The sequence below is a fragment of the Phyllobates terribilis genome, unplaced genomic scaffold (assembly GCF_046119375.1).
Source record: "Phyllobates terribilis strain yellow unplaced genomic scaffold, ASM4611937v1 Scaffold_51__1_contigs__length_9155689, whole genome shotgun sequence".
Taxonomy (NCBI): Eukaryota; Metazoa; Chordata; class Amphibia; order Anura; family Dendrobatidae; genus Phyllobates; species Phyllobates terribilis.
Genome location: NW_027362811.1, coordinates 5,781,680 through 5,842,627, shown reverse-complemented (window position 1 = coordinate 5,842,627; position 60,948 = coordinate 5,781,680). Strand labels below are relative to the sequence as shown.

The following is a 60,948-nucleotide window of genomic DNA, read 5'->3' as shown; positions in this document are numbered from 1 at the left end:
AATTTGGAGGAGAGCAGTTACCTAGTGTATCTTAAATTGGTGAAACCTTCACACTGGCCTGTCTCCTGGTAGCACCTCCAGCCTCTGGACACTATGCTGACATACACAGCAAACCTTCTTCCCACAGCTCGCATTGATGTGCCATCCTGGATGAGCTGCACTACCTGAGCAACTTCTGTGGGTTGTAGAGTCCGTCTCATGCTACCACGAGTGTGAAAGCACAACCAACATTCAAAAGTGACCAAAACATCAGCCAGAAAACATTGGTACTAAGATGTGGTCTGTGGTCCCCACCGGCAGAACCATTCCTTTATTGAGGGTGTCTTGATAATTGCCAATAATTTCCATCTATTGTCTATTCCATTTGCACAACAGCATGTGAAACTGATTGTCAATCAGTGTTGCTTCCTAAGTGGACAGCTTTATTTCACAGAAGTTTGATTTACTTGGAGATATATTCTGTTAAGTGTTCCCTTTATTTTTTGAGCAGTGTAGTATGGTTGGGTAGTAGTTAATAATTTCTATCTGTCAATGACGTTGAGGACTTCCATTCTGCTATTGGATAACATGGACATAATTGCTGGCACTGTATTGTCTCTCAAGATCTGTAACTTTTTTTCTGTGTGGGCATTTTGTCCAGTTATTATTGTTTATATTTCGCATTTATAGATCGATATTTTGAGAGATATTTTCTTATATCTTATTATGCATTTATACTATGATCTCATATAATCATGTTATACTTCGTGCTTCACTGTTCTCTGTGGTGTCCTCGCTGGCCGTATCAGTCTATGCTCCATGACGCGCGGTCACCAGGTTCCCCACGTGCTTGCGGCGTGATGGATCATATGATGCGGTTGCCTTGGATGCGGCGGAGTAGCAGTGATTGCCATGTGTCATGCCACGCCCTCCCCACACCCATTGGCCGAGAGACTACACACCCCCTTTTCTATTGGCTCAAGGGTCCTTTTTAAACCCTACCCACCTTCATTGACGCCACCTCTTGAAGAAGGTTGCCGTGCCGAAAAGCGCATCAGGGTGAGCGCAATTGAGGAGCGTGTTCACATCCACTGTGGCTGTAAGTATTCTATAGGGTTCATGCTACACTCTTTTTGCTGCCGTTCTTTAATCTTTTTTCCTACTTAGGTGCATTTTCTACGCTTTAATATGTATTGGGATATACTTTTACCCTGTCGCCTAAGAGTCAGGGCACTGATACCACTTATAAAGATCTGCTGTCCCCGGTATGAGCTATCTATATTAGTACCTATATATAGACAGCGGTGTCACTAACCTCTTATATAGCAACTACTTCTGACCTACCTCACAAGCACCTGCACTTTTATTGAATGCTTCACTGCATTTTAATAATATATTCTTATTTTTTGGCAGCCCAAATATGTATTTACACCAGAAAAGAATCATGGTAATTTGTCTCATGCTCCTCATTAGTGCTCCTCCATTGTTTTACTATTAACTGTCTCTGTTTCTGCGATTCATATTTTTTCCTGTATAAATTATAATTAATAACATTTTGTAATTTTTTCACTATTATATGGGACTCTGACTTGAAGTTTTTTCCTCTTGTTTCTTATGTATAGAGGAGGATGTGGGGCCCATTATACTGTATACTGGTTGGCCCACGACTTTGTCAAAGTTTTCATGTTTTGAGTTTTACATTCCTGATGTAGAATCAGTCTGGGTAAATGTACATGGACATGGCAATAATGGAAAGCTGCTAACTGGACTTTGCTACAAGCCTCCTAATATAGCTGAACACGTAGAGGAGGAAATGCTGCAACAAATTAAAAAGGCAACAAAAACAAGTCATGGTGAAAAGTGTTGGCTCCCTTGAAATTGTTCCAGAAAATGAAGTAATTCTCCCAGAAAATTATTGCAATTACATGTTTTGTTATACACGTTTATTTCCTTTGCGTGTATTGGAACAACACAAGAAAACAGAGAAAAAAAGGCAAATTGAACATAATTTCACACAAATTAGGCCGGAAAAAATTGTTGGCACCTTGCCAAAATTGTGGGTAAACAACTTTGTTTCAAGCATGTGAAGCTTGTTCAAACGCAATTGTGGCAAGTAACAGGTGTGGGTAATATGAAAATCACAACTAAAACTAGATAAAAAAGGGAGAAGTTGATCCAATCTTAGCATTGTGTGCATATGTGTGCCACACTAAGCATGGAGAAAACAGAAAAAGGAGACGAGAACTGTCTGAGGACTTGAGAACCAAAATTGTTGAAAAATATCAACAATTTCAAGGTTATAAGTCCATCTTTAGGGATCCGCATGTTCCTTTGTCCAAGGTGCGCAGCATAATCAATAAATTTACAACCCATACAGTCAAATATGGTGGAGGTTCAAAGGTGTTTTGGGGTTGTTTTGCTGCCTCTGGCACTAGGTGCCTTGACTGTGTGCAAGACATCATGAAATCTGAAGATTAGCAAAGGATTTTGGGTCACAATTTAGTGCCAAGTGTCAGAAAGCTGGGTTTGCGTCCTAGGTCATGGGTCTTCATACTTTACTTTCCCCTTGTTGACAGTGTGTTGCAGCCTCCCCTCTGGTTCCTCAGGAGGTATGAGAAACTCCTCAACGGCTTATTAGGGAGTTAGGTCTGTGGTGGTGTTTTTAGTTGTGCAGCTAGGGCCTTTCTTGTCTGTGCAGAGACTAGTTGTGTGCAGTTGCAGCATTCTCCCCTGTGTGGGTTCTCCGGTGGTTATCAAGATGTGCCTTCTGGTTAAAACATTTTTCATATTCTGAACATGGAAAAGGCTTCTCCCCTGTGTGAGTTCTCTGATGTTTGATAAGAGTTGATTTGTCTGTAAAACATTTCCCACATTCTGAACATGAAAATGGCTTCTCCCCTGTGTGGGTTCTCTGGTGCTTAAGAAAACTAGATTTCTGGTTAAAACATTTCCCACATTCTGAACATGGAAAAGGCTTCTCCCCTGTGTGAGTTCTCTGATGTTTGATAAGAGTTGATTTGTCTGTAAAACATTTCCCACATTCTGAACATGAAAAAGGCTTCTCCCCTGTGTGAGTTCTCTGATGTTTGATAAGAGTTGATTTGTCTGTAAAACATTTCCCACATTCTGAACATGAAAATGGCTTCTCCCCTGTGTGAGTTTTGTGATGTTTGATAAGAGTTGATTTCTCTGTAAAACATTTCCCACATTCTGAACATGGAAAAGGCTTGTCCCCTGTGTGAGTTCTCTGATGGCTTATAAGATAGGATTTCTGTACAAAACAATTCCCACAATCTGAACATGAAAAAGGCTTCTCCCCTGTGTGAGTTCTCTGATGTTTGATAAGATTTGATTTCTGTACAAAACATTTCCCACATTCTGAACAGGAAAAATGGTTTCTCTCCTGTGTGAGTTCTCTGATGTTTGATAAGATTTGATTTCTGTACAAAACATTTCCCACATTCTGAACAGGAAAATGGCTTCTCCACTGTGTGGGTTCTCTGCTGTGTGGGTTCTCTGATGTGCGATAAGATTTGATTTCTGTACAAAACATTTCCCACATTCTGAACAGGAAAATGGCTTCTCCACTGTGTGGGTTCTCTGCTGTGTGGGTTCTCTGATGTGCGATAAGATTTGATTTCTGTACAAAACATTTCCCACATTCTGAACAGGAAAATGACTTCTCTCCTGTGTGAGTTATCTCATGCCTAACAAGATTTGATTTCCGATTAAAACATCTCCCACACTTGGAGCAAGAAAATCTATTCTTCACTGTGTGAATTTTTTGATGTTTAAGAAAAGACTTTTTGAGAGGAAAACTATTTCTATATTCTGAATGTGAAAATGGCTTCTTTGCATTAGGAGCAGTTTGTTTTTTAATGCTTATTTTGTGACTTTGATTTTCAGAAGAGTAGAGAAAGTATTAGTGCCCCCATTTCAGGAGAGATTGTGCAGGAATCTGAATTCTTTAGGATTGAAAACATAATGTAATTTATGACATGGAGTGAATCCATGAAACCAGGGCTCGAGCCATGCCACCACATCTCCTGGAGGCGTGAATAGATGTATATTACAGCCATCAGCCACGCACAGCTTAGAGACATATCATGGCACAGGTGTAATGTTATTTATGTAGTTTATCAAGATCCTGTTTGAAGTTAGTTGGTTTAAAAAGAAATTGAAAAGTATAAAGGGAAACTATTGTTATTGTACAGAAATTCACACTTGTCCCTCACTGCACATTTAATGTTATCGATCAAAAAAGCAAACTTTGGCCAGAAAGACTGGACCTGGTCTTGTAGGGACCATATGAGCACATTCAGCAGCACAGAAGGGAGAGAAGGTAGATTCATCCAATAAGATATCAGGGATCTAGGAAGCCAACAGCATCATTACCCTCCGCTTTCTCTTACAGGCCCATCATAATATTTTTCTTCAAGTGATTTTCTCACTTGTCAGCACATTCTACGTACGCTGTCATTTGGCTTTGTAGTTTACAGATCTGGGCAGGTAACGGTCAGCGTCTACTAATCCCAGGGAGTAGGTGGATCCTCCAGGTTGTAAGTTCTATCGAAAAGGGCTTTCACAATTACACAAAGTAAATTGAATATTTTCGGACGGAGGAGAATGTTGTGGTCTATCGGCAAAATGGTGATCACACGATTGTGATAAGGCCGGACTACACCACCGATAAAGCAGCCAAAGCCGGTGACTGAGAAGAATCTGTGACTTCTCTGCATTTAGTGGTCACTACTCACCTGGGTAGTCATATGTAGGAATCTCCTCTTTACACCACTCATCACCCCTCACATATGTCTCTGTAGTATTAATATGGGTCAGATCTTCACCCTGAAACAAATATTATAAAAGTCACAGACAGAAGGAGAAGTCACATCTATGATCAGCTCTAATCCTGCCATCTCCACCATTCTCATTACACAAATCTAAAACATATTAATGGTGGATAAAACAAGACTGAGCACAAGACCTTCACAGCCATCTACACATCACAGGGGAGATCTCATGACACCTTCTCTCCATCTACCTGATGATCCTGAGGAACATTGGGATCTTCTTGTTTACAGTCCTGTGGAAGAAGAGGAAGGGGACATCTCTCTGGTGTTGTCCTCTTACTGGATAGATCTGGAGGAAACACATACAGGGACTGAATTCATTCTTTACATACAGATAATTATAGGCCTTGTGTATTTAGTCCTGTCTATTACCTGGTGATGTGAGGAGCTGGGGAACCTCCATCATAATCTTGTACAGATCTTTGTGTCCTTCTAAATACTCCCACTCCTCCATGGAGAAATAGACAGCGACATCCTGACACCTTATAGGAACCTGACACATACAATGATACCGTCATCCCCTCAATCCCTTCATAGCGTTACTGTATAATGTCCCAGCATTCCCAACAGTGTCACCTCTCCAGTTAGCAGCTCAATCATCTTGTAGGCGAGTTCTAGGATCTGGTCATTGATGTCCTCATGTATCAGGGGGTGAGGTGGAGGCTCCATGATTAACCTCTGGTTATGGAGAGACACATTAATAAATCTCACTACATACATTTCCAGAGTCCTCACCTCTCCAGTTCTGTCCATCTGTTATTCCCATAGATAAGAATGATGTAATGTGACGTCATCAGAACCTCTCACCTCTCCAGTAAGTCGGAAGAGGATCTCTAGGGTGAGGTGTAATATCCTCTCCACCATCTTGTCCCTGTCCATATCCATCTTTGAAAGGTAAATCAGGAAAATTTTCTTATATAGACGATCTTCACTGAGTGGATCCGGTGTTGTAGAGACCTGAACGAGAAGAAGATGAGCCGATGTAACATCATAAAAATCCTGTGTAATAATACAATTACTGGAGATAATAAGGGGAAACATATGAGGAGATTTATTATTTTTTATTTAGTTTTTTCTTTACATCTAGTAATAAAACCTACATATTTTAGGTCATAGCAACAAGCAATTCCATCCTCGAAGTCTGCAGCAGAATACGTTACTCATAGACTCACCTTCCATAACGCCAATTCTCGTCTCATTTTCCATCACTGGAATTGGCATTAGCAATAATGCAGGAGATATTTATTTCACGTGACATGAGAAATAACTACTTCATGATGAGGAAACATCTTCTACTATGGATCTAAAACCATATTTGGAGACAGTCCGTCACTGACTACATCACCACTGGCCGTCTGTATGAATGTTTCCCGTCTTCCCCGAGCTGTAATCTTCTATCAAGTTAGATCTCATGTCTGATTCACACACAGAAGTTTGAGGCTTTTATAAAAGCTGTTTTGTTTGCACAAATGCTGCGGAGAGAAATTATTTGATACTAAAGTCTACATGTAGAGTGTATTATGGGTTTTATTTCTAGACTTAGGCTTTCCTATATTACAAGAAAAAGCCCAGAAAAAAAGCAGATATTAAAAGGTTTCAAAAGAAAATTTACACCAACAATTCTTGTGAAAAGAAAAAACATGCAAAAGGCAGAAGACACATTTTGTAATTTTTTAACATGTTATGAACTCTTTTGGGCACCAGAACATAGATGTACACCTCAGGGATGGCACAGGTGCGGCTGCAATAAAATCCCTGGCAGTTTAACCACTTGCGCCTGCAAAAAGCAAACATGGCATCTAAGAAAGTGTGACAGAGTTCGGCTGAATGCCCTCCTCCCCCAAGTACTGGGCCTGTAATGTACAAAAGTCTATTAGGCCGGGCCAGAGGCAGAGTTCCATAACTTACTTTTTAACGCCTCCATAAACATTAGACTTAAGGTACATGGAAGCACTGATTTTGGTCAACTATATAATGTATTTGGGGACCTCCCTACAGATGCAGTCAGTCATACAAACCACAGGAAAGCTGGAATATTTGTGTATGGGGGAGTCTGGAGAGATAGCCGTCTGCCAAATGATCGTTCAGCCAACACTTATCTCATGTGTATGGGGCAGTTAGTATTACACTGACAGGCAGTGATAATACACGGCACTACAGTAGTACAGTGCATCACCTGAGCAATCAAAGGCTTCTGTGTTGTATGATCGCACTAATGAGAGTTATTTTAAAAAGTTTATAAAAAAGGTTTAAAAAAAGTTTTAAAGTGAAAATATCACAGTTTTAGCAAAAATAAATATTTGTCACTATAAGGAAAACATGCATATAATGAGAAAATGGAGAGGGAGGTCAGCTCACTGTTTATTTAATGCACCTTGTCTGAAGAACACAGCATGGAGCCGCCCTGGTCAGGGACTGTGGAGACCCGGGGTCTTCTGTGGGCGTAATGCTACTCAAACAACACAGGGTGAGGGTAAAACAGCGTGGCAATACTTTATAGAAACCATAAAGCGGACATTAAACATACAGAACAGTCCCAGAAAATACCCAAGATGGTACATTACACAGTCTCATCCTTCCATCTCTGCCTTTCTGGGATAGAACAGCTGCGACTTTGGAGACTTCCAGGGCCGACTACCCGGGCCCCCACAGAGAGAAGGTAGCGGCAAGCTAAGGAAGTCAACAGTCCATCGAGGTACAAGACCAGGAGACCCGATGGTCCCATCCTGGCCTCTCTGAGAGTTTCCATGGGACCAGACGACCAGTGGGTCCCTCCTGGCAACTCCAAATGTCTCCATGGGTTCTAGGTGACCAGTGGGTCCCTCCTAGCAACACCAAAACAGCATATCCATGGGGCCAAGTGACTTTTTCGTCCTCTCCTGGACTTCCCAAAAGTATCCATTGTCTCTCTGATGGTTAATGGAGCAGATCTGATACCCTTAGACTAGAATCATGTAGAATACAAATCTGTGTCTCTTTAGATGCCATGCAATCCATCTACTTTCCTGAAGGATCTCTCCCATTCTCCTTCCAAAGTCCTTCTGATGTTCCATGATTCTCTGTCCCAAATTTCATTCTGTCTACAGCACTACAGACACCCCTGTTTATATTTACATCTGTGTGAGGTCATAAAGCCCAGGTAAAAGAGGTAAGGGTGCAGGGATCACCTATCATTGTTTGAGCTAATCTATTTACATAGTTGGTATCACAGGGGCTGTTGTAAATAAACTTTCAGCTGACTTAGTACAATTTGTCATTAGCACAGTAAGCATGATTGCTTCCAAACGAATAGAATTCAGCATTCAGGGTTATACAAATACTATGACCTTTTTGATCAGCAAGAGAAATACAGCCCCTGACAAAGCTACTGTAGTAGCGATACGCGTAGGGCTTACCTCTCTACAGTGGACTCCCTCCGTAGGTATCTATGCCCTACGTGTATCGCTACTACAGTAGCTTCGTCAGGGGTCGTATGTTTTTTAACCACTTGTGTGTCCCTACATGAAATAAAGTTGCTATTGTATTTATTATTTAAGTAATTCTTATTATTTTTGGATGTGCATTATCTCACTGTGCAAGCTTTTCTCTACCTACTTCTTTTTGTGCTTTGTTGCACAGTTACCACTGCATCCCGTATCATATTTCAGTGATTTAGATTGTGTGGTGCCGACTGCCAAATATCTTAATAGATTAATGTCTTCTAATACATTTTTTAGCGGACCTGACGTGCATCCCACGTATTGTAGTTAACTCTCTATACACTCTATTAAATAAATGACCCCCTATAGTGTTACAATTGATGAAATTGTGTATTGAAAATTGCTGTACCGTTAGGTTTTCTTCAAATGTGTCAGTTTTAATAACATAGTTGCATGCTTTACAGGGTGTATGGCCACATTTAAAAAACCCCTTATAGGATAACCAAGTTACATTGCGTTTGATATTAGTTTCTTGCTTATTCCGCCTAGTGTAGAAGCCTTTTTGGATCCAAAACACAAACAAAATATGCAAAAGAATTTACAAAGTCTGGAGGATGCTATCTCAGACATCAAAAAAACGAAGTTTGAGAGAGATATCAAAGACTACGAGTCAAATTCAATTTACACATGGAAATGAAACAAACCAGGAGCTACTGTTCTGAAATACAGGTCACACAATAAATTCAAAGGAAATAGAGGAGAGCGGAGGTCAGCTTCACAAATCCTAATGTGTCCATGGGTTCCTCTAATTATAATTCTCTGAGGACTTATCTGATGCATCAGTGGGATCAACTAAAGAAAGATGGAACAAAAATAAATTCTCAAGAACGCCCCACAATCCAGCACAAAACAACGGGCGGACAGAAAGCTCAAACGTTCCCGGACATGTGCGTTCCATGCCGGAGTGCATCACGGTCTCCTATCTGCGCATGTGCATGTCCGGAAGCATGCGTACAACTCCGGATCGCATATGGTATTGGATTGCATACCACCAACATAGAAAAATCCTATCTCTGAGATCAGCATCATGGGAGACTAAAAACAAGTACTGCACATCCTCCCATCATGCAATAGGCATGTAGATCTACTTTATCACTACAAAAAATATGGGATGGTGGCCCACAGTATATTCCTAAATGGTCAAACTTGACCTCTATTGCACAATTAGAGATACACAAGGATCACCACACTTGTTAATGACGAAATAGTATAAGTGGAATATAATTGATAAGTAATAATTCTGATATAGAAGCTCAGATATCTCGGTGAAGTACAACAATATGTGAACCCCATTCACAGGGAACTGACTAGCAATGGGTAGAGCATAAAACCCAAAAATATAATCCAGAATGGGGCTGTAGTCACACAAAACAGGCATAGGAAATTTGCTCATTGAGTCCCTTAGGGGCTCGAGAATCCAGTCTAACAATCCACTCACTTTCCTTTCAGAGGATACATCTATTGTGATCACCTCCTCTCACATTGGGTTTAACCACCACAATGATACAAAAGGAGAGGTCTCTGGTTTCACCTCGATGTGCACTGTTCATGTGTCTCACTAATGGGATCTCCCGACCATGGCGTATATCGCCCAAATGCTCCCCTCCTCTCCTCCTAGACTCCCTGTTGATCTAGTCTACATACTCTAGGGGGCAGGTGCATGTGGCCATATATACTAGTCCTGAGGTTTTACAGCTGGAATAATCCCACTGGAAAAAGATTTTAACCATGGAGGAACTTGAGAAAGATTTACATGGTCTCATCCAATTACATGTACAACATTCTCCAGAGCTAAAGAAACCACAGATTCTTCTATCTAGCCAAGTCCCCTTGGGTGCAAGACCAACCCTTTCTGAAAGTTATTGTGGGAGTAGATTCCACAGCACCCTCAGGTCCGGGTCGACCACAAGTATATCCCAGTGTTTTCTGAGGATATGAAAGATACAGTCACTCTGATTGTCATAAGTTTTTCTTACTCGTGTAGTCCAATCTTCTTCTTGGTCTCTTGGATTGGTATGGAGGAGTGTCTCTCTCTCCCATTTTTCTGCAAATGATGAAGCGGAATCCAAAATGTACCACAAGTACCCATTATCCCTTAATCTGGTGTTCAGGTCTATTGCCTGTATATTAGATTCTGTGACATTCGAGCAGTACCTTCTCAAACGTAAAAATTGGCCCTTGGGTTTTCCTCTTTATATGGGGATGGGGGTGTTGGTTATCCCACTTCAATAGTTTATTAGTGCTTGAAGGTTTATGGTAGATGAGTGACCCTAGGGTCCCATTCCAATCTAACTTGATCAGTACATACAGGAACGTCAACAGGTAATAATTAGTGTTGGTCTGCCCCTTTAAATAAAATGTACTTTTCAGGTTATTCCCCCAGCACCCTCACTTATCTTCCCTTCTTTTGAGGCCCACAGAGACAGACTCTACCGGCCCTTCTCCCTGTGAGTGGCGGTTGTGGATCACCCTCCGGGCCCCTCCAGTTCCCTCCCGTCAGTTTGTGGATCATTTTGCCACTTGACTTCCAAATTTTCTATCCTATGACATCCCCACTCTCATCATGGGAGACTTTAACATCCCAATTGGCGATTCCATCTCCCCATCTGCAGCTCATCTTTTATCTCTAACTTCCTCCTTCAGCCTTTCACAGCTTGCTAATTCTCCTACACATGATGGAAATACTCTTGACTTGATCTTCGCCCGGCTCTGTTCAATACATGACTTTACTAACGCTCCTCTTGCACTCTCTGATCACAACCTTCATTCATTCTCTGTCAAGGACTGTCCCCCTGCTCAGGACACACCCACTTTCCACACTTACAGAAATATACAATCCATTAACACCCAGAAATTTATCAAAACGTTGCAAACATCATTGGCCCCAATCTCCTCCCTCTCATGATCTGACTCTGCACTGAAGCATTATAAAGAAACATTGCAATGCTCCCTGGATGAAGCTGCACCTCCTACATAGAGAACAACTCGGCACAGACGGCGACAACCCTGGAACACGCCGCAAACACGTCTTCTCCAGCGGTGCTCCAGGTGCGCTGAAAGGCTGTGGAGAAAATCTAATCTCGCCGAAGATTTCCTCCATTATAAATTTATGCTTAAAACCTATAACTCTGCCCTTCACCTCTCCAAACAAACCTACTTTAACAACCTCATAATCTCACGGTCCAATAATCCTAAACGCCTGTTTGACACTTTTCACTCTCTCCTCAATCAAACAGCACAGGCCCCCGACCACCGACCTCAGCGCTGACGATCTGGTCAATTATTTCAAAGAGAAAATTAACCATATCCGACAGAAACGTTTCTCTCAATTCTCAAATGTAATGCATGCTCCTCCCTCCCACACTGCATCTTGCTCATTTTCTGACTTCGAACCAGTCACGGAAGAAGAAGAAAAAAACCATCCCTGGACCAGAACAGTGCTGCTAACTACAGACCTGTCTCCAATCTTCCCTTTATCTCTAAACTCCTGGAACGCCTCATCCATTCCCGTTTGATCCGCTATCCCTCAGATAACTCTCTTCTTGACCCTTTACAATCTAGTTTCCGCTCTTTACATTCTACTGAAACTGCCCTCACTAAAGTCCCTAATGATCTACTAACAGCTAAATCTAATGGTCACTACTCTCTGCTGATTCTCTGGATCTCTCTGAATCATTCGACACTGTGGATCACCAGCTCCTCCTCACTACGCTCCGCTCTATCGGCCTCAAGGACACTGTCCTCTCCTGGTTCTCCTCCTACCTCTCTGACCGCTCCTTCACTGTATCTTTTGTTGGCTCCTCTTCTTCTCCCCTTCCCCTTATTGTCAGGGTTCCTCAAGGATCAGTCCTAGGCGGCCTTCTTTTCTCCTTATACATCGCTCCTATTGGACAATCAGAAGATTCGGTTTTCAGTACCATCTCTATGCTGATGACCCAATCATACACCTCTTCTCCAAACATCACCCCGGAATTATTACAAAACACCAGTGATTGTCTTTCCGCCGTCTCTAACATTATGTCCTCCCTCTATCTAAAATTGAATCTGTCAAAAACTGAACTACTCGTATTTCCTCCCTCCACTAACCTACCTGTGCTGATATTACCATTTCCATTTGTGGCTCCACCATTACTCCCCAGCTACTAGCAACATGCCCACTGTCTTGGGGTCATACTTGATTCAGATCTTTCCTTCACTCCTCATATCAAATCACTCACTCACTCGTGTCATCTACACCTCAAAAACATGTCTAGATTCAGAAATTTTCTTACTTTTGACTCTGCAAAAACTCTTACTGTAGCTCTTATTCATTTTCGTTTAGACTATTGCAACTCTCTACTAATCAGTCTCCCTCTTTCTAAACTCTCCCCTCTCCAATCCGTCCTGAATGCAGCAGCCAGGATCATATTCCTCGCCAACCGCTACATCGATGCCTCTTCCCTGTGCCAGTCATTGCACTGGTTGCCCATCCAATACAGAGTTCAATATAAACGTATCACTCTCACCCACAAAGCGCTCCATGTTCAGTACCCCCCTACATCTCCTCCCTCGTCTCAGTCTACCACCCTTCCCGTCCCCTCCGTTCTGCTAATAACTTTAAACTAAACTCCTCTGTAATCCGAACCTCCCACTCCCGTCTCCAAGATTTCTCGCGTGCTGCACCAATTCTTTGGAATGCACTACCCAGGATAATTCAATTAATTCCCAATACGGAGAGATTTAAGCGTGCCATAAAAACCCATTTCTTTAGACCGGCCCATCACCTCAACACACTTATCTAACTGTCCCAGTTTGGCCCATATTAAAATTTTCTTCAAAATCATGCTCATACAATCCATGCAGTGATTAGCCTCTGTCTGTCCTGTACACATACTGGCTAGCGACCAGTTCATGTAGTGTTATGTACTTACCCTATTTACTATATTATAGCTGTATTATAGAATATATGTACATTTTACCTTTGTGTCTCCTCTATTTCCTTATAGACTGCAAGCTTGCGACCCTCACTCCTTTTAACATCTGAGTTATGTTTATTCTATAAAGTCTGTATTGTCTGTATAAGTGCCCCCTAAAATTGTAAAGTGCTGTGGAATATGTTGGTGCTCTAAAAATCAAAAATATTATTATTATTATAATTAAATTCAGATGTAAATCTAAAGCCCACTCTATTGAAGTTGAGTTCCCCGACAAATGAAAAAGATTGTTCACTCGTCCCCGACAAGATGATAAAAATGTAGTCAATATATTTGTACCATACCCCAGTATATGGATGCCACCACTTATAATCATCTCTGAATATTGTGGATTCCTCCCACCAGTCCAGGGATAAGTTAGGATATGAGAGGGCACAGGGGCTCCCCATCGCAGTACCCCTGAGCTGGAGGAAGTACTGCCTGTCAATAAGAAAGAAGTTATGAGAAAGAGGGAATTTTAGAAGATCCTCCATGAAGTCATTATGTCTGCTACACTGTATTGATCTCGATATAAAGAAATGTCTGTGTGGGGGCATCATACATCCTGCATAAGGGGTATAATGAAGGCATTACACTGTGTGGGGGGCATCATACATCCTGCATAAGGGGCATAATGGGGTCATTACACTGTGTGGGGGCATCATACATCCTGCATAAGGGGCATAATGGGGACATTACACTGTGTGGGGGCATCATACATCCTGCATAAGGGGCATAATGGGGGCATTACACTGTGGGGGCATCATACATCCTGCATAAGGGCATAATGGGGGCATTACACTGTGTGGGGGCATCATACATACTGCATATGGGGCATAATGGGGGCATTACACTGTGTGGGGACATCATACATACTGCATATGGGGCATAATGGGGGCATTACACTGTGTGGGGGCATCATACATCCTGCATAACGGGCATAATGGGGGCATTACACTGTGTGGGGGGCATCATACATACTGCATAAGGGGCATAATAGGGGCATTACACTGTGTGGGGACATCATACATCCTGCATAAGGGGCATAATGGGGGCATTACACTGTGTGGGGGCATCATACATCCTGCATAAGGGGCATAATAGGGGCATTACACTGTGTGGGGACATCATACATCCTGCATAAGGGGCATAAGGGGCATAATGGGGGCATTACACTGTGGGGGTCCTGTACTCTGAGAACAATACGTTTCCTCCCTTCCTGTCTCCATAGTTGGGTCGTATGTATCTATTACAGGAAACAGAACAGAAACCTTATGATTCTTATAAAGGGACAACACAAGACCCCCAAAGAGTCTCCGTGCTGAAGGGGTTAATGCCCCCTGCGCCCAGTAATGGGGTCTCCACATACCTCCACCTGCAGAGCCGCCACCACATATATGGCTGTTGTGTGCGCACAGGAGCTGTGATGAGGTCACAGGAGGGGAGGAGTCAGGGGTCACATGATCAGGGGCCTCAGTGGATGCAGGACTCTGCCTTGCTGGTTGTCATGGTGATGGATGAGCTGAAGTTTATGTGTGGGGTCAGGAGGGGTTTACAGTGTGGATGTAGCAGAGCCGCGTGTATACGAGGTGTACGGAGCGGAGCCGCGTGTGTACGAGGTGTACGGAGCAGAGCCGTGTGTGTACGAGGTGTACGGAGCAGAGCCGCGCATGTACGAGGTGTACGGAGCAGAGCCGCGCGTGTATGAGGTGTACGGAGCAGAGCCGCGCATGTACGAGGTGTACGGAGCAGAGCCGCGCGTGTATGAGGTGTACGGAGCAGAGCCGTGTGTACGAGGTGTACGGAGCAGAGCCGCATGTGTACAAGGTGTACGGAGCAGAGCCGTGTGTACGAGGTGTACGGAGCGGAGCCGTGTGTACGAGGTGTACGGAGCAGAGCCGTGTGTACGAGGTGTACGGAGCGGAGCCGCGCGTGTACGAGGTGTACGGAGCGGAGCCGTGTATGAGGTGTATGGAGAGGAGCTGCGCGTGTACGAGGTGTACGGAGCGGAGCCGCGCGTGTACGAGGTGTACGGAGCGGAACCGCGTGTGTACAAGGTGTACGGAGCAGAGCCGTGTGTACGGAGCGGAGCCGCGCGTGTATGAGGTGTATGGAGAGGAGCTGCGCGTGTACGAGTTGTACGGAGCGGAGCCGTGCGTGTACGAGGTGTACGGAGCGGAGCCGTGTGTACGAAACATACGGAGCGGAGCCGTGTGTGTACAAGGTGTACAGAGTGGAGCCGTGTGTGTATGAGGTGTACGGAGCGGAGCCGTGTGTACGAGGCATACGGAGCGGAGCCGTGTGTGTACGGAGCAGAACGTATGTAACAGAAGTAGTTAGTGTACGATGCCGTGTGTGCGATGCTTCGGGTATATAGTCTGCAGTGCAGACATTTGCTGAGTGTGAGGAGCGAGTGGAGTCTGGAGAATCTCAGCTGTTCCCTCCATTGATGCAGTAAACAGCGCGCAGCAATGATAAATGAGATTGTGATCCTTGGTTGTGAATATCGGGACGTTTCAGTGTAATAACCTTTCTCAAACACTCGCTGGATGGGGGCACTGTGGGCAGGAATAGCTTATAGGAGGCTGCACAATTTTTAAAGCAGTTTCTCAACAATGAGGCAACACCAGAATGTGGCAGAAGATCTCGCTTCCACGGCTCGGAAGGGAAGAATCACTACAGTGGGTACGGAAAGTATTCAGACCCCTTTACATTTTTCATTCTTTGTTTCATTGCAGCCATTTGGTAAATTCTAAAAAGTTCATTTTTCCCATTAAAGTACACTCTGCACCCCATCTTGACTGAAAAAAAAACAGAAATGTAGAAATTTTTGCAAATTTATTAGAAAAGAAAAACTGAAATATCACATGGTCATAAGTATTCAGACCCTTTGCTCAGTATTGAGTAGAAGCCCCCTTTTGAGCTAGTACAGCCATGAGTCTTCTTGGGAATGTATTTCACACCTGGATTTGGGGATCTTCTGCCATTCTTCCTTGCAGATCCTCTCCAGTTCCGTCAGGTTGAATGGTGAACGTTGGTGGACAGTCGTTCTCAGGTCTCTCCAGAGATGCTCAATTGGGTTTAAGTGAGGGCTCTGGCTGGGCCAGTCAAGAATGGTCACAGCGTTGTTCTGAAGCCACTCCTTTGTTATTTTAGCTGTGTGCTTAGGGTCATTGTCTTGTAGGAAGGTGAATCTTCGGGCCAAGTCTGAGGTCCAGAGCACTCAGTAAGAGGTTTTCATCCAGGATATCTCTGTACTTGTTCATGTTTCCTTCAATTGCAACTAGTCGTCCTGTCCCTGCAGCTGAAAAACACCCCCATAGCATGATGCTGCCACCACCATGTTTCACTGTTGGGATTGTATTGGGCAGGTGATGAGCAGTGCCTGGTTTTCTCCACACATACCACTTAGAATTATCACCATAAACGTTCTATCTTCGTCTCATCAGACCAGAGAATCTTATTTCTCATGGTCTGGGAGTCCTTCATGTGTTTTTGAGCAAACTCTATGCAGGCTTTCATATGTCTTGCACTGAGGAGAGTCTTCCGTCGGGCCACTCTGCCATAAAGGCCCGACTGGTGGAGTGCTGCAGTGATAGTTGACTTTGTGGAACTTTCTCTCATCTCCCTACTGCATCTCTGGAGCTCAGCCACAGTGATATTGGGGTTCTTCTTTACCTCTCTCATCAAGGCTCTTCTCCCATGATTGCTCAGTTTGGCTGGACGACCAGGTCTAGGAAGACTTCTGGTGGTCCCAAACTTCTTCCATTTAAGGATTATGGAGGCCACTGTGCTCTTAGGAACCTTAAGTAATGCCGACATTCTTTTGTAACCTTGGCCAGATCTGTGCCTTGCCACAATTCTGTCTTTGAGCTCCTTGGGTAGTTCCTTTGTGCTCATGATTCTCATTTGGTCTGACATGCACTGTGAGCTGTGAGGTCTTATATAGACAGGTGTGTGCCTTTCCAAATCAAGTCCTATCAGTTTAATTAAACACAGCTGGACTCCAATGAAGGAGTAGAACCATCTCAATGAGGATCACAAGGAAATGGACAGAATGTGACTTAAATATGAGTGCCTGAGCAAAGGGTCTGAATACTTATGACCATGTGATATTTCAGTTTTTCTTTTTTAATAAATTTGCAAAAATGTCTACATTTCTGTTTTTTTCAGTGAAGATGGGCTGCAGAGTGCACTTTAATGAGAAAAAAAATGAACTTTTTAGAATTTACCAAATGGCTGCAATGAAGCAAAGAGTGAAAAATTTAAAGGAGTCTGAATACTTTCCGTATCCACTGTATATGGTTTCTGGATTGCTGCTGTGTCTGGAATATTGTGCCGCTGCCAAAACAGCAGACCCCCTCTCCCACTATAGTGACCCCACTTAGGAAACGATATTCCTCTGGTATTAGAGGTTAAAAATACAAAGGGACATGATGAATTCTAAGTCTTTTCTTTAGACTATGGACTTCTTAGGGTGCCAACCTCCACAGTCATTCAGTGTTAGTAGTAATAAGGGTGAAATAGTAATTATCAATAAACCCCATCCTATTTCCTCTCATCTCCCAATGTGCCCGTCCATCTTTGTTATCATTTTTATTCTATTTCATACAAAGACTTAGAATTCATCACGCCCCTATGTATTCTAAGCCTCTAATCCCACATTTGTTATTATTCCGCCCCCACGATGGGCGTAAAGGCTGCTGGAATAATTATGTCTAACATTCTGGGAGGGTGTCATGGGTGTATCAGGTTTGACAGACAGTCGTTCTGGATCCAGCTGTAGAAGGTTGCTGTGCTTGCCTTTGCAGACACCTTTTTGATTCTTTCATCCCTGTAGTGTAGTGCTATCCTCTCACTAGGACCCAGCAGTGATCTCTTTCTGCTGCTAATTGACACACCCTTGCTTGATATTTAAAAACCCACAGTGTCTCCAGAGAGTCACCGGTGAACTATTTTCCTCTGTTCAGGCCTGGAGTTCTAGCTGTCGGCTAGTTTCTTCTTGGAGTTTCTTGGTGATTAGGGACGATAGGGGAGTCAGGGTATTGTAAGATGTGCCTAGGGGGTCTCCTCTCTCATTTTCCCTAGTTGTTGGGTTTCCCCCATTTTCCCATCGTCATACATTTGGTCCTTCCCTTCTACTTTGAAGAACCTAATATATAATACATAATTTCAGTTGTTTCACACTTTTTTGTTAAGTATATAATTCCACATGTGTTAATTCATAGTTTTGATGTCTTCAGTGTGAATGTACAATTTTCATAGTCATGAAAATACAGAAAAATCTTTAAATGAGGTGTGTCCAAACTTTTGGTCTGTAATGTATCAACCAGATATGGTCGTCATTGTGTCCATGGAGTAAGAGAGAGAAGTCACATGTCTTGTGATTTTACATCCAGTCCGAGAGGGGTATCTCCAGCCCCCGATGTGGGGGACTGATATCACCAGCCTATTGTATTCTCCCATTTTCCCCCATCACTGACTAAAGGCCCTGTCACACATAACGAGATCGCTAGCGAGATCGTTATTGCGTCACGGTTTTGGGATCGCTGGGGAGATGTCAAACATGCAGAACTTTCCAACGATCTTGGCCGCCCCAGCGATCTAACCAACGATCTCGGTGGTCGTTGGGACACTTTCACACAGCAACTATTTCAACGATCCACACCTTGATAAGGGCTGTACTGTGTCACAAAGGCGTGCATAAAATTGCTTTTCCGCGCCCCCCTCATGTCCAGCTGGTGGACGCTACTGCGTTCTGATTGGGTGGCCTTGGTTTAACACTGTCTCCGGTCAGATGAGATCTCTACTGCGTCTCCATTTAAAATGGAAACTCATTTGAGACCCCAAGCAATACCTACCTCGCTAAAGATGCCTGATTTCTTCAAAGTGGAGTCACAGCCGGGGAACGCTGGTGGGATCTGAAAAAAACAAGGACGCAGTAGTGACCACCAATCGGGGACGAGGAGCGCAGAAAAGTCCAATTTATGCACGCCTACATGTCTCAGTTCTGAATCGCTAACGAGGTCGTTGATAAGGTGTCAAATACAGCGATGCACACTGCCCAGCGGGAGCGCAACGACCCAGGAATGGTCCAGGAAGCTTTGTAACGATCAGCGATCTCACAGCAGGGGCCTGATCGTTGCTACCTGTCAGACATAACGAGATCGCTAGCGAGATCGCTGTTGCGTCACAAAAACCGTGACTCATTAGCGATCTCGCTAGCGATCTCGTTATGTGTGATGGGGCCTTAAGAGCTATGATGAACCCTGGTAACCTCAGCTGATAGGACAGAAGGGAACTGGTGTTACGAGTTGTATACACTACCTTTACACAAATCTGCTTCTGATTTGCCCAGACTGAGCTTCTGTTCAGAGAAAAGTCCTTCCCCCTCCAGCAAAGCACACTGTCTTATATACACACTATATATATATATATATATATATATATATATATATATAATAAAATAATATATGCTCACACACACACACATGAGTGGAGCAATATTCATGTGGGATAATATATGTATATATATTATATTATATGTATATTGACATCATAGGTCGACCTCAACTATCAGAGACAAAATGAGAAAACAAATCCTGAAAATCACATTGTCTGATTTGGAAAGAATTTTTTTAAATATATATAAATATGCATGTATTAAATGATAACAAATATTAATTTCATATATAAAGAGATAAAACTCAAATAAAAGCTGCGACACCTTCCCATAATGGCTACAACCAGCGGGATCAAAAGAGAAAACGTATTCAGAACATACCCCGGCCCCCTCACACCACCCCAACGCCGTATTGCTGATGCTTCATCAGGGGCACTGTGATTTTCTTTGGATATTCTATCTCTCAATGTTAAAATTAATCAACCCTTAAAATTATAGACTGTTCATGTCTTTGTCAGTGGGCAAAGTTACAAAAACAGCAAGGGATCAAATACTTATTTCCTTCACTGTATATAGATATACACACACACACTGCTCAGAAAAATAAAGGGAACACTGAAATAACACATCCTAGATCTGAATGAATGAAATATTCTCATTGAATACTTTGTTCTGTATAAAGTTGAATGTGCTGACAACAAAATCACATTTATTAACCAATGGAGGCCTGGATTTGGAGTCACCCCCAAAAGTAAAGTGGAAAAACACACTACAGGCTGATCCAACTTTGATGTAATGTCCTTAAAACAAGTCACAATGAGGCTCAGTATTGTGTGTGGCCTCCACGTGCCTGTATGACCTCCCTACAACGCCTGGGCATGCTCCTGATGAGGTTGCGGATGGTCTCCTGTGGGATCTCCTCCCAGACCTGAACTAAAGCATCCGCCAACTCCTGGACAGTCTGTGGTGCAACGTGACATTGCTGGATGGAGCGAGACATGATGTCCCAGATGTGCTCAATCAGATTCAGGTCTGGGGAACGGGAGGCCAGTCCATAGCTTCAATGCCTTCATCTTGCAGGAACTGCTGTCACACTCCAGCCACATGAGGTCTGGCATTGTCCTGCATTAGGGGGAACCCAGAGACAACCGCAGCAGCATATGGTCTCACAAGGGGTCTGAGGATCTCATCTCAGTACCTAATGGCAGTCAGGCTACCTCTGGCGAGCACACGGAGGGCTGTGCGGCCCTCCACACCATTACTGACCCACTGCCAAGCCGGTCATGCTGAAGGATGTTGCAGGCAGCAGATCGCTCTCCACTGCGTCTCCAGACTCTGTCATGTCTGTCACATGTGCTCAGTGAGAACCTGCTTTCATCTGTGAAGAGCACAGGGCGCCAGTGTCCTGTACGGTCTTGGGCTGTGAGCACAACCCCCATCTGTGGACGTCGGGCCCTCATACCACCCTCATGGAGTCGGTTTCTAACCGTTTGTGCAGACACATGCACATTTGTGGCATGCTGGAGGTCATTTTGCAGGGCTCTGGCAGTGCTCCTCCTGTTCCTCCTTGCACAAAGGCGGAGGTAGCGGTCCTGCTGCTGGGTTGTTGCCCTCCTACGGCCCCCTCCACGTCTCCTGGTGTACTGGCCTGTCTCCTGGTAGCGCCTCCAGCCTCTGGACACTATGCTGACAGACACAGCAAACCTTCTTGCCACAGCTCGCATTGATGTGCCACCCTGGATAAGCTGCACTACCTGAGCAACTTCTGTGGGTTGTAGAGTCCGTCTCATGCTACCACGAGTGTGAAAGCACAACCAACATTCAAAAGTGACCAAAACATCAGCCAGAAAGCATTGGTACTGAGATGTGGTCTGTGGTCCCCACCTGCAGAACCACTCCTTTATTGAGGGTGTCTTGCTAATTGCCGATCATTTCTACAAGTTGTTTGTTCCATTTGCACAACAGCATGTGAAATTGATTATCAATCAGTGTTGCTTCCTACGTGGACAGTTTGATTTCACAGAAGTTTGATTTACTTGGAGATACTGTATATTCTGTTAAGTGTTCCCTTTATTTTTTTGAGCAGTGTAGTATGGTTGGGTAGTAGTTAATAATTTCTGTCAATGACGTTGAGGACTTCCATTCTGCTATTGGATAATTTGGACATAATTGCTGGCACTGTATTGTCTCTCAAGATCTGTAACTTTTTTTCTGTGTGCGCATTTTTTGTCCAGTTATTATTGTATATATTTTGCATTTATAGATCGATATTTTGAGAGATATTTTCTTATATCTTATTATGCATTTATACTATGATCTCATATAATCGTGTTATACTTCATGCTTCACTGTTCTCTGTGGTGTCCTCGTTGGCCGTATCAATTTATGCTCCATGACGCGTGATCACGTGGTTCCCCACGTGCTTGTGGCGTGACGGATCATATGATGCGTTTGCCTTGGATGCGGCGGTGTAGCAGTGATTGCCATGTGTCATGCCACGCCCTCCCCACACCCATTGGCCGAGAGACTACACACCCCCTTTTCTATTGGCTCAAGGGCCCTTTTTAAACCCTACCCACCTTCATTGATGCCACCTCCTGACGAAGGCAGCCGTGCCAAAACGCGCATCACGGTGAGCGCAATTGAGGGGCGTATTCACATCCACTGGCTGTAAGTATTCTATAGGGTTCATGCTACACTCTTTTTGCTGCCGTTCTTTCATCTTTTTTCCTACTTAGGTGCATTTTCTAGGCATTAATATGTATTAGGATATACTTTTACCCTGTAGCCTAAGATACCACTTACAAAGATCTGCTGTCCCCGGTATGAGCTATCTATATTAGTCCCTAAATATAGACAGCGGTGTGACTAACCTCTTATATAGCAACTACTTCTGACCTACCTCACAAGCACCTGCACTTTTATTGAATGCTTCACTGCATTTTAACAATATATTCTTATTTTTTGGCAGTCCAATTATGTATTTACATCAGAAAAGAATCATGTTAATTTGTCTCATGCTCCTCATTAGTGCTCCTCCATTGTTTTACTACTAACTGTCTCTGTTTCTGTGATTCAGATTTTTTTCCTGTATAAATTATAATTAATAACATTTTGTAATTTTTTCACTATTATATGGGACTCTGACTTGAAGTTTTTTCCTCGTTTCTTATGTATGGAGGAGCATGTGGGGCCCATTATACTGTATACTGGTTGGCCCACGACTTTGTCAAAGTTTTCATGTTTTGAGTTTTACATTCCTGATGTAGAATCAGTCTGGGTAAATGTACATGGACATGGCAATAATGGAAAGCTGCTAACTGGAGTTTGCTACAAGCCTCCTAATATAGCTGAACACGTAGAGGATGAAATGCTGCAACAAATTAAAAAGGCAACAAAAACAAGTAAAGGTGAAAAGTGTTGGATCCCTTGAAATTGTTTCAGAAAATGAAGTAATTCTCCCAGAAAATTATTGCAATTACATGTTTTGTTATACACGTTTACTTCCTTTGCGAGTATTGGAACAACACAAGAAAACAGAGAAAAAAAGGCAAATTAAACAATCTCACACAAAATAGGCCAGAAAAAATTGTTGCCACCTAGCCAAAATTGAGGGTAAACAACTTTGTTTCAAGCATGTGAAGCTTGTTCAAACGCAATTGTGGCAAGTAACAGGTGTTGGCAATATGAAAATCACAACTAAAACTAGATAAAAAAGGGAGAAGTTGATTCAATCTTTGCATTGTGTGCATATGTGTGCCACACTAAGCATGGAGAAAACAGAAAAAGGAGACGAGAACTGTCTGAGGACTTGAGAACCAAAATTGTTGAAAAATATCAACAATTTCAAGGTTATAAGTCCATCTTTAGGGATCCGCATGTTCCTTTGTCCAAGGTGCGCAGCATAATCAATAAATTTACAACCCATACAGTCAAATATGGTGGAGGTTCAAAGGTGTTTTGGGGTTGTTTTGCTGCCTCTGGCACTAGGTGCCTTGACTGTGTGCAAGACATCATGAAATCTGAAGATTAGCAAAGGATTTTGGGTCACAATTTAGTGCCTAGTGTCAGAAAGCTGGGTTTGCGTCCTAGGTCATGGGTCTTCATACTTTACTTTCCCCTTGTTGACAGTGTGTTGCAGCCTCCCCTCTGGTTCCTCAGGAGGTATGAGAAACTCCTCAACGGCTTATTAGGGAGTTAGGTCTGTGGTGGTGTTTTTAGTTGTGCAGCTAGGGCCTTTCTTGTCTGTACAGAGACTAGTTGTGTGTAGTTGCAGCATTCTCCCCTGTGTGGGTTCTCCGGTGGTTATCAAGATGTGCTTTCTGGTTAAAACATTTTCCATATTCTGAACATGGAAAAGGCTTCTCCCCTGTGTGAGTTCTCTGATGTTTGATAAGCGTTGATTTGTCTGTAAAACATTTCCCACATTCTGAACATGAAAATGGCTTCTCCCCTGTGTGGGTTCTCTGGTGCTTAAGAAAACTAGATTTCTGGTTAAAACATTTCCCACATTCTGAACATGGAAAAGGCTTCTCCCCTGTGTGAGTTCTCTGATGTGTGATAAGAGTTGATTTGTCTGTAAAACATTTCCCACATTCTGAACATGGAAAAGGCTTCTCCCCTGTGTGAGTTCTCTGATGTTTGATAAGAGTTGATTTGTCTGTAAAACTTTTCCCACATTCTGAACATGGAAAAGGCTTCTCCCCTGTGTGAGTTCTCTGATGTGTGATAAGAGTTGATTTGTCTGTAAAACATTTCCCACATTCTGAACATGAAAATGGCTTCTCCCCTGTGTGAGTTTTGTGATGTTTGATAAGAGTTGATTTCTCTGTAAAACATTTCCCACATTCTGAACATGGAAAAGGCTTGTCCCCTGTGTGAGTTCTCTGATGGCTTATAAGATAGGATTTCTGTACAAAACATTTCCCACAATCTAAACATGAAAAAGGCTTCTCCCCTGTGTGAGTTCTCTGATGTTTGATAAGATTTGATTTCTGTACAAAACATTTCCCACATTCTGAACAGGAAAATGGTTTCTCTCCTGTGTGAGTTCTCTGATGTTTGATAAGATTTGATTTCTGTACAAAACATTTCCCACATTCTGAACAGGAAAATGGCTTCTCCACTGTGTGGGTTCTCTGATGTGCGATAAGGTTTGATTTCTGTACAAAACATTTCCCACATTCTGAACAGGAAAATGACTTCTCTCCTGTGTGAGTTATCTCATGCCTAACAAGATTTGATTTCCGATTAAAACATCTCCCACACTTGGAGCAAGAAAATCTATTCTTCACTGTGTGAATTTTTTGATGTTTAAGAAAAGACTTTTTGAGAGGAAAACTATTTCTATATTCTGAATGTGAAAATGGCTTCTTTGCATTAGGAGCAGTTTGTTTTTTAATGCTTATTTTGTGACTTTGATTTTCATTAGTAGTCGGTAATGAATCAGAAGACAGGACGTGTTTCATAGGATCAGATGACAGATCTTTGCTGGGAAGGGATGATGGTAAATCTGGAGAAACGTCAGTCACTTCAATTGTATTCTGTGGGATCTGAAAATTATCTGATTTGAAAATTGAAGATGTCAGCTGTCCCTCTGATCTCCGGGTACAGTTATCTGCCAAGAATAAAACCAATTATTATTTTTTAATAAAAAATCCTTGAATTTTATATTTCTGAACATTTCTACTTAAACTGTCCGTAAATAAAGGCAAGTTATATAAAAAAAAATTCACTTATTCACCAGGACAATGACCATCTAATAGAAAACCTCATAGGATGAACCAGTGGAGCGTGGTGTTCAACTGTTTGTTCATTCTGCCTCCCAAATATGGAGTAAAAGGCACAGGCTCTGTCCAGCCACTAAGATTAGGTAGCCTGGGACCAGTAGTACCATCCAGTCTGGCAGTATGGGTGTGTGTGCTGTCCAGCTGGAGTAATCTGCTCCCTGCTTCAGCCATATGGAAAGCACCGCACCCTACTAAAGCTGGAAGCATATTGCCGGAAGCTGCCAGATCCAGCCTTGTTCTCCTCTGGTTCAGTCCTCTGTGATCAGCTCCCGGCTTGTGTATTTGGTTCCTGGTGTGACCTCGGCCCGTTTACTGACTACTCTTGTGTCTTCTGATTTTGTACTTTCTCTGCCCTCCTGGTTCTGACCCGGCTACCTGACTATTCTGCTTCCCATCTCACTCCACAGAACAGCAGGTAACACCGTGGCCCAAGCCTAGGAGTATCTGTGTAAGGCCAGATCCATGTAGAGGGGTTAAAGGGTGATCAGCAAAGTAATTTGTGAAATCTGTAAACAGGGTAGATAGTGACAAGCCTGTTTGTGGTGGCCATCTTTTGAGCTGCCAGTAGACCATGAACAGCGCCCCCAATACATTGTGTCTGCGAACTACTCCAGGAAAATCTGCATTCCTAATAGCTAAATGTCGCTCCTTCCCTTCTTACCCTGCCATGTGCCCAGACAGTAGTGTACAACCGTATATAGGGGATTGTCAGATTCAAGAGAAGTTGGAAAATAATTTGTAAGGTCCATTTGTTTCCTATTATCCTTTGTGAAGAATTCCAAAATTATCACTACATAAAGTGACACACGTCAAATTTGAAAAATGGGGCCGATTAGGAACATAAAACTGTCTGCGGGAAGGGGTTAAATCAGAGGATTACTGAAGTCAAAAACTGAGCATAGACAATAAAACATCTACTGAAATGATCAAACTCAACAGTCTTCATCAGAGAAAAATGAGTAACTAGTGGAGAAACCTCTCTGGGGTAATTAGAGTCTGGGGCTCGGGGGCTCTTCATCATCTAAACTATCGTAAGGGACAATATTTTCTGTCACATGAGTGTCAAGAAGAAATATTAGACATTTAAAGTGAAGTTTTTTACAATACTGCAGAGCTGAGGGGTCTTAAATTTAGATCTCTGGCATTTGGAAGAGGCAATGGAGAACTTTTTGAAAGACTACCAGGGAGTTACAGAGACACATAAGTGAGGCCGGCCGATCCCACCACAATCAGACTATCATACAGAATGAACTTGTAAAAAAAAGAAAGAATATATGTAACATCCCCAACAACAAAATATGTATGAAGGAAGAAATCCAACACTAAACCGGAGTTGCACTCATTTATGGTGGACCATTGGAGGTATGATGAGTCCTGACCAGAAGAGTAGAGAAAGTATTAGTGCCCCCATTTCAGGAGAGATTGTGCAGGAATCTGAATTCTTTAGGATTGAAAACATAATGGAATTTATGACATGGAGTGAATCCATGAAACCAGGGCTCGAGCCATGCCACCACATCTCCTGCAGGCGTGAATAGAAGTATATTACAGCCATCAGCCACGCACAGCTTAGAGACATATCATGGCACAGGTGTAATGTTTTTTATGTAGTTTATCAAGATCCTGTTTGAAGTTAGTTGGTTTAAAAAGAAATTGAAAAGTATAAAGGGAAACTATTGTTATTGTACAGAAATTCACACTTGGTCCTCACTGCACATTTAATGTTATCAATCAAAAAAGCAAACTTTGGCCAGAAAGACTGGACCTGGTCTTGTAGGGACCATATGAGCACATTCAGCAGCACAGAAGGGAGAGAAGGTAGATTCATCCAATAAGATATCAGGGATCTAGGAAGCCAACAGCATCATTACCCTCCGCTTTCTCTTACAGGCTCATCAGAATATTTTTCTTCAAGTGATTTTCTCACTTGTCAGCACTTTCTACGTACGCTGTCATTTGGCTTTGTAGTGTACAGACCTGGGCAGGTAACGGTCAGCGTCTACTAATCCCAGGGGGTAGGTGGATCCTCCAGGTTGTAAGTTCTATAGAAAAGGGCTTTCACAATTACACAAAGTAAATTGAATATTTTCGGACGGAGGAGAATGTTGTGGTCTAGCGGCAAAATGGTGATCACACGATTGTGATACGGCCGGACTACACCACCGATAAAGCAGCCAAAGCCGGTGACTGAGAAGAATCTGTGACTTCTCTGCATTTAGTGGTCACTACTCACCTGGGTAGTCATATGTAGGAATCTCCTCTTTACACCACTCATCACCCCTCACATATGTCTCTGTAGTATTAATATGGGTCAGATCTTCACCCTGAAACAAATATTATAAAAGTCAAAGACAGTTGGAAAAGTCACATGTATGATCGGCTCTAATCCTGCCATCTCCACCATTCTCATTACACAAGTATAAAACATAATAATGGTGGATAAAACAAGACTGAAGACATGACTTTTACAGCCGTCTACACATCATAGGGGAGATCTCATGACACCTTCTCTCCATCTACCTGATGATCCTGAGGAACATTGGGATCTTCTTGTTTACAGTCCTGTGGAAGAAGAGGAAGGGGACATCTCTCTGGTGTTGTCCTCTTACTGGATAGATCTGGAGGAAACACATACAGGGACTGAATTCATTCTTTACATACAGATAATTATAGGCCTTGTGTATTTAGTCCTGTCTATTACCTGGTGATGTGAGGGGCTGGGGAACCTCCATCATAATCTTGTACAGATCTTTGTGTCCTTCTAAATACTCCCACTCCTCCATGGAGAAATAGACAGCGACATCCTGACACCTTATAGGAACCTGACACATACAATGATACCGTCATCCCCTCGAACCCTTCATAGCGTTACTGTATAATGTCCCAGCATTCCCAACAGTGTCACCTCTCCAGTTAGCAGCTCAATCATCTTGTAGGCGAGTTCTAGGATCTGGTCATTGATGTCCTCATGTATCAGGGGGTGAGGTGGAGGCTCCATGATTAACCTCTGGTTATGGAGAGACACATTAATAAATCTCACTACATACATTTCCAGAGTCCTCACCTCTCCAGTTCTGTCCATCTGTTATTCCCATAGATAAGAATGATGTAATGTGACGTCATCAGAACCTCTCACCTCTCCAGTAAGCCGGAAGAGGATCTCTAGGGTGAGGTGTAATATCCTCTCCACCATCTTGTCCCTGTCCATATCCATCTTTGAAAGGTAAATCAGGAAAATTTTCTTATATAGACGATCTTCACTGAGTGGATCCGGTGTTGTAGAGACCTGAACGAGAAGAAGATGAGCCGATGTAACATCATAAAAATCCTGTGTAATAATACAATTACTGGAGATAATAAGGGGAAACATATGAGGAGATTTATTATTTTTTATTTAGTTTTTTCTTTACATCTAGTAATAAAACCTACATATTTTAGGTCATAGCAACAAGCAATTCCGTCCTCGAAGTCTGCAGCAGAATACGTTACTCATAGACTCACCTTCCATAACGCCAATTCTCGTCTCATTTTCCATCACTGGAATTGGCATTAGCAATAATGCAGGAGATATTTATTTCACGTGACATGAGAAATAACTACTTCATGATGAGGAAACATCTACTACTACGGATCTAAAACCATATTTGGAGACAGTCCGTCACTGACTACATCACCACTGGCCGTCTGTATGAATGTTTCCCGTCTTCCCCGAGCTGTAATCTATCAAGTTAGATCTCATGTCTGATTCACACACAGAAGTTTGAGGCTTTTATAAAAGCTGTTTTGCTTGCACAAATGCTGCGGAGAGAAATTATTTGATACTAAAGTCTACATGTAGAGTGTATTATGGGTTTTATTTCTAGCCTTAGGCTTTCCTATATTACAAGAAAAAACCCAGAAAAAAAGCAGATATTAAAAGGTTTCAAAAGAAAATTTACACCAACAATTCTTGTGAAAAGAAAAAACATGCAAAAAGCAGAAGACACATTGTGTAATTTTTTAACATGTTATGAACTCTTTTGGGCACCAGAACATAGATGTACACCTCAGGGATGGCACAGGTGCGGCTGCAATAAAATCCCTGGCAGTTTAACCACTTGCGCCTGCAAAAAGCAAACATGGCATCTAATAAAGTGTGACAGAGTTCGGCTGAATGCCCTCCTCCCCCAAGTACTGGGCCTGTAATGTACAAAAGTCTATTAGGCCGGGCCAGAGGCAGAGTTCCATAACTTACTTTTTAACGCCTCCATAAACATTAGACTAAAGTTACATGGAAGCACTGATTTTGGTTGACTATATAATGTATTTGGGGACCTCCCTACAGATGCAGTCAGTCATACAAACCACAGGAAAGCTGGAATATTTGTGTATGGGGGAGTCTGGAGAGATAGCCGTGTGCCAAATGATCCTTCAGCCAACACTTATCTCATGTGTATGGGGCAGTTAGTATTACACTGACAGGCAGTGATAATACACGGCACTACAGTAGTACAGTGCATCACCTGAGCAATCAAAGGCTTCTGTGTTGTATGATCGCACTAATGAGAGTTATTTTAAAAAGTTTATAAAAAAGGTTTAAAAAAAGTTGTAAAGTGAAAATATCACAGTTTTAGCAAAAATAAATATTTGTCACTATAAGGAAAACATGCATATAATGAGAAAATGGAGAGGGAGGTCAGCTCACTGTTTATTTAATGCACCTTGTCTGAAGAACACCGCATGGAGTCACCCTGGTCAGGGACTGTGGAGACCCGGGGTCTTCTGTGGGCGTAATGCTACTCAAACAACACAGGGTGAGGGTAAAACAGCGTGGCAATACTTTATAGAAACCATAAAGCGGACATTAAACATACAGAACAGTCCCAGAAAATACCCAAGATGGTACATTACACAGTCTCATCCTTCCATCTCTGCCTTTCTGGGATAGAACAGCTGCGACTTTGGAGACTTCCAGGGCCGACTACCCGGGCCCCCACAGAGAGAAGGTAGCGGCAAGCTAAGGAAGTCATCAGTCCATCGAGGTACAAGACCAGGAGACCCGATGGTCCCATCCTGGCCTCTCCGAGAGTTTCCATGGGACCAGACGACCAGTGGGTCCCTCCTGGCAACTCCAAATGTCTCCATGGGTTCTAGGTGACCAGTGGGTCCCTCCTAGCAACACCAAAACAGCATATCCATGGGGCCATGTGACTTTTTCGTCCTCTCCTGGACTTCCCAAAAGTATCCATTGTCTCTCTGATGGTTAATGGAGCAGATCTGATACCCTTAGACTAGAATCATGTAGAATACAAATCTGTGTCTCTTTAGATGCCATGCAATCCATCTACTTTCCTGAAGGATGTCTCCCATTCTCCTTCCAAAGTCCTTCTGATGTTCCGTGATTCTCTGTCCCAAATTTCATTATGTCTACAGCACTACAGACACCCCTGTTTATATTTACATCTGTGTGAGGTCATAAAGCCCAGGTAAAAGAGGTAAGGGTGCAGGGATCACCTATCATTGTTTGAGCTAATCTATTTACATAGTTGGTATCACAGGGGCTGTTGTAAATAAACTTTCAGCTGACTTAGTACAATTTGTCATTAGCACAGTAAGCATGATTGCTTCCAAACGAATAGAATTCAGCATTCAGGGTTATACAAATGCTATGACCTTTTTGATCAGCAAGAGAAATACAGCCCCTGACGAAGCTACTGTAGTAGCGATACGCGTAGGGCTTACCTCTCTACAGTGGACTCCCTCCGTAGGTATCTATGCCCTACGTGTATCGCTACTACAGTAGCTTCGTCATGGGTTGTATGTTTTTTAACCACTTGTGTGTCCCTACATGAAATAAAGTTGCTATTGTATTTCTTATTATTTTTGGATATGCATTATCTCACTGTGCAAGCTTTTCTCTACCTACTTCTTTATGTGCTTTGTTGCACAGTTACCATTGGCCCCCGTATCATATTTCAGTGATTTAGATTGTGTGGTGCCGACTGCCAAATATCTTAATAGATTAATGTCTTCTAATACATTTTTTAGCGGACCTGACGTGCATCCCACGTATTGCAGTTAACTCTCTATACACTCTATTAAATAAATGACCCCCTATAGTGTTACAATTGATGAAATTGTGTATTGAAAATTGCTGTACCGTTAGGTTTTCTTCAAATGTGTTGGTTTTATTAACATAGTTGCATGCTTTACAGGGTGTATGGCCACATTTAAAAAAACCCTTATAGGATAACCAAGTTACATTGCGTTTGATATTTGTTTCTTGCTTATTCCGCCTGGTGTAGAAGCCTTTTTGGATCCAAAACACAAACAAAATATGCAAAAGAATTTACAAAGTCTGGAGGATGCCATCTCACACATCAAAAAAACTACGTTTGAGAGAGATATCAAAGACTACGAGTCAAATTCAATTTACACATGGAAATGAAACAAACCAGGAGCTACTGTTCTGAAATACAGGTCACACAATAAATTCAAAGGAAATAGAGGAGAGCGGAGGTCAGCTTCACAAATCCTAATGTGTCCATGGGTTCCTCTAATTATAATTCTCTGAGGACTTATCTGATCCATCAGTGGGATCAACTAAAGAAAGATGGAACAAAAATAAATTCTCAAGAACGCCCTACAATCCAGCACAAAACAACGGGCGGACAGAAAGCTCAAACGTTCCCGGACATGTGCGTTCCATGCCGGAGTGCATCACGGTCTCCTATCTGCGCATGTGCATGTCCGGAAGCATGCGTACAACTCCGGATCGCATATGGTATTGGATTGCATACCACCAACATAGAAAAATCCTATCTCTGAGATCAGCATCATGGGAGACTAAAAACAAGTACTGCACATCCTCCCATCATGCAATAGGCATGTAGATCTACTTTATCACTACAAAAAATATGGGATGGTGGCCCACAGTATATTCCTAAATGGTCAAACTTGACCTCTATTGCACAATTAGAGATACACAAGGATCACCACACTTGTTAATGACGAAATAGTATAAGTGGAATATAATTGATAAGTAATAATTCTGATATAGAAGCTCAGATATCTCGGTGAAGTACAACAATATGTGAACCCCATTCACAGGGAACTGACTAGCAATGGGTAGAGCATAAAATCCAAAAATATAATCCAGAATGGGGCTGTAGTCACACAAAACAGGCATAGGAAATTTGCTCATTGAGTTCCTTAGGGGCTGGTGAATCCAGTCTAACAATCCACTCACTTTCCTTTCAGAGGATACATCTATTGTGATCACCTCCTCTCACATTGGGTTTAACCACCACAATGATACAAAAGGAGAGGTCTCCGGGTTCACCTCGATGTGCACTGTTCATGTGTCTCACTAATGGGATCTCCCGACCATGGCGTATATCGCCCAAATGCTCCCCTCCTCTCCTCCTAGACTCCCTCTTGATCTTGTCTACATATTCTAGGGGCAGGTGCATGTGGCCATATATACTAGTCCTGAGGTTTTACAGCTGGAATAATCCCACTGGAAAAAGATTTTAACCATGGAGGAACTTGAGAAAGATTTACATGGTCTCATCCAATTACATGTACAACATTCTCCAGAACAAAAGAAACCACAGATTCTTCTATCTAGCCAAGTCCCCTTGGGTGCAGTTTTTAAAGAAACTATGCACTAAACTTTCTGAAAGTTATTGTGGGAGTAGATTCCACAGCACCCTCAGGTCCGGGTCGACCACAAGTATATCCCAGTGTTTTCTGAGGATATGAAAGATACAGTCACTCTGATTGTCATAAGTTTTTCTTACTCGTGTAGTCCAATCTTCTTCTCTTGGATTGGTATGGTGGAGTGTCTGTCTCTACCATTTTTCTGCAAACGATGATGCGGAATCGAAAATGTACCATGAGTACCCTTTATCCCTTAATCTGGTGTTCAGGTCTATTGCCTGTATATTAAAATCTGTGACATTCGAGCAGTACTTTCTCAACCAGAAAAATTGGCCCTTGGGTTTTCCTCTTTGTATGGAGATGGGGGTGGTGGTTATCACACTTCAATAGTTTATTAGTGCTTGAAGGTTTATGGTAGAGGAGTGTCCCTAGGGTCCCATTTCAATCTTTCTTGATCAGTACATACAGGAACAGCAACTGGTAATAATTGGTGTTGGTCTGGTCCTTTAAACAAAATGTACTTTTCAGGTTATATCCTCAGTACCCTCACTTATCTTCCCTTCTTTTGAGGGCCACAGAGTCAGACTCTCCCGGCCCTTCTCCCTGCAAGTGCTGGTTGTCTATCGCCCTCCGGGCCCCTCCTGTCAGTTTGTGGATCATTTTGCCACTTGGCTTCCAAACTTTCTATCCTATGACATCCCCACCCTCATCATAGGAGACTTTAACATCCCAATTGGCGATCCATTCTCCCCATCTGCAGCTCATCTTTTATCGCTAACTTCCTCCTTCGGTCTTTCACAGCTTACTAATTCTCCTACACATGATGGAAATACTCTTGACCTTATCTTCGCCCGGCTCTGTTTAATACATGACTTTTCTAACGCTCCTCTTCCGCTCTCTGATCACAACCTTCTTTCATTCTCTGTGAAGAACTGTCACCCTGCTCAAGACACCCCCACTTTCCACACCTATAGAAATATACGCGCCATTAACACCCAGAAATTTATGAAAACATTGCAAACATCATTGGTCCCAATCTCCTCCCTCTCATGTCCCGACTCTGCACTAAAGCATTATAAAGAAATAAAGCTATGCGCCCTCGATGAAGCCGCACCTCCTACACAAAGAACAACTCGGCACAGATGGCGATAACCCTGGCACACACTACAAACACGTTTTCTCCAGCGGTGCTCCTGGTGCCGAACGGCTGTGGAGAAAATCTAATCTGGCCGAAGGTTTGATCCATTATAAATTTATGCTTAAAACCTATAACTCCGCCCTTCACCTCTCCAAACAATCCTACTTTAACAACCTCATCATCTCAAGGCCCAATAAGCCAAAACACCTGTTTGACACTTACTCTCTCCTTAATCAAACAGCACAAGGCCCGACCACCGACCTCTGCGCTGACGATCTGGCCAATTATTTCAAAGAAAAATTTGATCATATCAGACAGGAAATTTTCTCCCAATCCCAAAATGTTATGCATGCTCCCCCCCTCCCACACTGCATCTTGCTCATTTTCTGACTTCGAACCAGTCATGGAAGAAGTGACAAGGCTCCTTGCTTCCTCTCGCTCTACCACCTGCACCAGTGACCCTATTCCCTCACATCTCCTTCAGTCCCTTTCTCCAGCTGTCACCACTCACCTAACTAAAATATTCAACCTCTACCTCTTATCTGGTATTTTTCCCTCCTTTTTTAAACACGCCAGCATACATCCATTACTTAAAAAACCATCCCTCGACCAGAACTGCACGGCCAACTACAGATCTGTTTCCAATCTTCCTTTTATCTCTAAACTCCTGGAACGCCTGGTCCACTCCTGTCTAATACGCCATCTCTCAGATAACTCCCTTCTTGACCCTTTACATTCTACTGAAACTGCACTCACTAAAGTCTCTAATGATCTCCTAACAGCCAAATCTAATGGTCAATACTCCCTGCTGATTCTACTGGATCACTCTGCAGCATTAGACACTGTGGATCTACCTCTCTGACCGCTCCTTCACTGTGTCTTTTGCTGGCTCCTCTTCCTCTCACCTTCCCCTTATTGTCGGGGTTCCTTATTGTCGGAGTTCCTCAAGGATCAGTCCTAGGCCCCCTTCTTTTCACCTTATATACCGCTTCTATTGGACAAACAATCAGCAGATTCAGTTTTCAGTACCATCTCTATGCTGATGACACCCAATTATACACCTCTTCTCCGGACTTCACCCCTGCATTATTACAAAATACCAGTGATTGTCTTTCCGCCATCTCTAACACTATGTCCTCCCTCTATCTAAAACTGAATCTGTCAAAAACTGAACTACTCGTATTTCCTCCCTCCACTATCCTACTTGCGCCCAATATTGCCACTTCAGTTTGTGGCTCCACCATTACTTCCCAGCAACCAGCAACAAGCCCACTTGTTGGTCTTGGGTTCATACTCGATTCAGATCTTTCCTTCACTCCTCAGATCAAATCACTCGCTCGTGTCATCTACACCTCAAAAACATCTCTAGAATCAGATATTTTCTTACCTTTGACTCGGCAAAAATTCTTACTGTAGCTCTTATTCATTCTTGTCTAGACTATTGCAACTCTTTACTAATCGGTCTCCCTCTTTCTAAACTCTCCCCTCTCCAATCCATCCTGATCGCAACAGCCAGGATCATATTCTTCTCCAACCGCTACACCAATGCCTCTTCCCTGTGCCAGTCATTGCACTGCTTGCCCATCCAATACAGAGTTCAATATAAACTTATCACTCTCACCCACAAAGCGCTCCACGATTCAGCACCACTCTTCATCTCCTCCCTCGTCTCAGTCTACCACCCTTCCCGTACCCTCCATTCTGCCAATGACTTAAATCTAAAATCTTTCATAATCCGAGTCTCCCACTCCCGCCTCCAAGATTTCTCGCGTGCTGCACCAATTCTTTGGAATGCACTACCCAGGACAATTCAATTAATTCCTAATACTCACAGTTTTAAGCGAGCCATAAAAACCCATTTCTTTAGACTGGCCTATCACCTCAACACACTTATCTAACTGTCCCAGTTTGGCCCATATTAAAATTTTCTTCAAAATCATGCTCATACCATTCATGCACTGATTAGCCTCTGTCTGTACTGTACACATACTGGCTGGCAACCAGTTCATGTAGTGTTACGTACTTACCCTATTTACTATATTAAGGCTGTATTATAGAATATATCTACATTTTACCTTTATGTCTCCCCTATTTCCTTACAGACTGTAAGCTTGCGACCCTCACTCCGTTTAACATCTGAGTTATGCTTATTCTGTAAAGTCTGTATTGTCTGTATAAATCCCCCCTAAAATTGTAAAGTGCTGTGGAATATGTTGGTGCTATAAAAATAAAAATTATGATTAGAATTAAATTCAGATGTAAATCTAAGGCCCACTCTATTGATGTTGAGTTCCCCGACAAATTAAAAAGATTGTTCACTCGTCCCCGACCAGATGATAAAAATGTAGTCAATATATTTGTACCATACCACCACTTATAATCATCAAAGAATATTATGTTTTCCTCCCATCAGTCCAGGGATAAGTTAGCACATGAGGGGGCACAGGGGTTCCCCATCGCAGTACCCCTGAGCTGGAGGAAGTACTGCCTGTCAAAAAGAAAGAAGTTATGAGTAAGAGTGAATTTTAGAAGATCCTCCATGAAGTCATTATGTCTGCTACACTGTACTGATCTCGATTAAAAGAAACGTCTTACCCCTCTGATACCATCCTCAGGCCGTATATTACTGTACAAAGCCTCGATATCTAGTAAGGCCGGCTGCTCCCCTACATGCATGTATACATGCTCGAGGGTCTACATGGAGGGGAGCAGGCAAAGGGAAAACCAACTCCAGAGGGATTATTCCAACTGCAGGACCTCAGGCGGTACTGTGGGGGCATCAAACATACTGCATAAAGGGCATAATGGGGGCATTACACTGTGTGGGGGCATCATACATCCTGCATAAGGGGCATAATGGGGGCATTACACTGTGGGGGGGCATCATACATCCTGCATAAGGGGCATAATGGGGGCATTACACTGTGTGGGGCACCATACATCCTGCATAAGGGACATAATGGGGGCATTACACTGTGGGGGGGGATCATACATCCTGCATAAGGGGCATAATGGGGGCATTACACTGTGGGGGGGGATCATACATCCTGCATAAGGGGAATAATGGGGGCATTACACTGTGTAGGGGCATCATACATACTGCATAAGGGGTATAATGGGGGCATTACACTGTGTGGGGGCATCATACATACTGCATAAGGGGCATAATGGGGGCATTACACTGTGTGGGGGCATCATACATCCTGCATAAGGGGCATAATGGGGGCATTACACTGTGGGAGGCATCATACATCCTGCATAAGGGGCATAATGGGGGCATTACACTGTGTGAGGGCATCATACATACTACATAAGGGGCATAATGGGGGCATTACACTGTGTGAGGGCATCATACATCCTGTATAAGGGGCATAATGGGGGCATTACACTGTGGGGAGGCATCATACATCCTGCATAAGGGGAATAATGGGGGCATCATACATCCTGCATAAGGGGCATAATGGGGGCATTACACTGTGTAGGGCATCATACATCCTGCATAAGGGGCATAATGGGGGCATTACACTGTGGTGGGCATCATACATACTGCATAAGGGGCATAATGGGGGCATTACACTGTGGGGGCATCATACATCCTGCATAAGGGGTATAATGGGGGCATTACACTGTGTGTGGGCATCATACATACTACATAAGGGGCATAATGGGGGCATTACACTGTGTGGGGGGGCATCATACATCCTGCATAAGGGGCATAATGGGGGCATTACACTGTGTGGGGGCATCATACATCCTGCATAAGGGGCATAATGGGGGCATTACACTGTGGGGGTCCTGTACTCTGAGAACAATACGTTTCCTCCCTTCCTGTCTCCATAGTTGGGTCGTATGTATCTATTACAGGAAACAGAACAGAAACCTTATGATTCTTATAAAGGGACAACACAAGACCCCCAAAGAGTCTCCGTGCTGAAGGGGTTAATGCCCCCTGCGCCCAGTAATGGGGTCTCCACATACCTCCACCTGCAGAGCCGCCACCACATATATGGCTGTTGTGTGCGCACAGGAGCTGTGATGAGGTCACAGGAGGGGAGGAGTCAGGGGTCACATGATCAGGGGCCTCAGTGGATGCAGGACTCTGCTGTGCTGGTTGTCAGGTAGCGTCTAGTTTGGAGTTGATCTCTTGAGGGGGAGGAGTGATTTCATTCTATCATGACGTCACCGGAAGGGGCGGGGCTTCTCAGTCCAGTGGATACTCTTCCACCTGCAGCTGCAGCAGTGCACATTGGGCCGGGACAGGAGGATGGTGATGAGGAGCTCGTGTTCAGCGTTGTGCTGTGAGGACTAAGGTGGGGGGAACTGACCATGTGGATAAATGCTGTGGAGGCATAAAGGGGGCTGTGTGGGTGGTGTGAGAGGCATGGGGTATGTAGAGGGGTATCCAGGGGGCTGTGTGGTTGGTGTGAGGAGGCATGGGGTATGTAGAGGGACATCCAGGGGGCTGTGTGGCTGGTGTGAGGGGCATGGGGTATGTAGAGGGACATCCAGGGGGCTGTCTGGCTGGTGTGAGGGGGCATGGGGTATGTAGAGGGACATCCAGGGGGCTGTGTGGCTGGTGTGAGGGGCATGGGGTATGTAGAGGGACATCCAGGGGGCTGTCTGGCTGGTGTGAGGGGGCATGGGGTATGTAGAGGGGCATCCAGGGGGCTGTGTGGCTGGTGTGAGGGGCATGGGGTATGTAGAGGGACATCCAGGGGGCTGTGTGGCTGGTGTGAGGGGCATGGGGTATGTAGAGGGACATCCAGGGGGCTGCCTGGCTGGTGTGAGGGGCATGGGGTGTGTAGAGGGACATCCAGGGGGCTGTGTGGGTGTGAGGAGGCATGAGGTATGTAGAGGGACATCCAGGGGGCTGCGTGGCTGGTGTGAGGAGGCATGGAGTATGTAGAGGGGCATCCAGGGGGCTGTGTGGCTGGTGTGAGGAGGCATGGGGTATGTAGAGGGGCATCCAGGGGGCTGTGTGGCTGGTGTGAGGAGGCATGGGGTATGTAGAGGGACATCCAGGGGGCTGTGTGGCTGGTGTGAGGAGGCATGGGGTATGTAGAGGGACATCCAGGGGGCTGTGTGGCTGGTGTGAGGAGGCATGGGGTATGTAGAGGGACATCCAAGGGGCTGTGTGGCTGGTGTGAGGGGCATGGGGTATGTAGAGGGACATCCAGGGGGCTGTGTGGCTGGTGTGAGGGGGCATGGGGTATGTAGAGGGACATCCAGGGGGCTGTGTGGCTGGTGTGAGGGGCATGGGGTATGTAGAGGGACATCCAGGGGGCTGTCTGGCTGGTGTGAGGGGGCATGGGGTATGTAGAGGGGCATCCAGGGGGCTGTGTGGCTGGTGTGAGGGGCATGGGGTATGTAGAGGGACATCCAGGGGGCTGTGTGGCTGGTGTGAGGGGCATGGGGTATGTAGAGGGACATCCAGGGGGCTGCCTGGCTGGTGTGAGGGGCATGGGGTGTGTAGAGGGACATCCAGGGGGCTGTGTGGGTGTGAGGAGGCATGAGGTATGTAGAGGGACATCCAGGGGGCTGCGTGGCTGGTGTGAGGAGGCATGGAGTATGTAGAGGGGCATCCAGGGGGCTGTGTGGCTGGTGTGAGGAGGCATGGGGTATGTAGAGGGGCATCCAGGGGGCTGTGTGGCTGGTGTGAGGAGGCATGGGGTATGTAGAGGGACATCCAGGGGGCTGTGTGGCTGGTGTGAGGAGGCATGGGGTATGTAGAGGGACATCCAGGGGGCTGTGTGGCTGGTGTGAGGAGGCATGGGGTATGTAGAGGGACATCCAAGGGGCTGTGTGGCTGGTGTGAGGGGCATGGGGTATGTAGAGGGACATCCAGGGGGCTGTGTGGCTGGTGTGAGGGGGCATGGGGTATGTAGAGGGACATCCAGGGGGCTGTGTGGCTGGTGTGAGGAGGCATGGGGTATGTAGAGGGACATCCAGGGGGCTGTGTGGCTGGTGTGAGGAGGCATGGGGTATGTAGAGGGACATCCAGGGGGCTGTGTGGCTGGTGTGAGGAGGCATAGGGTATGTAGAGGGGCATCCAGGGGGCTGTGTGGCTGGTGTGAGGAGGCATGGGGTATGTAGAGGGACATCCAGGGGGCTGTGTGGCTGGTTTGAGGAGGCATGGGGTATGTAGAGGGACATCCAGGGGGCTGTGTGGCTGGTGTGAGGAGTCATGGGGTATGTAGAGAGACATCCAGGGGGCCGTGTGGCTGGTGTGAGGGGGCATGGGGTATGTAGAGGGACATCCAGGGGGCTGTGTGGCTTATGTGAGGAGGCATGGGGTATGTAGAGGGACATCCAGGGGGCTGTGTGGCTGGTGTGAGGAGGCATGGGATATATACAGGGGCATCCAGGGGTCTGTGTGGGTGGTGTGAGGGGGCATGTGATATGTAGAGGGGCATCTAGGGAGCTGCGTGGCTGGTGTGAGGAGGCATGGGGTATGTAGAGGGGCATCCAGGGGGCTGGTGTGAGGAGGCATGGGATATGTAGAGGGACATCCAGGGAGCTGTGTGGTTTGTGTGAGTAGGCATGGGATATGTAGAGGGACATCCAGGGGACTGTGTGGCTGGTGTGAGGGGCATGGGGTGTGTAGAGGGACATCCAGGGGGCTGTGTGGGTAGTGTGAGTAGGCATGGGGTGTGTAGAGGGACATCCAGGGGGCTGTGTGGCTGGTGTGAGGAGGCATGTGGTATGTAGAGGGACATCCAGGGGGCTGTGTGGGTGGTGTGAGGAGGCATGGGATATGTAGAGGGACATCCAGGGGGCTGTGTGGGTTGTGTGAGGAGGCATGGGATATGTAGAGGGTCATCCAGGGGGCTGTGTGGGTGGTGTGAGGAGGCATGGGATATGTAGAGGGACATCCAGGGGGCTGCGTGGGTGGTGTGAGGAGGCATGGGGTATGTAGAGGGACATCCAGGGGGCTGCGTGGGTGGTGTGAGGAGGCATGGGGTATGTAGAGGGATATCCAAGGGGCTGCGTGGGTGGTGTGAGGAGGCATGGGGTATGTAGAGGGACATCCAGGGGGCTGTGTGGGTGGTGTGAGGAGGCATGGGGTATGTAGAGGGACATCCAGGGGGCTGTGTGGGTGGTGTGAGGAGGCATGGGGTATGTAGAGGGACATCCAGGGGGCTGTGTGGGTGGTGAGGAGGCATGGGGTATGTAGAGGGACATCCAGGGGGCTGTGTGGGTGGTGAGGGGGCATGGGGTATGTAGAGCGGCATCCAGGGGGCTGTGTGGCTGGTGTGAGGGGCATGGGGTATGTAGAGGGGCATCCAGGGGGCTGGTGTGAGGTGACATGGGGTACGAGGACGGTGGCCGACACAACCTCCTTAAAGACGATAGCACGCCATTTTAAAATCTGTCATGGGAGAAATCCTGAAACATTTATGGTACGTGGTATTGATGTCATCCATAGTGGCATTAGGGGTGGAAATGTAAAAAAGTTCTGGCTCAAGGGGAAACCAAATGGATAGTGGAACTGGGAACAATGACGCCAAATGGCCTTAATGAGGCCCTGAGCTTCACCCATTTCTTTAATAGATATATTCTTTGTGGTATTTTTATACAATTGTATGTGTTGATTTTAATTAGTTTTCTTTGTCATTTGTAACTTTCCCGCTCCATAGTCTATATGCACCATCTATATGGATCACCTACATATGGTTAATCAATATGAGGATACTACGAGCAACAATTAAATTGGACCAAGAAAATTGATTTTCGTACTGACAGAATCGTGTTGCAATTATAGGAAGATGATACTTCTTACTCTAACACATTTTTGCATTATTAAGTAGTTGCGTTACTATACTTGTCTAAATGCGTTGCTGTGTTCTCTTTGGCGAGCGCGTGGGTGCTGTGCCTCCTCTTGCCTCTGCGTCATGCACGGCATCTGCATGGTGTCTGCGCATGTTGGGCGTCCTTGGCAACGTGTCCTGGTTCCCTGTCATGCGTGGTTCACCTTGATGGCCGTGCGTGACGCATCTGGCTCGGGCGGTTCAGCGCGCATGCGCTGATGGTCCAGGAGATGATTGGTCCGTTGTGGTCACGTAACCGCAGGCCCTAAAGTATATTTAAACAGACATGGAAGGTCCTATTAAACAATCCCCCCGAGGAAGCCATAGGATATACCACGCGAAACACGCATTGGGGTCCTTGTTTATTCTGAGTGCTGATCTAATATGGGTAAGAGTGCAATATAATTCTCTAGCATTTCTTAATAGGGCACTATAGGCCATATGGCACGTGGTACATATCCATAGTGATGAAATATACCATAATTTTGTACCAGTGCATAAATGCCTTGAATTCGAGCACTTCTTGCACTTTGTCCTAATAGATATGTAACATCTATTATTATGTTGTATATGTGTCACCCAGTTTGGTTGTCTGTGTGTCGTCCTTTTTAATCATGTTTGTCTTTTCTGTATATTGTTTACAATAAAGTTTTTTGATTCTTTGCCATATTCTCCGTATTTGGTTCGTTTTTTCTATATAACGGCAGAAACAAGTCCGGGGGCGCCTCCCGCCAGAGAAAATATAGAAATAGTCCTTGGATGAGTTCAATGGATCCAGCAGATGAAGGACACAACACAGTCCCACGTGGTAACTTCTATCAATCCACACACGCCACGAGGGTCTGGCCGCAGCCTGAGACCCTCCAGCGTCGGGAGGCACCACGCAACTGACTGGGCCAAACATGAGTCTATTGTTCTGTCTACTGGGATCAGCCCCTGGATGGGGGAAGGGTTCACACCCTCTAGATGCAACAAGAGATGTTGACCTAGGCCTGATTACATTACAGTCCATGAACACAGGCCGGGGGATGGACACGCTTTTAGGCTGTGTGCCACGATGCGTTTAAGCACCAGCAAAAACTCTGCAGAAATGCTTAAACGCTTGGTAGAAGGTCTGCCATGTTCCCCAATGATAATCTGTGCTGTGCACATGCTGCGGAAATTTCCGCTGCGCATTATCATTGCGGAAAAATACGCAGCATGTCAATTAATTTTGCGGACATGCAGCGTAATTACTGTAATTGACTTGCATTGAAACGCATATTATCCGTGTCAGCACATTTGCACACATGGATAATATGCGTTTCTATGTGCGGATGGTACCCGGGTGTGGAGGACAGGAGACTCTCCTCCGGACCTGTGTACCATAGAACCTGTGAAAAAAAGAATAAATAAAAAATAAATATTATACTTACCTTCTGATGGCCCCCGCTCTCCTAGTCTTCACTTGCCGGCAGCGTGCTGTGGACTGAAGGACCTGCGCTGACGTCATTTAGTCATGTGACGGCAGGTCCTTCAGTGTACCGCAAGCTGGGGAAAAAAACGCAGCACTACCAACTATTTTGCGGCAGTGCTGCGTTTTTGCCGCCAGTGACTTGCATTAGAAGGCATGCATTCCGCTTCACTAGATAAGTACATGCGGAATACAAGCGTTCAATGTGCGGATGGTACGCAGGTCTAGAGGAGAGAAGACTCTCCTCCGGACCTGCGTACCATAGACACTGTGAAAAAAAGAAAATAAAAAATAAATGTTATTTACCTTCTGGCGGCCCGCGCTGCACTCGTCCTCCCATGCCGGCAGAACGCGATGGACTGAAGGACCTGCGCTGACTTCATAGTCATGTGACGGGTCACGCGACGCTGACGTCGGCAGGTCCTTCAGTGTACCGCGATCTGCCGGCAGCCAGAACGGAGCAAAGCAAGACACCGGGGGCCATCAGAGGGTAAGTATAGATTTATTTTTTACCATTCTTTTATGGTCACACTATATATGCCGGTTGCATGGATTTATATAGTGTGACCAAGTTGTCAAGCACTTTCCAAGTGATGCTAAAATCTCTTGGAAAGCGCTTGTCAACCCGCATGTGGAAATGCAAGTGAAGAACGCACTGTTAGTCATATTGGATAAAACAAGTTGCTGAGGTTAGGACCACCAGGGACCCCAATGTTACTTAGGAAAGACTATGTCCATATTTAATAAAAAAAAATTCACTTATGCTTAGCACAGGTCTGTCCGTCCATTCATGGATTCTGTATGGGACTAATAAAAATAGGCCATCACAGCACTCGGCTGTCACTTATGTACATAAATGCATAGAAAATATTAACTCCTCGAGCTAAATTGCTGCATTGTCACCTTAAAAGAACTCTGCACCTGATTAATGTCTTGATGAGAGGGCGGGGGTGAAGGACGCAGCTCCTGATTCATTAAGAGACATATTGATCAGAAGCGTCTGATGGCTGGACAGCGCCTCCATGCTATGCCACTGACTGGAGTAGGATTTGTAGCGACCACCGCTGCTCATGATGAAGTTGCCAAACAGCAGTCATCACGACCCGGCCCACTTACCCATAAAAATGGCATTAGAAAGCAAAAAGGTGCAACGTTTTTACATAGTCATCAGTTGCATCCAAATTATACGATTGAGCATTTTATAACAGAAATCTGGAGTAAACACTATGATGAATAGGGTCCTAGGGGTTTGTTCCGTTTAAGCTGAGTTGATGCAGGTCTGTGCTATGACATCAATTGAAGTTAAGAAACCCTTTTATCTACAGATGCATCTCACTAAATTAGAATATCATCAAAAAGTTACTTTGTCAGTTCTTCAATACAAAAAGTGAAACTCATATATAGAGTCATTACAAACAGAGTGATCTATTATATAGAGTCATTACACGCAGAGGGATCTATTATATAGAGTCATTACACACAGAGGGATCTATTATATAGTCATTACACACAGGGATCTATTATATAGAGACATTACACACAGAGTGATCTATTATATAGAGTCATTACACGCAGAGGGATCTATTCTATAGAGTCATTACACGCAGAGGGATCTATTCTATAGAGTCATTACACGCAGAGGGATCTATTCTATAGAGTCATTACACGCAGAGGGATCTATTCTATAGAGTCATTACACGCAGAGGGATCTATTCTATAGAGTCATTACACGCAGAGGGATCTATTCTATAGAGTCATTACACACAGAGGGATCTATTCTATAGAGTCATTACACACAGAGGGATCTATTCTATAGAGTCATTACACACAGAGGGATCTATTCTATAGAGTCATTACACACAGAGGGATCTATTTCAAGTGTTTATTTTTGTTAATGTTGATTATGGTTTACAGCCAATGAAAACACAACAGTCATTATCTCAGTAAATTAGAATACTTTTATAACAGCTTGAAAAATTATTTTAAAATCCGAAATGTCCTACTGAAATGACTGTTCAGTAAATGCCCTCAGTACTTGGTCGGGCTCCTTGTGCATCAATTACTGCATCATTGCGGCAATGTGGCATAGAGGCGATCAGCCTGTGGCACTGCTGAGGTGTTATGGAAGCCCAGGTGGCTTTGATAGCCGCCTTCAGCTCGTCTGCATTGTTGGGTCTGGTGTCCCTCATCTTCCTCTTGACAATACCCCATAGATTCTCTATAATAGATTCTCTATGGGGTTAAGGTCAGGCGAGTTTGCTGCCAACCAAGCACAGTGATACTGTTGTGTGTAAACCAGGTACTGGTACTTTTGGCCGTGTGGACAGGGGCCAAGTCCTGCTGGAGAATGACATTTCCATCTCCAAAAAGCTTGTCGGCAGAGGGAAGCATGAAGTGCTGTAAAATGTCCTGGTAGACGGCTGCGCTGACTTTGGTCTTGATAAAACACAGTGGCCCTACACCAGCAGATGACATGGCTCCCCAAACCATCACTGATTGTGGAAACTTCACCCTAGACCTCCAGCAGCTTGGATTGTGGCCTCTCCACTCTTCCTCCAGACTCTGGGACCTTGTGGAGTGTGTCAGTGACTGCCTTCTGGACATCTGTCAAGTCAGAAGTCTTCCCCATGATTGTGGAGCCTACTGAAACAGACTAAGGGACCTTGTTAAATGCTTAGGAAGCCTTTGCAGGTGTATTTTGTTAATTATTCTAATTTACTGAGATAATGACTTTTGTGTTTTCATCGGCTATAAGCCATAATCATCAACATTAACAGAAATAAACACTTGAAATAGATCCCTCTGTCTGTAATGACTCTATATAATATATGAGTTTCACTTTTTGTATTGAAGAACTGAAATAAATTAACTTTTTGATGATATTCTAATTTAGTGAGATGCACCTGTATTATTAGAATTATCACACCAGTACACCTGTTTTCTCATTTGTGAGATTTAAGTAAACCTTGTATGATATCTTTTTCATTTGTGAATGTCCTTATACTTTTAAGCAGAACCTAGACACCCTACAATGCAATAACCCATCGATCACTACAAGCCCTCTGTTTTCCATGGATATCCATATTATGGACTGTGTATACTTTTCTTATGCCTGAACTGCGCACCCCTCGGTGAACACAGTGAGTTTTTTTGGGGCATCTTATGGTGGTCTCAGGATATGAACATCCCCTGATCTGCTTGAAAATATAACTGAAATAAAGTTTTGAGAAAAAAATTCAAATATCAAGTTGACCCTTCAAGTCACTGTCTTGTAAATCTTTATCACTTCTCCACAGAATAGGTGATTGGTCTGAAATCACTCAGGGGGTAAAGAGACTCTGTCATCACAGAAATACTAATCAAACCAATGGCAGCCCCTCAGTATATCATGGCACCCTGTATTTTGATTGTCAGCTGTAGCTTTATAGACTCGAGTGGAGGTCTCAAACATTTGGCCACAGAGGCTGCTTGAGGTCCTCAAAAAATCCACTCCAATCTAATGTGGTAAATTATGAGGACTCTCTCGGCTGCGCTCTGTTACGTTTATCCCTGCGAGGCTCCGCCACTTTTTGAAAAGCTGAATTCCAGTCACCTCAGCACCAAACTGTACAGAATGGAGGCTGCAGAGAGATCCTCTAAAAATCCACTCCGATCTAGACAGCTCACTAGTGAATCAGCTAGAATGGAGTTGCTAAAATGAGGTCCTCAAAAAATCCACTCCAATACAATGTTGTAAATTATGAGGACTCTGTTGCTGCGCTGTGTTACGCTTTTCCCCGCGAGGTTCCGCTCTCTTTAAAAAAAAATTGATTTCAGTCACCTCAGCACCAAACTGTACAGTTTGGAGGCTACAGGGAGGTCCACAAAAAAAATCCGCTCCGATCCAGACGGCTCAATGAAGAATCAGCTAGAATAGAGTTGCTAAAATGAGGTCCTCAAAAAATCCACTCCAATCCATTACTGGTAATTATGAGGACTCTGTCGCTGCGCTGTTACGTTTATCCCCACGAGGCTCCGCCCACTCTCGAAAGACTCAATTCCAGTCACCTCAGCACCAAACTGTACAGTTTGGAAGCTACAGGGAGATCCTCAAAATACCCACTCCGATCTAGACGGCTCTCTAGTGAATCAGCTACAATGGAGTTGCTAAAATGAGGTCCTCAAAAAATCCACTCCGATCTAGACAGCTCACTAGTGAATCAGCTAGAATGGAGTTGCTCAAATGAGGACCTCAAAAAATCCACTCCAATCTTACGTTGTAAATTATGAGGACTGTCGGCTGCACTCTGTTATTTTTTTCCCCGCGAGGCTACACCTACTCTTTGAAAAACTAAATTCCAGTCACCTCAGCACCAAACTGTACAGAGTGAAGGCTACAGGAAGATCCTCAAAAAATCCACTCCGATCTAGATGGCTCACTAGTGAATCAGCTAGAATGGAGTTTCTCAAATGAGGTCCTCAAAAAATCCACTCCAATACAATGTTGTAAATGATGAGGACTCTGTTGCTGCGCTCTGTTATGTTTCTCCCTGCGAAGCTCCTCTCACTATTTGAAAAACTCGATTCCAGTCACCTCAGCACAAAACTGTACAGTTTGGAGGCTACAGGGAGATCCTCAAAGTACCCACTCCGATCTAGACGGCTCACTAGTGAATCAGCTAGAATGGAGTTGCTCAAATGAGGACCTCAAAAAATCCACTCCAATCTTACGTTGTAAATTATGAGGACTGTCGGCTGCACTCTGTTATTTTTTTCCCCGCGAGGCTACACCTACTCTTTGAAAAACTAAATTCCAGTCACCTCAGCACCAAACTGTACAGAGTGAAGGCTACAGGAAGATCCTCAAAAAATCCACTCCGATCTAGATGGCTCACTAGTGAATCAGCTAGAATGGAGTTTCTCAAATGAGGTCCTCAAAAAATCCACTCCAATACAATGTTGTAAATTATGAGGACTCTGTTGCTGCGCTCTGTTATGTTTCTCCCTGCGAAGCTCCTCTCACTATTTGAAAAACTCGATTCCAGTCACCTCAGCACAAAACTGTACAGTTTGGAGGCTACAGGGAGATCCTCAAAGTACCCACTCCGATCTAGACGGCTCACTAGTGAATCAGCTAGAATGGAGTTGCTCAAATGAGGACCTCAAAAAATCCACTCCAATCTTACGTTGTAAATTATGAGGACTGTCGGCTGCACTCTGTTATTTTTTTCCCCGCGAGGCTACACCTACTCTTTGAAAAACTAAATTCCAGTCACCTCAGCACCAAACTGTACAGAGTGAAGGCTACAGGAAGATCCTCAAAAAATCCACTCCGATCTAGATGGCTCACTAGTGAATCAGCTAGAATGGAGTTTCTCAAATGAGGTCCTCAAAAAATCCACTCCAATACAATGTTGTAAATGATGAGGACTCTGTTGCTGCGCTCTGTTATGTTTCTCCCTGCGAAGCTCCTCCCACTCTTTGAAAAACACGATTCCAGTCATCTCAGCACCAAACTGTACAGTTTGGAGGCTACAGGGAGATCCTCAAAATACCCACTCCGATCTAGACGGCTCACTAGTGAATCCGCTAGAATGGAGTTACTAAAATGAGGTCCTTAAAAAATCCACTCCGATCTAGACGGCTCACTAGTGAATCAGCTAGAATGGAGTTGCTCAAATGAGGTCCTCAAAAAATCCACTCCAATACAATGTTGTCAATTATGAGGACTCTGTTGCTGCGCTCTGTTATGTTTCTCCCTGCGAAGCTCCTCTCACTATTTGAAAAACTCGATTCCAGTCACCTCAGCACCAAACTGTACAGAGTGAAGGCTACAGGAAGATCCTCAAAAAATCCACTCCGATCTAGATGGCTCACTAGTGAATCAGCTACAATGGAGTTGCTCAAATGAGGTCCTTAAAAAATCCACTCCAATACAATGTTGTAAATTATGAGGACTCTCTCAGCTGCGCTCTGTTATGTTTCTCCCTGCGAAGCTCCTCTCACTCTTTGAAAAACTCTATTCCAGTCACCTCAGCACCAAACTGTACAGTTTGGAGGCTACAGGGAGATCCTCAAAATACCCACTCCGATCTAGACGGCTCTCTAGTGAATCAGCTAGAATGGAGTTGCTCAAATGAGGTCCTCAAAAAATCCACTCCGATCTATACGGCTCACTAGTGAATCAGCTAGAATGGAGTTGCTCAAATGAGGTCCTCAAAATACCCACTCCGATCTAGACGGCTCACTAGTGAATCAGCTAGAATGGAGTTGCTCAAATGAGGTCCTCAAAAAATCCACTCCAATACAATGTTGTAAATTATGAGGACTCTGTCGCTGCGCTCTTTTACGTTATTCCCCGCGTAAAACTGAACGATCAGTGCTGTGTGTGATTATTTATATTACAAAAAGCGATAATAAAATGCAAGTTTGATTAATCATGAAAAAAATAAAATTTTGCCCTTTGGAAATACATAATAAATATAACAGTTTCAGCAAGTACCTAAAAAATAAAAACATGAAATCATTACAATTATAAAGCTGATATATATCTACAATGTGTGTACATTCCAATTCCACTACATTGCAGGCTGTGAGGATCCAGGAATCTGCTCCATTCTGGACATTGGGGTTGTTTTTTTGAGGAACATCACTGTAGAAACTGAACTGTGTAGAATGGAGAAGCTGCAGAGAGATCATCAAAAGATCAACTCCGATCCAGTCACCTCACCAGTGATCAGCGAGAGTGGAGATGCTGGAATGAGGACCACAATATATCCCCCCGATCCAGTCACCTCACCAGTGAATCAGCTAGAGGGGAGATGCTGGAATGAGGTCTTCAAAAACATGTGACTACAGTGAGGCCTCAAAAATTCAACTCCGATCTAGTCACCTCAGCTGTGAACCGTCTAGAGTGGAGTTGCTGGAATGAGGAGCACAAAATATCCACTCCGATCCAGTCACTTCAGTGCTGAGTCGCCTAGAGTGGAGCTGATAAAATGAGGCCTCAAAAAATCAACTCCAATCTAGACGGCTCACTGGTGAATCAGCTAGAATGGAGGAGCACAAATAATCAACTCCAAACTAGACGCAACCAAGCCGCCACCACCACATATATGGCTGTTGTGTGCGCACAGGACCTGTGATGAGGTCACAGGAGGGGAGGAGTCAGGGGTCACATGATCAGGGGCCTCAGTGGATGCAGGACGGTTGAGCCTAGAATGTATGGGCTGTAGTCAGGTCCTGGAAGGAGCCCATACATTCTGGAAGATAGCAGAATCTATGGGCTCCTGTCAGCCGGGCCGGCTCCAGGTTTCTCTGGGCCCCGGGCGAAAGAGTCTCAATGGGCCCCTATAACACATACCACGATTCATGATGCACAGATACCGCAGAGAAATATATATATAGTACAATGCAAAGATTTCACTTCTTACATTACATGAGTGATATCTATTGTAAATTCCACAATAGCTCAGAAACCGGCGAATCGCTCCACACAGAATACTGGCCCCCATATAAGGCTCCATACGGAATACTGGCCCCCATAAAATGCTCCATACGGAATACTGGCCCCCATATAAGGCCCCATAAGGAATACTGGTCCCCATATAAGGCCCCATAAGGAATACTGGCCCCCATATAAGGCTCCATACGGAATACTGGCCCCCATAAAATGCTCCATACGGAATACTGGCCCCCATAAAATGCTCCATACGGAATACTGGCCCCCATATAAGGCTGCATACGGACTTCTGGCCCCCATATAAGGCTGCATACGGAATACTGGCCCCCATATAAGGCTGCATACGGAATACTGGCCCCCATATAAGGCTGCATACGGAATACTGGCCCCCATATAAGGCCCCATACGGAATACTGGCCCCCATATAAGGCCCCATACGGAATACTGGCCCCCATATAAGGCCCCATATGGAATACTGGCCCCCATATAAGGCTCCATACGGAATACTGGCCCCCATATAAGGCTGCATACGGAATACTGGCCCCCATATAAGGCTGCATACGGAATACTGGCCCCATATAAGGCCCCATACGGAATACTGGCCCCCATATAAGGCCCCATACGGAATACTGGCCCCCATATAAGGCCCCATATGGAATACTGGCCCCCATATAAGGCTCCATACGGAATTCTGGCCCCCATATAAGGCTGCATATGGAATACTGGCCCCCATATAAGGCTGCATACGGAATACTGGCCCCCATATAAGGCCCCATACGGAATACTGACCCCCATATAAGGCCCCATACGGAATACTGGCCCCCATATAAGGCCCCATACGGAATACTGGCCCCCATATAAGGCCCCATACGGAATACTGGCCCCCATATAAGGCCCCATATGGAATACTGGCCCCCATATAAGGCTCCATACGGAATTCTGGCCCCCATATAAGGCTCCATACGGAATACTGGCCCCCATATAAGGCTCCATATGGAATACTGGCCCCCATATAAGGCTCCATACGGAATACTGGCCCCCATATAAGGCTCCATACGGAATACTGGCCCCCATATAATGCTCCATACAGGATACTGGTCTCCTTATAAAGCTCCATACAGGATACTGGCCCCCTTATAAAGCTCCATACAGGATACTGGCCCCCATATAACGCTCCATACAGGATACTGGTCCTCTTATAACGCTCCATACAGGATACTGGCCCCCATATAATGCCCCGTGCAGGCTGTTACCCCCCACATAATGCCCCATACAGGCTGTCCCCCCCTTATAATGCTCCATGCAGGCTGTTACCCCCCACATAATGCCCCATACAGGCTGTCCCCCCCCCCTTATAATGCTCCATGCAGGCTGTTCACCCCACATAAAGCACTATGCAGGCTGCCCCCCCCCCTTATAATGCACCATGCAGGCTGTTCCCCCTTCTATTTATAATGCACCATGCAGGATGTACCCCCCCTCTTTATAAGGCCCCATGCAGGATGTCACCCCCCCTCTTTATAAGGCCCCATGCAGGATGTCACGCCCCCTCTTTATAATGCCCCATGCAGGATCTCACCCCCCTCTCTTTATAATGCCCCATGCAGGATGCCCCCCCTCTCTTTTTAATGCCCCATGCAGGATGTCACCCCCTCTCTTTATAATGCCCCATGCAGGATGTCACCCCCCTCTCTTTATAATGCCCCATGCAGGATGTCAACCCCCTCTCTTTATAATGCCCCATGCATGATGTCACCCCCCCCTCTCTTTATAATGCCCCATGCAGGATGTCACCCCCCCCCCTCTCTTTATATTGCCCCATGCAGGATGTCACCCCCCCTCTCTTTATAATGCCCCACGCAAGATGTCACCCCCCTCTCTTTATAATGCCCCATGCAGGATGTCACCCCCTCTCTTTATAATGCTCCATGCAGGATGTCACCCTCCTCTCTTTATAATACCCCATGCAGGATGTCACCCCCCTCTCTTTATAATGCCCCATGCAGGATGTCACCCCCCTCTCTTTATAATGCCCCATGCAGGATGTCACCTCCTCTCTTTATAATGCCCCATGCAGGATGTCACCCCCCCTTTATAATGCCCCATGCAGGATGTCACCTCCTCTCTTTATAATGCCCCATGCAGGATGTCACCTCCCCCCCTTTATAATGCCCCATGCAGGATGTCACCCCCCTCTCTTTATAATGCCCCATGCAAGATGTCACCCCCTCTCTTTATAATGCCCCATGCAGCATGTCACCCCCTCTCTTTATAATGCCCCATGCAGGATGTCACCCCCCTCTCTTTATAATGCCCCATGCAGGATGTCACCCCCCTCTCTTTATAATGCCCCATGCAGGATGTCATTGTAAATGTGTCTTCAGTAAAATGGTGCCGGGTAGCGCAATGCGCATGCGCCGGTCCGACGCCTTCACTCCGCCCCCGGTCTCCAGCGAAGAGAGGCGCCGCGGCAACGCTCCTCCCGGTCAGGTAAGTATGTAAGTATGGCGCCGGAGATCGCGGTATGCGTTCAGTGTCTACGCATACCGCGATCTCCGGCGCCATATACTCCTCTTACCTGTAACGGCTGGATGCCTGCTTCTCTCTGGAGCCAGACTGCGCGTCACGCATGCGCAGTCTATCGAGGCTTCAGACAGAGACACGCATGCCGCCTTATATTATAGATATAGATATATATATACAGTACAGACCAAAAGTTTGGACACACCTTCTCATTTAAAGATTTTTCTGTATTTTCATCACTGTGAAAATTGTACATTCACACTGAAGGCATCAAAACTATGAATTAACACATGTGGAATTATATACTTAACAAAAAAGTGTGAAACAACTGAAAATATGTCTTATATTCTAGGTTCTTCAAAGTAGCCACCTTTTGCTTTGATGACTGCTGTGCACACTCTTGGCATTCTCTTGATGAGCTTCAAAAGATAGTCACCGGAAATGGTCTTCCAACAATCTTGAAGGAGTTCCCAGAGATGCTTAGCACTTGTAGGCCCTTTTGCCTTCACTTTGCGGTCCAGCTCACCCCAAACCATCTCGATTGGGTTCAGGTCTGGTGACTGTGGAGGCCAGATCATCTGGCGTAGCACCCCATCACTCTCCTTCTTGGTCAAATAGCCCTTACACAGCCTGGAGGTGTGTTTGGGGTCATTGTCCTGTTGAAAAATAAATGATGGTCCAACTAAACGCAAACCGGATGGAATAGCATGCTGCTGCAAGATGCTGTGGTAGCCATGCTGGTTCAGTATGCCTTCAATTTTGAATAAATCCCCAACAGTGTTATCAGCAAAGCCCCCCCACACCATCACACCTCCTCCTCCATGCTTCACGGTGGGAACCAGGCATGTAGAGTCCATCCGTTCACCTTTTCTGCATCGCACAAAGACACGGTGGTTGGAACCAAAGATCTCAAATTTGGACTCATCAGACCAAAGCACAGATTTCCACTGGTCTAATGTCCATTCCTTGTGTTATTTAGCCCAAACAAGTCTCCTCTGCTTGTTGCCTGTCCTTAGCAGTGGTTTCCTAGCAGCTATTTTACCATGAAGGCCAGCTGCACAAAGTCTCCTCTTAAAAGTTGTTGTAGAGATGTGTCTGCTGCTCGAACTCTGTGAGGCATTGACCTGGTCTCTAATCTGAGCTGCTGTTAACCTGCGATTTCTGAGGCTGGTGACTCGGATAAACTTATCCTCAGAAGCAGAGGTGACTCTTGGTCTTCCTTTCCTGGGGCAGTCCTCATGTGAGACAGTTTCTTTGTAGCGCTTGATGGCTTTTGCAACTGCACTTGGGGACACTTTCAAAGTTTTCCCAATTTTTCGCACTGACTGACCTTCATTTCTTAAAGTAATGATGACCACTCGTTTTTCTTTACTTAACTGCTTTTTTCTTGCCATAATACAAATTATGTCTATTCAGCAGGACTATAAGCTGTGGATCCACCAGACTTCTGCACAACACAACTGATTGGTCCCAACCCCATTTATAAGGCAAGAAATCCCACTTATTAAACCTGACAGGGCACACCTGTGAAGTGAAAAACATTTCCGGTGACTACCTCTTGAAGCTCATCAAGAGAATGCCAAGAGTGTGCAAAGCCATCATCAAAGCAAAAGGTGGCTACTTTGAAGAACCTAGAATATAAGACATATTTTCAGTTGTTTCACACTTTTTTGTTAAGTATGCAATTCCACATGTGTTAATTCATAGTTTTGATGCCTTCAGTGTGAATGTACAATTTTCATAGTAATGAAAATACAGAAAAATCTTTAAATGAGAAGGTGTGTCCAAACTTTTGGTCTGTACTGTATATATAGTCGTGCTCAAAAGTTTACATAAAACGGCAGAATTTTTCCTTTCTTGGCCTGGTTTCAGAGAATATGAATGAGAACAAAAAAAACTTCTCCACTCATGGTTATTGGTTGGGTGAAGTCATTTATTGTCAAACTACTGTGTTTTCTCTTTTTAAATCTTAATGACAACCAAAAATATCCAAATGATCCTGATCAAAAGTTCACATACCCTGGTGATTTTGGACTGATAACATGCACAGAATTTGACACAAATGGGTTTGAATGGCTGCTAAAGGTAACATGCTCACCTGTGACCTGTTTGCTTGTAATCAGTGTTTGTGCATAAAAGCTGGACAGGACAGTCTCTCTGGCGACCGCTTATCCTAGGTGCAGTTCCTTGACTGACCTGAGGCTAAGAGGGCGCTAGCGAGTTGTGCTGTGTAGTGACGTTACGGTTTAGTGACGTTGAAGGGGAACACTCTACCGTGTTCCCTGCGCTGGTTGCAGCTTCCTGGCACTACTTTCTCTAGGTGCAGTACCTTGACTGACCTGAGAGGTAAGGGGGCGCCAGAGAGCTGCACCCACCGGCCGGCTTTCATCACATTAATCCAATAATCCTAAACGACTCTTTGACACGTTTCATTCTCTCCTCAATCAAACAGCACAGGCCCCGACCACCGACCTCAGCGCTGACAATCTGGCTAACTATTTCAAAGAAAAAATTGACCATATCCGACAGGAAATTTTCTCCCAATCCCCAAATGTTATGCATGCTCCCCCCCCGCCACATTGTATCTTGCTCATTTTCTGACTTCGAACCAGTCACGGAAGATGAAGTGATCAGGCTCCTTGCATCTTCTCGCCCTACCACCTGCACCAGCGACCCTATTCCCTCACATCTCCTTCAGTCCCTTGCTCCAGCTGTCACCTCTCACCTAACTAAAATTTTCAACCTTTCCCTCTCATCTGGTATCTTTCCCTCTTCTTTTAAACACGCCAGCATACAACCATTACTTAAAAAACCATCCCTCGACCAGAACTGCACGGCCAACTACAGACCTGTTTCCAATCTTCCCTTTATCTCTAAACTCCTGGAACGCCTGGTCCACTCCCGTCTAATCCGCTATCTCTCAGACAACTCTCTTCTTGACCCTTTACAATCTGGTTTCCGCTCTTTACATTCTACTGAAACTGCCCTCACTAAAGTCTCTAATGATCTACTAACAGCTAAATCTAATGGTCACTACTCCCTGCTGATTCTCCTGGATCTCTCTGCAGCATTCGACACTGTGGATCATCAGCTCCTCCTCACTATGCTCCGCACTATTGGCCTCAAGGACACGGTTCTCTCCTGGTTCTCCTCTTATCTCTCTGACCGCTCCTTCTCTGTGTCTTTTGCCGGCTCCTCCTCCTCCCTACTTCCTCTTACTGTCGGGGTTCCTCAAGGATCAGTCCTCGGCCCCCTTCTTTTCTCCTTATACACCGCTCCTATTGGACAAACAATCAGCAGATTCAGTTTTCAGTACCATCTCTATGCTGATGACACCCAATTATACACCTCTGCTCCGGACATCACCCCTGCATTACTACAAAAGACCAGTGATTGTCTTTCTGCTGTGTCTAACATTATGTCCTCCCTCTACCTAAAACTGAATCTGTCAAAAACTGAACTACTCGTCTTTCCTCCCTCCATTAATCTACCTGTGCCCGATATTGCCATCTCCGTTTGTGGCTCAACCATTACTCCCCAGCTACAAGCCCGCTGTCTTGGGGTCATTTTTGATTCAGATCTTTCTTTCACTCCTCACATCAAATCACTCGCTCGTTCATGTCATCTACACCTCAAAAACATCTCAAGAATCAGGACTTTTCTCACCTTTGACTCGGCAAAAACTCTTACTGTCGCTCTTATTCATTCTCGTCTTGACTATTGCAACGCTCTACTAATCGGTCTCCCTCTTACTAAACTCTCCCCTCTCCAATCCGTCCTGAACGCAGCAGCCAGGATCATATTCCTCGCCAACCGCTACTCAGATGCCTCTTCCCTGTGCCAGTCATTGCATTGGTTGCCCATCCAATATAGAGTCCGTTTTAAACTTATCACGCTTACCCACAAAGCGCTCCATGCTTCAGTACCCCCCTACATCTCCTCCCTTGTCTCAGTCTACCACCCTACACGTGCCCTCCGTTCTGCAAATGACTTGAAACTAAAATCCTCCATAATCCGAACTTCCCACTCCCGTCTCCAAGATTTCTCGCGTGCTGCGCCAATTCTCTGGAATGCACTACCCAGGACAGTTCGATTAATTCCCAATACCCACAGTTTCAAGCGAACCCTAAAAACACATTTCTTTAGACTGGCGTATCACCTAAACACACTCTGTCCATCCCAGCTTTCCCCCATATTAAAATCTTCTTCAACTTCGGGTTCAAACCAACCATGCACATAAAAGCCTCTGTCAGGACTGCACACATACTGGCTGGCGACCAGTCCATGTATTATTATTTATCCTATTCAGTATATCAAGGCTGCATTATACAATATATGTACTTTTTACCTTTTGTGTCTCCCCCACTTCCTCATAGACTGTAAGCTCGCGAGCAGGGCCCTCACTCCGTTCGATATGAGATATGCTTATTCTGTATTGTCTGTATAAGTCCCCCCTAAAATTTGTAAAGTGCTGCGGAATATGTTGGCGCTATAAAAAATAAACTATTATTATTATTATTATTATTAAAAGCTGAGTGAGTTTCTGGCATCCAGACAGACTTTTGCATCTTTCATCCAGCCACTGACGTTTCTGGATTGTGAGTGATGGGGAAAGCGAAATAATTGTCGAGTGGAGAAGATTTTTTTTTGTTATCATTCATATTCTCTGAAACAAGGCCAAGAAAGGAAAAATTCTGCCGAGGTATGTAAACTTTTGAGCAGAACAGTATATACATACATATATACATACAGTGACAGGTAAAAGTTTGGACACCTCTGGTCAAAATTACTGTTATTGTGAACAGTTAAGCAAACTGAAGGTGAAATTATCTCTAAAAGACCTAAATTTAAAGATGACGCATTTACTTTGAATTTTAGGCAAAAATATATATATACTGTTGTTTTTTACATTTTAAAAATTACAAAAATGAAAATGGGCCAATGCAAAAGTTTGGGCATCCTTGGAGATTTGTGTGCTCAGATAACTTTGACCAAGGTTTCAGACCTTAATTAGCCCATTAGGGTTATGGCTTGTTCGCTATCATCGGTAGGAAAGGCCAGGTGATGCAAATTTCCCAACTTTATAAAAACCCAGCCTCGTCTAACCTTGTGCTAAAAAAAACAGCAGCCATGGGTTCTTCTAAGCAGCTGCCTAGCACTCTGAAAATGAAAATGGTGGAGGCCCACAAAGCCGGAAAAGGCTATGAGCAGATAGAAAAGCGTTTTTAAATTGCCCTTTCCCCAGTTCGAAATGTAATTAAGAAATGGTAGTTAACAGGAACTGTGGAGGTCAAGATAAGGTCTGGATGACCAAGCAAGATTTCAGTGAGAGCTGCTCATAGGATTGCTAGAGAGGCAAATCATAACCCCCACTTGACTGCATAAGATCTTCAGAGACACCTGCACAAATATGGCCTTCATGGAAGAGTCATCAGAATAAAACCTCCTGCATCCTCACCATAAAATTCAGTGTCAGAAGTATGCAAAAGAACAGCTAAACAAGCTTCATGCACTTTGGAACCGATGAGGTTAAAATAGAACTCTTTGGCCACAATGATCTAAGGTATGTGTGGAGGAAAAGGACACAGAATTTCAGGAAAAGAAAATCTCACCAACCATTAAGCATGGGGGTGGGTCAATCATGCTTTGGGGTTGTGTTGCAGCCAATGGCACGGGGAACATTTCACAGGTAGAGGGAAGAATGGATTCAATGAGATTTCAACAAATTCTTGATGCAAACATAACACCATCTGTAGAAAACCTGAATTTGAAAAGGGGATGGCTTATACAAATGGATAATGATCCTAAATACCAGTCAAAATCGGCAATACCTCAAAATGCGCAAGCTGAAGGTTTTACAATGGCACTCACACTGCCCTGATCGGAACATCATTGAAAATCTGTGGCTAGACCTCATAATAGCAGTGCATGCAAGACGACCAAGGAATCTCACAGAACTGTAAGAATTTTCCAAGGAAGAATGGATGAAAATCCCTCAAGCAAGAATTGAAAGATTCTTTTCTGGCTACAAAAAGCGTTTACAAGCTGTGATATGTTCAAAAGGGGGCGCTACTAGGTACTAACCATGCAGGGTGCCCAAACTTTTGCATCGGCACATTTTCCTTTTTGAAATTTTTAAAATGTAAAAGATGAAAAAATATATATTTGTTTTTGCGTAACATACAAATTAAATGTGTCATCTTTAACTTTAGGCCTTTTAGAGATCATTTCATCTTCAACTTGCTGAACTGTTCACAATAATAGTAATTTTGACCAGGGGTGTATACATACAGGGTGGTCCAAAAGTAGGTGGCCAGAAAATAATAACATTTATTTTGATTTATATATAAAATTATATTTACTAGCACAAGCATAACATTGACAATTACATTTTATTCTGAACAATAATACAAAAGTCCTTAAATGTTATCAGCGCAGGGGCTCAAACTGTTTTCCATTACAATTTGCACAGCTTTGAAGTCGCCTCTTTCGCTTCGACAAACTTTTTTGCACAAGTCTCTTTGGGTATTAATTTCTTGAAATGCATCTCTTATGTAATTTTTCAAATCACTGACACTTTTTGGTTTTCGACTATAAACTTTGTCCTTGAGTACTCCCCAAAAGAAAAAATCCATTGGGGTCAAGTCTGGTGAACGTGCCGGCCAATCAAGTGGGCCTCTTCGGCCAATCCATTTATTAGGAAATGTTTCATCAAGATACTCGCGGACTACTCTTGAATAATGTGGAGGGGCCCCATCTTGTTGGAAATAACAAAGGTCATGTGAATTAGCCTGTTGCTGTAACTGGGGAACAACTTGATTCATTAGAATTTCAATATACTTATCTCCTGTGACTGTTCCATCAAAAAATATTGGTCCTAAAACACCAAAACTTGAAATACCACCCCAAACATTGACACCAGGCTCATTTAATTGTTGCTCTAATGTTAAAGCTGACTCGCCCCCTGGGCCGTGGGACAACTCCCCATGGGAAGAGTGTAGCCTCAGGGCAGTGTAGGTGGATGCTGGGGGTGATAATGCCGGCCGCGATAGTAAAAGTTCAGAGCCCGTTTCAAGCAGTCCTGGGTCTTTATTGTAGATGTTATTAATGACCCAACAGTAGTACCGGTTAGGAATGGGCCTGGGTATCTGAGAGCATTCGGGCGAGCCCCACTGGTCAGGGTGAGTGTGTAGGCCTACCGTTCTCTCTATGCTTTTTCTGACTATCCCCCTCTTCGTAGTGTAATAGCCCACGTCCCTGAGCTGGCCGTGAACTTCTCGCCTGTATGGCTTGCGACTCGGGCCTTGGGTACCTTTTTGCTTTCTCCTCGCTGTACTGGTCCCTCTGTGTGGCAGAGGCCCCAGTCTTCTTAGGCCAAGGGACCTGAAATCCCTAGGGTTGGTTCTCTGCTGCTGGGCTTGATAACCCAGGGCAGCCTTGGACCCCAATGTCCGGTTAGATTGGTTCTCTGCCAGGACCGGCTCTCATC

General features: G+C 44.5%; 1 pseudogene; it reads right to left on the bottom strand.

Moving 5' to 3' along the window:
* Positions 1-2,176: 2,176 nt before the first annotated feature.
* On the bottom strand, positions 2,177-38,418 carry LOC141191717 (uncharacterized; annotated as a pseudogene).
* Positions 38,419-60,948: the final 22,530 nt, after the last annotated feature.